Source organism: Helianthus annuus, chromosome 11 (genome assembly GCF_002127325.2).
Source record: "Helianthus annuus cultivar XRQ/B chromosome 11, HanXRQr2.0-SUNRISE, whole genome shotgun sequence".
NCBI classification, from domain to species: domain Eukaryota; kingdom Viridiplantae; phylum Streptophyta; class Magnoliopsida; order Asterales; family Asteraceae; genus Helianthus; species Helianthus annuus.
In genome coordinates this window covers 28,793,177-28,865,265 of record NC_035443.2, presented here as the reverse complement: position 1 = coordinate 28,865,265, position 72,089 = coordinate 28,793,177, and the positions used below count along the sequence as shown (strand labels likewise).

Sequence of the window (72,089 nt, the reverse complement as noted above, 5' to 3'; positions counted from 1 at the left end):
AATGTGAAATAAAAATCTGGGTGCAGAAGGGAAATAACCCTTTTGTAGAGTATCCCTATTCGGTTGTTCTGCATAGCCCCTGTTCATGAAATCCCTTTTCAACTCGTCTTTAGAAAATGAGGTTTTTCCTTTCAAATCATCGAGTTTAAAGATTTCAGAAATGGATTTTGGAGAGATTTGAACCTTCTTACCCTGTATCGAGGAGTTGATGGCGGTGATGATGTCTCCTTGTTTTTCAAGGGTGGCATTTTTCTAGAACTCTCTCTGGGTATCAAGGTAAATGGGAGCGCCTGCTGTTATCAAAGTTTTGTACTTTGACGCAGATAAGATGTCAATGATGGAGTCGAAAGTGTGGTTATCGGTAGGTTTTGTGAGTATACCCACATAGTTGTGTGGAGCTTTGTAGCGAATCTCCGTGGTTTCAGCGGCCATATGAGTGGCATCTGTTGTTGTGGAGGAAGATGATGGTTTTGATTTTGTTTTCGATTTTGGTTTCGTCATTTTTTATGAAGAAGATCGAAGAAGGTTTTTGGAGTTATGAGAGGGAAACTGCTATGAGAAGAGAATATTTGGAATTCAATTCGACAGAAAAAACCCTATTTGGGTATAATCAGGGTTTTATTTAGGAAAAAAAGGTGGATGCTGATGTGGCAGCGGTTATAATGATCTGACGGCTAAAAACTGACCACGTGCCAACCCCTGATGGAATGATAAATAATGGAGGACAGTTGTTTTGACAACCACTGATGGATCAGGCATCAGTAGTTACAACGATAATGAAATGAAGCAGTGGGTGTATCAGTGGATGGAACAATGATTTTAAACATCAGTGTTTTTGAAAAGCAGAGGTTGACTATCAGCAGTGGATAGACTTTAGAGAGCAGATGTTGAGACACAACAGCATTTTAGGTACAACAATGGTAGAAAATAGAATGAAGACTTTTATTGCAACAACTGATAGTGCAGCAGTGTTTTAACTTATGACAAAAAATGTTAGCATCTGCTTGTTCAGATGTAGAATTTGATTTTGTCTTATCCAACATCTGTTGAGCACCAAAGATGCTATTCTTAACAAAATACCTTTTAGATGTACATTATCAAGATTAAATTGTCAGCATTTGTCTACAGAGATTTTGTTCAAGGTTTTGCCAAATGTCCATTATTCCAGACAGTGGTTTAGCATCCCAGATGATGAAAACATTTCTACTAGAGCTACTCATTTTGTGTCTAATTACTTGAACTAGAACATGAGTATCTTAGTAGTTCGAAATTAATTTGCAATCAATTTATGATCTGTGATAATCAAACTTGAGCTTAACATGACCTTGATATATGTGCCATTTCCTTTTGACCAGAATTAGGATAGTAATTTTACACAAAAACAAGTAAATTACATCCTGACCAGAGATGAACTTTTACTATAAAAAAAATTAGTAAAAGTACAGAATATATTATAAAAAGTAATATATATCTGGTCTTATTAAGAAGAAAAACACCTTAGAAAAATTAAAGGAAGTTTTGAAAATCAATAAAAGGATCTGACAGCTGTACAAATGTGTTCATGATCATATCATTCTCAAGTTATTTTGACCATTGTTTGGGGTCATTTTCTTGTTAATTGATTGTAAATTCTTCTTTTAAGGACAATCACTGGAGATGCCGTAGTTACCTGAACAATTCCTGGATTGATGAAAGCACTCAGTTGTATGATGACCACTGTTTACCCAATTTTGACCTCAGAAGTGTTTTGTGCTTATACTCTTTTCCTTCTGGATTCAAAGGTTTTTGAGATAACCACACTTTGAGATTTGTTTATTTTTCCCTTTTTGCCCTTCCCATTCACAAGTATAGAAATACTCACTGAGAGGAAACTTAATCCAGAATCATTTTGAAGTAATGCTTTGAGAAATCTGGCCACATTTGTCCATGTTTTATTACCAGATCTCACATCACATATGATTAGGACAGTTTTGACACCTTATTTTCTTAATGTGTTTTGACAAAGTTGTTTTGGTCCTTTTGAGGATTCTCAACCTGCCTTTGAACACATATGAATTTTGACTAAAGTTTTAATTCCCTCTTTCTTTGTTAGCAGAACACTAGTGTTTAGATGAACATAGGTTTAGCTGAACAGAGGTGCATACTTTAGTGTAAAATGTAAAAACATCACAAATTTCGTAACAACAGTTGAAGTCAATTTTGAAAATATCAAACGATCCCATAATTTAACAGATGTTTTTCAGATCTGAAAACTATGAGTGACTTGTGCATGATATCACTTGTTGCGTGAAATTTGTGTGTCATATGACATCTTGGTTGTTTTACAAAGTTTCTGAATAATCATTTTGATCATGATTCACTTATTGTTACTCTGTTTTTCAACTGAATACAACCAAGCTCAGTATCAATGAATTGTGAGTCGAACTGTTATGTCAAATTGATTGTTAGATCGAGTTTGACTGTCCAGACTCTGATACCAATTGTTAGGATCTGAGGCTCTCATTATTGTGTTTGTTTGTATGAACTTGACAGATCAATGAATATGTAACAATGTAAAGTGCAGCGGAAATGGATACAAGCTGTATAAACACAATCAAGGAAGAAAATAGTTTGATAAACAAGTGCTTTTCATTGAGTTGAGTGATTGAAAATACAAAGCAAATGATTACAGCATGTTTACAGAAACTAAGCTCCCCCTTAGCCAGATACCCCAAGGTTGGTTGCACAAGATGAAAGGATTAGACTAGAGAAGAAGAATCTACTCAGTCAATCAAATGTAACAGTACAGGGTACTGTTACATTTATAGGCAATCCAAACCACTGAAGCATCTTGGCTGACGTCACCATGATAGTGACATCTAACGACCTAACAACCAATAAACACTGTTCTATACAAACTACTGATATACAACATCTGATAATCAGTATAATACACACTTGAGATAACTACTGCTTCACGTTCCATTGTTATAGCCTGAGCACTGATGTTGAACTTCAGTGCTTTCTTCAAAGGTGATCAGTCTTTGAGTGGGCAGTGCTTGAGTCTTCAGCAGTACTTAGAAAACAGCAATAGATAGAGCAACAGTGTTTGTCTTCAGCAGTCTTTTAGAGTATCATCAGTGTTTAGTTCATCAGTTGTTGTAGTGAGCAGCACTTAAGATTCATCAGCTGTTAGAATACCACTGTCAAGGGGAAAGCAAAGAGTAAACTGCTGCTTATTGATAGTCCACTGATGTGATCCGGTTTTGGCTTTACATTATCTGTTCCTCTGTTAGGGTTCAATCCCAACACTAAAACTGGACAACTTGTGAACTCGCAAACTTTATGTTGATACCCTACTGCATGCTTGCAGGTACACAGTGATGGCAGGAGCTTGCAGCTTGGGAAGTGTAGTAGTTGCATTAACCCGTGTTGGATTTTTAATAATTTCAAAACTTTGAACTTTTAACTGAATGCTTGACTTATGCTTCCGCTATTGTTCTTAACGTTTCTTTTAAACTTAAGACTTTATGTGGACTTTATTAGACACTAATCATATTTTGATGAAACTGATTTAATTACTCTGAATGTTCAACATGGTTGGTGGCTGGATCCTGGTCAGTTACACGTCTCGCGGTAGTACTTCACATGTGGTATTTGAGGGTGTGACACAATGAGTTACAATGAATTTTCTAAGTGTTGACATAAAAGGGGTTGGTCGATCGACCAAAGTCAGTTGGATTAGAAATTTGAAAAATGTGCATGGGATTAGTTTTATTGGGGTTCAAGAAACAATGTGACAAAGGAGTAGCAGAGACAACTTCACGGTTTCTTTGATCAAGGGAATATGGACATGGAATGAGTTAATTCTAATGGGTGTTCAGGTGGTTTGCTTAGTATATGGGATCCGACCATATTTGTTAAAGAAGACTCGGTTCATGACCAAAATTTTGTCTTAATTAGTGGACGTCTATTTGGTGACAATACCTTAGTAAACGTTATAAACATATGCGCGCCACAAACCTCTATGGGAAAAAGAGAATTATGGGCCAAAATTGTAGTTCTGATATTGGCTAGGAGTGGGATGTGGGTAATATTTGGTGATTTCAACTCGGTTCATGTTCCAAAAGATAGGATGAACTTTATTTTTGATGCAAAGGAGGCTGGCTACTTTAATGACTCTATATACAATTGTGACCTATACAAATATGTACTCAGTAGCCGGAAATACTTTCAAAACAAGCGACGGAAAAAGATCCATAGAATAGACAGAATCCTTGTTTGCGCCCAGTTTTGGAATAGATGGCCGGGTGCGTCTTATCAGGCTGAAAGAAATTTTGGTAAGGTTCCATTTATCAGACTGAAAGACATTTTAGTAAGGTTTCATTTAAGTTCTACAACTCTTGGTTATCTCATCAATATCTGTGTGAAGAAATTACCAAGGCTGCTCGGGAGGGGTCGTTTAGCGGGAATCCTATGATGGTTGTGGCAACTAAATTAAGGAAGATTAAGAAGATCATAAAAGAATGGGTAAAAAACACAAAGATCAGGAAGGTGCTTCTCTCCAACAGGTCGAAGATTATGTATCCGAGTTGGACGCTTTATGGGAGGTAAGGAATCTAACTGAAGACGAAATTCAATTAGGTATGGAATAAAAAAAACAATAGCTGAGATTAATGAAGCAAAATGGTTGGATCTCAAACAAAACTCTAGAGTGTAATGGGCATCAATGAGTGATGAAAATTCTTCCTATTTCCATCAACACATCAATAGTTGGATTGGGCGAAGCAGGATCAATAGGTTATAGATTAACGGGGAGTGGTGTACGGATCCGATTCCAATCAAAACAGTTGTTTACGATTTCTTCGCTTCAAAGTACTGGTATATATACGACCTTCTTTTCAATGTCGACATCTTTAAAAGCTAAGCAACACTGAAGGTGAGTTCTTAACTAGCAATTCGCATGCGATGAAGTTCGCAAGTGTAGGATCGGTTTTGACACCGTACGATTGCGTAACGAACATTCGACGTGCAGAATCCGTGAACGTGCGTGACTGAACACACAAGAACGTACTAGAACAGTGATTCTATAGAAGAAAATGACGTGTACAATGCAAGAATCACGTGGAGAGAACTTTCTCTCTCTAGACTTTCTCTCTATAAGATTAGCTCTTCTAATTCCAAATGAGCAAAAGTCTTTACACTAACACTATAACTTCCTATTTATAGGCCAAGGCTTTTAATGAAACTTTTCATTAATTACAAGATTGCCACCTTGCCTTTTGATTAGATATAATGCTTTAAAGACTCATTATCTTCGGTTTCTCGCTACGGCTCGGATTGACGAAGGCGATAGACATTAATGCACTAACAGTCTCCCCCTTGGATATTGTCGCAGTCAATCTCGTAGCGTCTTGTCTTTCTCTTTCTCGAACAGAATCCCTGTGGATCTGTCTTTAGCTTCAGTTGCTCTCCCTCTTGGTAGTCTCTTACTTCAGGCTCTCCCTTTCGTGAAGCTTCCGTGCTTTTGGGATCGACACCTGGCTTTCCGTATACATGCTCCTCCAAAATAGTTATCTGGCTACTTGAATGCACACCCCCCATTGCGTTGAGCTTGTCTTCAGACTCCCCCTTAGACTCAGCTGTCGGGATCGTAGTCTGGCTTTCATTAGCTGCATACCTACACATACTTTAATCAACAATAAGATTTGACTTTATGCTTATCACTTGTATTTAAAATGATTAAATTGATTTCAAATTAATAAGCCATTTATCCATTTCAGAAACAATTCTCATTTCCAACAAACTTCCCCAAACTTTTGTTCTTCCTGTTTAGCACTTAGAATTTTGAATATCAGCTTTCCAACATCAGTTGTCGAAAATCTTTTTGGATTTCTCAAAAATTTTATGCTAAAACACACTAAAATCTTTTTGGATTTTTGAAAGAAATGCAGCAAAGAAATATATACAAACAATATTTTTGTGAGTTTGTGTAAGAGGATCATATCAGTTTATGAGACAAATCACCAACACATACAAATCACCAACACCGTTAAGCTTGATTTCATTTTAAGTTCTAAACAATTCACCTAGATTGTCAGTATATTGATCCACTTAAATTTTTACACAAAGTTCAACTGATCCGAGATACGATATTAATGTCTTAAGAACTTAAACTTATCCGTCTGTCCCACTACTTGAATATACTCCCGTATCCAGATCCCAATATGCAGTCTTACAGGTGAGTATACCTAGAAGATATCTGTAAGGGGTTAGATGCGAAACCGTGAGAGCTCAGGTCAGAACTTTCGTTTAGCAGAGAGATGACGGTTCGACTTTAGGTGTGTCCCCTTTAGAGGATCTTTTCTTTCAAAAGCAATGACTATCAATTTTATTGTTTTATCAATTTGCTGAGGCTGCCCTTTTTCAAGCATTTGCGGAAAGTATTATACGGGGACTAGCTCAGTATTTCCATACAGCAGAATTCCCGGGATAATATCCCAGATATCTAAGCATAAAGACCTAGTATCTTAGAAAGAGCGACCTTTCAAACAAGATTTCGGGGGTTACCCATATATCCAAGAAGTTGTTACCCACGATATAAGCAAGTTTGAAATTTAGGTTTATATCTCGTCACAATCTACTAAATGTGCAAAAACCTACTGGCATATCCGCAGTGAGACTGTTTATCACATTTTAACTTTCCATTTATTTAGCATGTTGTGACAGTCCACTGATGTACTATCATTTCCTCTTCTATACAACAAAACTCATTTTTAATTTTTTTAATGTTTTTTACTTTTTCAAATTTTCTAATTTTTTTTTAAATTTTACTCCCCCTAAAATCAAAATATGTTTGAATTTTGATTTTCTGAGAAAATTTGAAAGCAAACTGTACAAGAACGTGACAACATGATATCGAATTGCTTCAATTCGCCATCCACTTGGCATAAACAATTAGAACTCCCCCTAACAACAAACTATTTTCCCATTATGATTTCAAAACACTTAAGTTTGTTTTAATCAAAATGGTTTTTCCGGAAAATAAGTTTTGTATGTCATTTCACAAATGGTTTTTCCGGAAAATAAGTTTTGTATGTCATACTCATATGTGAATTTTATTATTTATAACCATCCTATGCACCAAAAGGGCATTTTGGTAATTTCACATAAGCCTAAAAGGTCAAAACTGGAAACCTGCGTTTACAACTTTAGTTTACTATTAAAACATAAAAATTTACTGAGTATATCAGTAGGTATCAACCTTAATACATATAGACTAGTTTTGATACATACTATGTCGTAAAAATGCCTAAAAAAACGATCTGGAGCCAATTCCGGGTTTTGTATAAGAAGCTGATATTTTTAATATTCCAGAAGGCTCAAAATAATTATTTTAACATAACAAATTAGTAGAAAAAGGTTTGGGGTCAAAAGGATTTATAAAACTCATTTTATAGCCCAAAAGGGCAAAACCGACATTAGCCGAATTAAGCTTAGAACACTAAGTTATGCTCAGCCTAAAATTGAATAAAAATCTTTAAAAATCCCAAAATATTATTTTATAACAGTAGGTATAATGTTTTGTATAAAAATTCGGGTTTAGATAGGCTATATGAAATTTATGCTATTTAATTACTAAAGAAGCTCTAAATTACGCTAATGAGCATAACTTTAATTCTAGACCTCAAACTGAACTCAAATTTCGGGTGCAAGCTGATAAATCGGTAACTAAGGTGTCTACCCTTTTACATTTTCAAAAATCATATTTTAAGGTCATTTGGGCATAATGGTCAACATGTGAGCATTTAACGGAAACTTGCATAATAATTAGACAACTAGTGAACCAAGCCGTATAATCACAGAGGGTTATACTAACATGTAACTAGGTCCAAAAGAAGCTTTAAGGCAATCCTAAACTTGACTAAAACGGGTCAGAACTGAAAGTCAAAGCGAAGGTCAAACTATGCGACTTTCGGTTCCAAACCGGGTCTAAACAGAAAATTGTCGAGTTGAACATGTTGGGACATGTTCTTACATTAGTTACCAAGTTATTTTAATGATCAAACAGGTTGCATGTATCCTACATTGCTAATTATGAGTTAATTTGGATTTAAGCATTCTGTTCACTTTTTAAAGTATACATTGACTCGACAATTAACATGGTTAGAGTTGGAATCTGATAATACCCTTTTAAGGGTTTGTTACCCACATAATTACCTACTTATAGGTATTTTTAATTCGAGATTTGACTGAGTAATTATGGACTAATCTCGAAGTCAAACCTTAATTACGACGGTTTGACTTTTAGCTAATTAACTAAGCTAAAATGGATTAAGGGAGGTTAAGGACACTTACAAGAGTCCTAATTACTGCTAGAGATCACTAGGAAGATGGCTTGTTGTCCAGAGAGCTCCAGAGGTGAAGTTGCAAATGAATGTCCAAAATGGTTACAACTCATGCTCTTATATAGTGCACCAATGAGCTCAAGATCAAGACATGCAACTCTACAGTTGTTGTGTGATCACCCCAGGTGTCCCTAGAGGGCTAAATACTGCCTAGCAAGTCCCTTGTTTCGAAAACCATCTCAATAAGGCGGTGCAACAGGCTGAACAGGCAGCTGTCCATTTTCTGCTGCCAGCGACAGGCTTACAGACCGTAAGCCTAAGCTCTTGCGGTCCGTATGCTTCTCTTGCGGTCCGTATGCTTCTCTTGCGGACCGTATGCTGAATCGATTGTGGTCCGTAATCGACCTTTGCTGAAATCGCCCAGGTGTGCACCTTACGGACCGTAAGCTTAAAGCCATACGGTGCGTAACCATTGGCCAATTGCCAAAAATTTTGTGAACATCCAAGAATTGACCATGCAATCTTACAAGTCCGAATGTCATGCCATCTTTTTCAGTTGTGGGTCCTCTTTGCTCAGCCATTGCATGCTTGAATGTTCCTTACATATTTTCACTTCAATTTGGATTCTTGTGGGAGGTTAAAGTGACGGAAATACCAAGAACAAGTCTTGGATTCTCAATATAGTTGAACAAGACATATAAAACTTATTTCAACTTCTTTTAAATCCAGAATTTAAATTAGAGTTTTGTAGCAACATTCCTAATAATCCAATTTCCATATAAAAGATGGAATTTTATTTATTTAGAACAAACGATTAATATATAAGATGTTTATCAAACGATTTAAGGATCTTGGGATTTATAATTTGGGTCGCTCAGAGGTGTTTTAATAACATGTCGCCCTTGGGTCGTTCAGAGGTATTTTTAATAACATGACACCCTCTTAAAAATCCTACCATACATCTTTTTGTTTGTTCCGGATTCCTGACACGTTAGTCCCACATGACACGTGTCTTTATTTTATTGGGCAGGAATTTCCGAGGTGTTACATCCTCACCCCCTTAAAAGAAATCTCGACCTCGAGATTTATTGAAATAATTGAGGGTATTTCTCTTTCATTGTGGACTGTAACTCCCAAGTATAATCGGGACCTCTACGGCCATCCCATTTGACCTTGACAATAGGCACATACTTCCTTCGAAGCTTCTTTACCTGTCGATCCTCGATCGACACAGGTTTTCAACAAATTTCAAGCTCTCGTCTATATGCACATCTGTGTGTGGTATGACTAGTGATTCATCAGCTAGACATTTCTTCAGATTGCAGATGTGGAGAACATTGTGAACACCACTGAGCTCTTCAGGTAAGTTTAACTTATAAGCCACTGACCCAACACATTCGATGATCTCGAATGGTCCTATATACCTCTTGCTTAACTTACCTTTCTTACCAAATCGTATCACCCCCTTCCAGGGTGATACTTTGAGCAAAACTTTATCACCAACCTCGAACTTGAGGGGTTTTCGCCTTTTATCAGCATAGCTCTTCTGCCTATCCCGGGCAGCTTTCAGGCGGTCACGAATTTGGACAATCTTGTCCGTCGTTTCAAAGACTATATCGGGACCTGATAATTGAGTGTCTCTTACTTCTGCCCAACAAATGGGCGTTCTGCACTTTCTACCATATAATGCCTCAAAAGGCGCAGCCTGAATGCTGGTATGATAGCTATTGTTATAGGAGAACTCGACCAAAGGCAGGTGCCTATCCCAGCTACCCCCTAAATCAATCACACATGCCCGAAGCATGTCTTCCAAAGTCTGGATGGTACGCTCACTCTGCCCATCCGTCTGAGGATGGTATGCCGTACTAAAGTTCAATTGTGTGCCTAGAGACTCTTGGAAACTTTTCCAAAAATGCGGTGTGTATCTTGTATCCCTATCAGAGATAATAGACATTGGTACCCCATGCAGGGAAACAATTTTATCAACATACAGTTGGGCCAACATGTCCGAACTATAAGTTTCCTTAATGGGTAGGAAATGAGCTAACTTGGTCAGTCTGTCAACTATGACCCATATAGTATCATTTCTCTTCTGCGTTTTAGGCAACTTGGTGATGAAATCCATCGTCACCATTTCCCATTTCCAAGTGGGAATTTCAGGCTGTTGTAGCAAACCTGACGGCTTCTGACGCTCAGCCTTGACTTGAGCACATGTCAGACATTTAGCTACATGGGTAGCTATAGACTTTTTCAAGCCTATCCACCAATAATTTGCCTTCACATGCTGGTACATCTTATCCGCTCCAGGATGAACCGAATATCTGGAACTATGGGCTTCCTGAAGGATAACGTCTTGAAGTCCTCCGTAAACAGGAACCCATATTCTTCCATTTAATCTCAGGATTCCGTCTTTGCCATAGGATAACTGTTCTTCGGTTATCCCAGCTTTTCATTAGGATAGTTAGCTTCCAACACAGCCTCCTTCTGTGCAGCTAACAACCTTTCATTTAAACTGTTCTTGATTTCAATGCTCTTGGCATTGATTCTTATTGGCTTCACTCTTTCTTTTCTGCTCAAGGCATCTGCGACTACATTGGCCTTGCCTGGATGTTATCTTATTTCATAATCGTAATCATTCAGAGTTTCCATCCAAAGTCGCTGCCTCATATTCAAATCCTTCTGATTGAACAGATGCTGAAGGCTCTTGTGATCGGAATAGATCACACACTTGGTTCCATACAAGTAGTGCCTCCATAGTTTTAGTGCGAATACAACGGCACCCAACTCCAAATCATGAGTGGTGTAATTCTTTTCGTGCACTTTTAATTGTCTCGAAGCGTAGGCAATGACCTTGCCTTTTTGCATTAACACACACCCCATCCTGGTGTGTGATGCATCACTGTAGACTACGAATTCATCAATTCCTTCAGGTAACGTCAGCACTGGAGCGTTGCTGAACTTCTGCTGTCACACCCCGGCCGCGTATAACATGCAACCGCGGCGGAAACGCCGGGGAGTGTTGGGACAGAATTTATTGTTTCAAATCCATGGCAAATGAAGTTTCGATTTATTAATCAAAAATGAAAGTATACATTGTTTAAACAAGAACAAAGAGTACATAACATCAATTAACTAGTTCTTGTCTCGTTTTAAGTCACTAAGGCACAGGTCCGCCTAAGTATGTCTTGATAAGTCCTATGCATCATCTCCTGAAAACACATGTGAAAATAGGTACGTCAGCATAAAAATGCCTGTGAGATAAATAGGTTTTGTGAAAACAGAATTCATGACTTATGTTTGTGAAAATGTTTAGTCATGAACCTTGTAATTTGCTTTGTCTTGTAAATCATTTGAAGAACGGTAAGATCAGATGATATGTATAAGTAAGAGAATAATGCATGGTTAACTGAATAACCATGTAAAATGAGTTCGTATAAGATAAGTTGTTTGTAAATCGAGGTCTTGTGAAAAGTGTGTTATTTGTATAAAATGTCCTATGTCTCAAAATGAAATGATTCAAATAACGCTAGAATATGTAATTCCACACAAACACTTATGTATACGAAGTACCAGCGGCGTATCCACCATGCTTGTGCCATATTACACACGCTTCGTTACTTAGATCACTTACTCAAACCAAACCATCAAGATGAAATGTTTAACAATTGCAGAAATGTTTATGCATAGTCAAATGTCTATTGTCAAATGTAAATCATGTCAACAGATACAACTGGTTCACACGGTTCAACGGTTACAAACGGTTCATATAATCAATGCGTTAAGACGGTTCACATAGTCAAATAGTTACAACGGTTCAAAATGTAGTATAATGTGTTCATATGCTGGATGAGCATAAGCAACAGAAATGCAATGTAAAACAATGTACTAAGTATGCACACAATGGGCGTACGTAGCATGAAATGTATTGTAAAGTGATGTACTAAGTATGCACACAATGGGCGTACGTAGCATGAATTGTATTGTAAAGTGATGTACTAAGTATGCACACAATGGGCGTACGTAGCATGAAATGTATTGTAAAGTGATGTACTAATTATGCACACAATGGGCATGAAATGTATTGTAAAGTGATGTACTAAGTATGCACACAATGGGCATACATAGCATGAAATGTATTGAAATCATGTACTATAAATGTACTAATGAACATAGCAAGTATATGATATGAAAACGGGAAAGCATGAAAGTAACAAGTAGGCACATGTGTTTCACCCCAAAACAGTTTGGAAAACAGTAAAAGAGGGGTTCAATGTACTCACCTGAGATTGCTTTGAAGTTCTTGTGTAATAATCACACAATGCTAGAGATCACGGAATATCAAACGGCACCTAATAGGTAGCTATGTTAATATACCGGACCTAAATCGGAAGATCGGATAGTACGCGGGTTTGTAAACCAAACGAGCATGGAGACTCGTGAAATATCGTTTAACAAAGCCTACATACTAAAATAAAACCTAACCTAAGTGCTTACGACCCATTACGACCCGTTTAGGTAGCTTATGCTACCTTAACGCGTCGTTCGCGTGTAACGCGTTTGGAACGCCTAACATCGTGACCACAAGGTATAACCTCGGAAGGTTACAGCTATGGTCACCTAATGTGTTTGGTCGGATCCTAATGATCGACCAAATGGGTCGGGTTCGAAAGTATAAGCGATGGTTTAGATCGCTTACCTTACGACCCTATATAAGCACTAAACTAAAAGTGACGAGCTAAGCATGTTAACACATGCTTAACTAAGTTTAGAAAATAGGTTTGGCATCAAAACAAACGGTTTTGATGCTCATGAGTAGTTTGGTTACAAAATATGCAAGAATGCGCATTTTGGCCGAAACTACGACTCGTCACTGAGCCTAGATAACGTGGTAATCAGTAGGTATAGTCACTACGGACTATAACCATCGTGATCACGCTCACGTTATGAAGTTCCAATGAACTTCGTGTTGACCATAGGCTGGTCACGCAGAAAGTCAAACAAAACGTTGACTTTCGGACTCGAAAAGCGAATAAAAGAACGAAAGAGCACTTACGAAGGGTCCCCGAAAGCTAATCTCGATCCAGGAGCTCAGGTATGAAGCAAAGGCCTCAACTTAGAGCTTTAGATCAGATTTTGTGGGTTTTTAACCAAAGGGGGGGGGGGTATTTATAGGAAAAGTAAAGCCGTTAGGATCGTTTTTTGAATATCGTGCCACGATCCAAGCCGTACACTTGTCGCAAAGTTGTGGTGCCTTATTTTGCCCCCACCATAGGAATTCGACACGTGTCGTTGCCCTTTGGGTGATCGAAAGGCCAATGCAAGTGGATCAAACATTGAATCTGGTCTGCATGTTTGATGCGGCTCGCGTCAGGATTCACACAAGGCTCAGGCGGGCCGCCTGGCCTTGTCTGATTCGCACAAACTTTCAGAATTTGCAGTTTTGGTCCCTGTTGCATGTTTAAGCCATTTCCGACACTTCTAAGGCCCGTAAAGCCAACTTTAAGGCCCTAAAATGATGCCTAAACATTGTGGACATGAAACATGCTCAAAAATATGTCGGATGTTGGGTCGTTTGGCCGTACGATCGCGATGTTCGGTTAATTACGACGGAATGCGCATAAGCGCAAAAAACGATCCAAATGACGCGACGAATGGATTTTTCTTATGCCAAACACTACAATAAAATATTTTAGTGCTTACATAAATTTTTGGATGTCCGGATGTATTCAGAACTTAAGTTATGCGCGAAAGTGCAAACTTGTGCACTTTTTGACACTTTTAGCCCCTGAATGTTCCAAAAGTTTGTTTTAGCATACCAAACACCTCAAAGCCTATTTCTAAGCTGTGGAGAGGATATTTATGTATGTTTAACTTATGGACATGTTCCGGAATGTTCGTTACAGTTCAAATTTGCATACTTTCGCAGTTTGTCAAGTTTAGTCCCTGTAAGCGAATTAACTTGTTTTTGCCATACCAAAGCCTTCAAAACTTATTTCTAAGTTATGTAAAGGTTATTTAAGCTATGTTAAGTATATGTTGATGTTCCGGAGTATTTGTCGCATTAAACTGAGTACGTTTACGCACCAGTTTGCGTATAATTCTCAAGAAATCGTTGTAGAGTTTAAAATTGAACAAGAACTGATATGTGCAAAAGATACACATATTTATACAAGATCCCAAGTATGAAATACGATATTTCATCGGCTTGGTATTTGTTTGATGGTCGCGGTGACACAGGTGTCACAGTCTCCCCTACTTTAGGAAATTTCGTCCCGAAATTTATTCGTAGGAGTCTATTTGTGACTCTGCCAAATAACCATCAGCGATATGCAAGGTAATATCCCGTCATTTCCTTAACGAAAACTCTTCAGAAATGGAAATGAAGGAAAAATCAAGGATATTCATTTTCCCTTCGATGGAAAATTTTCAGAAACGAAAATGCACAGAATGAGTCATTTTCCTTAATGGGTATCCTTTAGAAACGAAAATGCACGGAATGAGTCATTTTCCTTAATGGGTATTCTTTAGAAACGAAAGTGAACGGAATGAGTCATTTTCCATAATTTCTTCAGTAATGAAAATGAACGGAATGAGTCATTTTCCACAATTTCTTCAGTAACGAAAATGAACGGAATGAGTCATTTTCCACAATTTCTTCAGAAAAGAAAATGAACGGAACGAGTCATTTTCCACAATTTCTTCAGAAACGAAAATGAACGGAAGGAGTCATTTTCCACAATTTCTTCAAAAACGAAAATGAACGGAATGAGTCATTTTCCACAATTTCTTCAGAAACGAAAATGAACGGAATGAGTCATTTTCCACAATTTCTTCAGAAAAGAAAATGAACGGAACGAGTCATTTTCCACAATTTCTTCAGAAACGAAAATGAACGGAACGAGTCATTTTCCACAATTTCTTCAGAAACGAAAATGAACGGAATGAGTCATTTTCCACAATTTCTTCAGAAACGAAAATGAACGGAATGAGTCATTTTCCACAATTTCTTCAGAAACGAAAATGAACGGAATGAGTCATTTTCCACAATTTCTTCAGAAACGAAAATGAATAGGGTTAACTCTAGATACACGACAAAACTTGCTGTGGTTTCTGTGCACTAAATTCCATAATTATGTTGCATCCATAATTACGTAATTCCTTGCACAGTCCGCACAGTTTGTTTTGTAATGTTTTGGGGAAGGATATCAAACTTGTGATGAGGGTGACTAGACTTCCATCGGTCCTTTTAATTAGATCGACAGGGGATCTTCTTAGTTAGGCCACCAAGGAGTCCTTTCAGCTATATCATCACATGATATCCCTAACCAGATTTTTGGATCAATCTGTTTAACTAGACCACTCAAGGGGTCTAATTATGAAATAGTACAATATAATCCAAGGGTTTTTACTATCACGTAAAAGCCCATTGAGGATTTAATATAGTACCTTTGGATATCCTACTATGAATCCCTTATACGAATGATATGGAAGATTCTACGAGGATTTGGATAACAAAGACTTGGATTACACCAAAAACATAAAAGGGAACAAATAAGCACATAATCACATAGTAGTTCAACTTGGTTATTAATTTGTTATTAACTTGTTATCGATTGAAAATGGATATGGAAACCAGTAGATGGACTTCAATGTCCCCTGGGAATCTATCTAAAAAGATAGGAAGATCTTCCAAAAATTTGATTTTTGTTTCCAAAGAAACGTAATATTCGAATTAAGGAACACATCAATTTTTAGATTTATGGAAATACCTTAGGTACCCTTATTAAGGATTTATAGTGGTACTTTGGGTATTCGTCCAGTGTTGTAACTTGCGCCTTGTACTTCGTTTTCCTTAGAAGAAACGAGTACTTAGGAACTTCATGGAAACGCAAGATATCATAAAATGGAAAAAAAATTTGGGTGGTAGTTTGCTTTTCAAGGAATACGATTCCTTAATTGTCGGTATTGTAAGGGATATGTTCTTTATACATACAACCTCATAAATACATTGCAATGTAAATAAAAGATTTATTTATAAACGACGATAATAACTGTTTCATGGACCTTGACAACAAAAGAAAATAATACACAGGACATGATTATTTTTAAAGGGTGTTGTCTTCTAGTCGGTCAGATGCTCATCAATGTGCTGGATTAGCATTAGCAAGCTTTGGGCAATTTCTTCGGAAATGACCCATCTCGTCACAATTGTAGCAAGAACCTGGTGGAAAGCGAGCTTGAGCAGGATTGTTGTCAACTTGATTTGGTGCAACTGCAGCTCGGCAAACCTTTGCTGTGTGACCTTTAAGTCCACAAATTTGGCATTCGCGGCACTTCACCCTAGCATGATGATGAAGGTTACATTGGTTGCACAAGGGTGAAGTTCCATTGTATGGCTTCCTAGCAGGGGTTGAGCTGGTTGGTTGGGGACAGCTTGATCATTGTGAGTAACCATGGCGAAGTTCTGAGAAGCCTTTCGCTTCTTTGACTTCTTAGGGGATCCAGTCTGTTCATCCAGGGTCTTTGATTCCTCGATTGGTTTCGATTCCTCGACTGGTTTCTTGTCACCCTTTCGGAAAAGCCTACGTTTCCTGATCTGAGATTCAGTCAAGGTTGCAGATAGCTCAATGGCCTGCCTAACCGTAGTGGGGTTACTACCAGTAACAATGTCCTGAACTGAGTCAGGGAGGCCATCAATGTATTTTTCGATCGCCTTATCCAAAGGTGTAACCATGGAAGGACATAATAGGCTCAGCTCCTCATATCGATCAGTGTATGCTCGATGTTCGCATCTGTCTTGCTTAAGATCGTCGAATTCCCTTTCTAAGGCCCTGATCTCGTGACGAGGACAGAATTCCTTCATCATCACAGCTCGAAGCTCTTGCCATATTTGAGCCAGTGCCACATCGGCACCCCTATCTCTCATCACACCATTCCACCATGTCAAAGCTCGTTTCTCAAATACGCTAGATGCGAATTCTACCTTTCGCTCGTTTGGACATTGAACATGTCTGAAAGTGCTCTCTAAACTCTCGAACCATTGCAGAAGTGCAGTCGCTCCTTGAGACCCAGAAAACTTTGATGGCTTAGCCTAGTTGAACGTCTTGAAGTTGAAGGGGGCATGATTGTTGTTGTTGGCTTGGTTCCATTGAGCAAGGAGGTTTGGGAATTGAGCAGCCATTTGCTGCGCAATGATCTCTGCCAGTTCGGCAGTTGCTATCTGGTTTTCGCGTCGAGGAGGCATTCTAAAAGAGAAACAAGAAGGAAAACAAATGAAATGGCATTGGGTAAGAATAGGATGTTACAATTACCGGCCAAAAATCATGGTTGATGGTCATTTGTTTGAATCCACGAAGCAAACAAACAACACCAAGGCTGAATCAAAGCAAATAGATCCTCATAGTGTATCGCGAAGACATGCTTGCCTATAAGTGGACGCTCACCCCAAGAGTTCCCAGGTAAGAGTGACTGGTCCGATTATGTGGATTTGTACGAACACTCTAACCTTAGACAGAAATCCCAGGGTATAGGCATTCACTTTTCTAGTTTGCACGTGTTCACATTATTTAGGACCGAAAACTTTGACAAGAGTTTTGAAAATTCAAAGGGGTTCAAAACCTTATAACAGAGGGTTCAAAACCTAGTAATCAATCATCCTAGAACAGATGATTAGTTTTCAAAGTGGTTTTGAAATTTATGTTCTTGTTGTAGCTGTCGCCTAAGGATAGGTGACGGTATTGTTTTATGGCTAAGCGCAAGTAAACTCGCGTTAGGGTCCTAGGAAGGTTATAGACTAGGTCAAAGCATTACTAATAACCTAATTCCCTATAACCATTGGCTCTGATACCAACTTTTCTGTCACACCCCGGCCGCGTATAACATGCAACCGCGGCGGAAACGCCGGGGAGTGTTGGGACATAATTTATTGTTTCAAATCCATGGCAAATGAAGTTTCGTTTTATTAATCAAAAATGAAAGTATACATTGTTTAAACAAGAACCAAAGAGTACATAACATCAATTAACTAGTTCTTGTCTCATTTTAAGTCACTAAGGCACAGGTCCGCCTAAGTATGTCTTGATAAGTCCTATGCATCATCTCCTGAAAACACATGTGAAAATAGGTACGTCAGCATAAAAATGCCTGTGAGATACATAGGTTTTGTGAAAACAGAATTCATGACTTATGTTTGAGAAAATGTTTAGTCATGAACCTTGTAATTGGTTTTGTCTTGTAAATCATTTGAAGAACGATAAGATCAGATGATATGTATAAGTATGAGAATAATGCATGGTTAACTGAATAACCATGTAAAATGAGTTCGTATAAGATAAGTTGTTTGTAAATCGAGGTCTTGTGAAAAGTGTGTTATTTGTATAAAATGTCCTATATCTCAAAATGCAATGATTCAAATAACGCTACAATATGTAATACCATACAAACACTTATATATAGGAAGTACCAGCGGCGTATCCACCATGCTTGTGCCATATTACACACGCTTCGTTACTTAGATCACTTACTCAAACCAAACTATCAAGATGAAATGTTTACTAATTGCAGAAATGTTTATGCATAGTCAAATGTCTATTGTCAAATGTAGATCATGTCAACAGATACAACTGGTTCACACGGTTCAACGGTTACAAACGGTTCATAATCAAAGGGTTAAGACGGTTCACATAGTCAAATAGTTACAACGGTTCAAAATGTAGTATAATGTGTTCATATGCTGGATGAGCATATGCAACAGAAATGCAATGTAAAACAATGTACTAAGTATGCACACAATGGGCGTACGTAGCATGAAATGTATTGTAAAGTGATGTACTAAGTATGCACACAATGGGCGTACGTAGCATGAAATGTATTGTAAAGTGATGTACTAAGTATGCACACAATGGGCGTACGTAGCATGAAATGTATTGTAAAGTGATGTACTAAGTATGCACACAATGGGCGTATGTAGCATGAAATGTATTGTAAAGTGATGTACTAAGTATGCACACAATGGGCATACATAGCATGAAATGTATTGAAATCATGTACTATAAATGTACTAATGAACATAGCAAGTATATGATGTGAAAACGGGAAAGCATGAAAGTAACAAGTAGGCACATGTGTTTCACCCCAAAACAGTTTGGAAAACAGTAAAAGAGGGGTTCAATGTACTCACCTGAGATTGCTTTGAAGTTCTTGTGTAATAATCACACAATGCTAGAGATCACGGAATATCAAACGGCACCTAATAGGTAGCTATGTTAATATACCGGACCTAAATCGGAAGATCGGATAGTACGCGGGTTCGTAAACCAAACGAGCATGGAGACTCGTGAAATATGGTTTAACAAAGCCTACATACTAAAATGAAACCTAACCTGAGTGCTTGCGACCCATTACGACACGTTTAGGTAGCTTATGCTACCTTAACGCGTCGTTCGCGTGTAACGCGTTTGGAACGCCTAACATCGTGACCACAAGGTATAACCTCGGAAGGTTACAGTTATGGTCACCTAATGTGTTTGGTCGGATCCTAATGATCGACCAAATGGGTCGGGTTCGAAAGTATAAGCGATGGTTTAGATCGCTTACCTTACGACCCTATATAAGCACTAAACTAAAAGTGACGAGCTAAGCATGTTAACACATGCTTAACTAAGTTTAGAAAACAAGTTTGGCATCAAAACAAACGGTTTTGATGCTCATGAGTAGTTTGGTTACAAAATACGCAAGAATGCGCATTTTGGCCGAAACTACGACTCGTCACTGAGCCTAGATAACGTGGTAATCAGTAGGTATAGTCACTACGGGCTATAAACATCGTGATCACGCTCACGTTATGAAGTTCCAATGAACTTCGTGTTGACCATAGGCTGGTCACACAGAAAGTCAAACAAAACGTTGACTTTCGGACTCGAAAAGCGAATAAAAGAACGAAAGAGCACTTACGAAGGGTCCCCGAAAGCTAATCTCGATCCAGGAGCTCAGGTATGAAGCAAAGGCCTCAACTTAGAGCTTTAGATCAGATTTTGTGGGTTTTTAACCAAAGGGGGGGGGTATTTATAGGAAAAGTAAAGCCGTTAGGATCGTTTCTTGAATATCGTGCCACGATCCAAGCCGTACACTTGTCGCAAAGTTGTGGTGCCTTATTTTGCCCCCACCATAGGAATTCGACACATGTCGTTGCCTTTTGGGTGATCGAAAGGCCAATGCAAGTGGATCAAACATTGAATCTGGTCTGCATGTCTGATGCGGCCCGCGTCAGGATTCACATAAGGCTCAGGCGGGCCGCATGGCCTTGTCTGGTCTGCACAAACTTTCCGAATTTGCAGTTTTGGTCCCTGTTGCATGTTTAAGCCATTTTCGACACTTCTAAGGCCCGTAAAGCCAAATTTAAGGCCCTAAAATGATTCGTAAACATTTTGGACATGAAACATGCTCAAAAATATGTCGGATGTTGGTTCGTTTGGCCGTACGATCGCGATGTTCGGTTAATTACGACGGAATGCGCATAAGCGCGAAAAACGATCCAAATGACGCGACGAATGGATTTTTCATATGCCAAACACTAAAATAAAATATTTTAGTGCTTACATAAATTTTTGGATGTCCGGATGTATTCAGAACGTAAGTTATGCGCGAAAGTGCAAACTTGTGCACTTTTTGACACTTTTAGCCCCTGAATGTTCCAAAAGTTTGTTTTAGCATACCAAACACTTCAAAGCCTATTTCTAAGCTATGGAGAGGATATTTATGGTATATTTAACTTATGGACATGTTCCGGAATGTTCGTTACAGTTCAAATTGGCATACTTTCGTAGTTTGTCAAGTTTAGTCCCTGTAAGCGAATTAACTTGTTTTTGCCATACCAAAGCCTTCAAAACTTATTTCTAAGTTATGTAAAGGTTATTTAAGGTATGTTAAGTATATGTTGATGTTCCAGAGTATTTGTCGCATTAAACTGAGTACGTTTACACACCAGTTTGCGTATAATTCTCTAGAAAGCGTTGTAGAGTTTGAAATTGAACAAGAACTGATATGTGCAAAAGATACACATATTTATACAAGATCCCAAGTATGAAATACAATATTTCATCGGCTTGGTATTTGTTTGATGGTCGCGGTGACACAGGTGTCACATCTGCTTCAAAATATCGAAGGATTCTTGCTGCTTAGGCCCCCAATTGAACTTGCTATACTTGCGAGTTAGAAGAGTCAGGGGTGCTGCAATCCTTGAGAAATTCTCGATAAAGCATCTGTAGTATCCTGCTAGTCCTAAGAAACTGCGAATTTCCATAGGCATCTTCGGCTCCTGCCAATTCATGACAGCTTCAACCTTGGCGGGATCTACTTGAATACCATGCTCATTGACTACATGCCCAAGAAATTGGACTTCTCGAAGCCAAAATTCACACTTCAAAAATTTGGCATAGAGCTTTTCTTGATGAAGCAGCTTGAGAATACATCGAAGATGCTTCTCGTGGTCAGCTTGGCTTTTCGAGTAGATGAGGATGTCATCGATGAAGACAATAACAAATTTATCCAAATAAGGCTTGCAGACGCGATTCATGAGATCCATGAATGCGGCAGGTGCGTTAGTGAGCCCAAAAGGCATAACTAGGAACTTGTAATGACCATAACGAGTCCTAAATGCAGTCTTGTGCACATCTTCATCCTTGACCTTCAATTGATGGTAGCCTGACTTTAAATCAATCTTGGAAAAGTAGCTCGCTCCTTGCAACTGATCGAACAGATCGTCGATCCTGGGCAAAGGATACCTATTCTTTATAGTGACCTTATTAAGCTCACGGTAATCGATGCACAAACGCATCGAACCATCTTTCTTCTTGACGAACAAGATTGGCGCTCCCCATGGAGACGAACTAGGCCTAATAAAACCTTTGGCTAGCAGATCATCTAACTGTGTCCTCAATTCCTTCATTTCTGTTGGCGCCAATCTATACGGTGCTCTTGCAATATGAGCTGCTCCTGGAATGATGTCGATTCTGAACTCCACTTGTCTATCTGGTGGCAAACCAGGTAGTTCTTCAGGGAAAACTTCAAGGTACTCAGAAATAACGAGGATGTCTTCAATCTTGGGCTTCTGCTCATCAATGGTCACTTGTGCCATATAAATGACACAACCTTTCTTCCAATAGTTGGATGCTTTTAGCATAGCCACTTGCTCAGGCAATCCATGATGTGTATCTCCCTGAATGGTAAGTGGTTCTTCGGACGGAGTCTTGATCACCACTTGCTTCTTGTTGCACACAATCTGGGCTTGGTTATGCGATAACCAATCCATACCCAACACTATATCGAAACCAGCTAACTTAAAGGGTAACAGGGATAAAGGAAAAGAGTGGTTCCTAATGGATATGACACATCCATCTAACACAGTCGAGACTGTTTCCATAGTCCCATCAGCTAATTCTACCTCATAATTTGCACTTAAGGCTTTAACAGGCAATCTTAACAACTCACAAAACTTATTATCTACAAAGGATTTATCTGCTCCAGAATCAAACAATACTCTTGCGAAAACATCATTAATGAGAAACGTACCGGTTATGACGTTGTCGTTCTGGATGGCCTCCTGAACGTTCATTTGAAATACCCTGGCGTTGGTCTTCTTCCCTTCTTTAGATTTCTTCGCTAGTTTTGGGCAGTTGGTCTTGATATGCCCTTTTTCATTGCAACTAAAACAAGTTTCATCCTTCAACTTCTTACATTCAAGGGTCCTATGCTCAGAGGACTTGCAAATCCCACACGCCTTCGGCTAGGATTTCTGTTCATACCTGCACCTTCCGAAATGGTGCTTCTTGCAAACCTTGCACTTGGGCCTATCGCCCGACTGCTGATCACCCTTCTTGGTCTCAGACCCTTTCTTGTGGTCACAGTTCCCCCTATGCTTCTTGGTCGACCGACGTGAATTATAATCTTCACGTTTCCTGTTCTCTAAGTCAGCATTTCTCAATGATCTCTGCCTCACTGCATCCAGTGTGAGGGACAGAGATATATCCGCTACGGATCTGAAAGTAGCGGGCCGAGAGGCTTTCACGCTAGCTTTGATTTCTGGGGTCAAACCCCCAATGAAACGCGCGATCCTCTTGGGTTCCGGGGTCACCAGGTATGGAACCAATTTGGACAGGGTGTTGAAACTTGTGAGATATGCCTGGCAATCCAGGTTTTTCATGACCAGCGATAGGAAATCAGACTCTATCTTTTCAACCTCATGCTGAGGGCAGTAGTTTTCCTTGATAAGAGCAACAAATTGCTCCCAAGACATGTTGTACAAGGCAACTTTTCCAGAGTCTTGGATTAATGACCTCCACCATGCTAGGCCTTCACCCTTAAATGACTGGGATGCAAACTTTACCATGTCCCTTTCAGCACAACCACTAATGTCCACAACATTGTCCATTTCATCCAGCCAGGTCATGCAATCCACAGTGCCCTTTTCCCCAGTGAAATCTCGGGGCTTGCATGATACAAAATACTTGTATGTGCATCCTTTAGAGCGGGGTGCATCATCAAACACTATCTTCTTGGGGTGAACACTGTTCACATTCGATGAGTCTCGATCATTATCTTTCATAGGTTCATCCTTCTTAGACTTAGGCTGGACAGAGGGTGGTTTGCTATGAGCCTCAGAATGGGTCTTTGGCTTGGAGTGAGGTGTAGACAGAGTTCTACTTTGGGTCCCAGAGGACTCACTGTACTGTCTATCCAAAGCTTTGGAAACGGTGTTGTCCACTAGTGCTTGCAGCTCCGCACCAGTCAACTGTATTCTGGCGTTATCATGGTTTTCCACCGGATGGCTATTTACTTCATTCGACCCCGCCATGTAGCTTCAATTGCTACATATAAAAAAATGGGCAAGGTTTTATTTAGAGGTTTTTACAGTAAATTATATTATATTAACCATGGTTTTAAATTGCCATTTTAGGTTAATTTGTTAAAATTTTAGGATCTTTATTATTACCCTAAATTATGAAATAATAGCACATAAGGCCTAGTCACAAGGACAATTTTAATTTAATTATGAACCAGAAATTTACAGAGTCCTGGTATTCAGGTTTGAACCATAGCTCGTTGCCTGTTATTTACAGGGAGTCATAAGCTACCACTGTTCTTAGTCCCAGAGGACATTTAATTATTGCCCATATGCACTTTGCCCTTAAGAAGCGGTTATATAATTAAGGGAATTTAAATTAACCCTTTTTAAAGGATGGCCTGTGTGACTTTACTGATTCACAGTTTGCCAAGAATGTTAACGTACTAACAGAAGTTAACAAAAATTGGAATCTATTATGTGGGTTCTACCATCTTGGCCATGCCTTCAACATCATAAAGGCTAGGTTTTACCTCTAAGATTCCTTTAATAATTTATGCAGAATAGTCCTAAATTGAGATGTTAATATGGGTCTAATCTAATTATGGAACTACCATCTTCGCCTTGTTTTATGATAACACATGGCTAGGTCTTTGTTCTTTTTAGATTTTACCATTTTAATATAACGGCAGATCTTTTTATTATTTTTATTTATTTCATGTTTTATGCACATAATTAATAATAAATAAGTAAAATGAAAATTTAACTAGAACATCTCATAAATTGTTTAAACAAGTACATCATTCGCCCAAAACGGGACTTCTACGAAAATAAATGCCCACGCAGGGGCGGAAAAACCAAAACAAACCCACGCAGGGGTCAACTAAAAGACATGCCCACGCAGGGGCAGAATATAAAAGACAAGCCCACGTAGGGGCTGAGTACTGAAGCAAAAAGTCCACGTAGGGACTTGATTACAACTAAAATAAATAAAACAAAAGGTCTTCAAAGACCCCTTCTTTTGGACTTCCCTTTGATCAAGTCTGATAATCCCTTGAAGAAGCCTCGTTTGTTACTGCGCTCTGTCCGGATTTCCCGTTCACATCGGTCCAATCTCTCAAGGACCTCTTGCTGGCGCTCAGGCGGGATCAACTGCGGCTGCGGCGGTTAGTACAGAGGTTGAGGAGGTGGCGGACGCTGGTACCCATAAGTTGGGTAACCAGTGGTCCAAAGACCACCATAGGGTCCCTCTAGGTGACTAGCATTGTAGTCCCATGCCTCCTGGTATGGGTCCACATCAGCATAGTTGTAATGGGTATGCGCCGGCTGCTCAAAAGGGTTGTACGCCACTGAACCGACGTATGCAGGGATTGGGTTATCAAAACCCACCGGTGGCGCCATAGGCACAGAGTTGATCTCTTGAACGGGGTTTGATGGACCCCCTATCTGTGGTTCTTCTTCTTCCTGGAGTGGCGGATAGTGACTGCCACTCGATGGTTGGGGTGTGCTGATGCGGACACCCCCTCGCACGGACATCCGTGCGTTTGACCTTCTCCGCCTCGGGGGTTCCGGAGGCGGCTGCTGTTCCACTGGTGGTGGTGGTGGTGGCGGAGTGACTGCCACAAATCGGTGATCCTCGGAAGGATCCTGCTGCTGCTGCTGGTATGGGGACGAGTGTTCAGAGGGCGTGAAATACTAGTCAATCTGCCTGAACCTCGCCTCGCAGTTGTCAGGACCACGATAAGGTGATCCATGGAAAGATGACCCATCGGAGATTTCGATGGGGTGGTTCGGTGTTCCGGACGCAGGCTCCACGGGATCCGTGTCTTCGTCTATGTCGTCCGCGTGATCCCCTGAGAAGTGATCCTCAGGTCCTAGTGGGTTAAAACCCACGGGTTCTTGAAAGATATTAGCCGGGTTGAACCGGCTCTGGAAGACAGGTGAAGGGTTGTCAAAGGAATGGTGTGAGTTCGATCTTTGCAAAGGTATAAAAGAAGGTGGTTGGTTGTTGGGCTCGTTCTCCGAATGGGGCCCAAAAGAATGCAAATACGAAGGTGAGGAACTGAGGGAGACCGACCGCCTCCCGGGTTCGACGTAGAGCCTCCATGGCTCCTGCGGGCTAGTACTCATGGTAATTGACGGCGTTCGCCGGTGCGAGGGCCCAGCTTCATGATCATGGCCCGTAACTGGGCCCTTGCCTCGACCTCTCAAAAATCTTGGCGGCATTTTCGACCTGCAAACATGGTTAAGATAACGACCAATATATATAAAAATAAAAGACCGAATAACAAAAACAAAACAGAGTTTGTCCTACGTTCGATGTCTAGACTCGGAACTCGAAGAATGTGCAATTCGTGCACTGAGATTAAACACAAAAGGCTAGTGTTTAATTCACTCAGTGTTGGCTCTGATACCAACCTGTGACACCCCTAATTTCCACGTGCCACCGGTGGGCCCGGTGGGGGAGTATCGTGACGTAGTTGATATCATTATAGTCAAACAACACAATTTATAATGCACAGCGGAAGCAAAAAGATAGATTTATTTCAACCAAACAAAATGTAATATCCAAGTATCATAATGTAGCTGAAATAGATCCGCAGGCGGATCAAAATAAAAAGGAGAAACTGTTCAACAGATAATGTACTTGATATCATTATAGTCAAACAACACAATTTATAATGCACAGCGGAAGCAAAAAGATAGATTTATTTCAACCAAACAAAATGTAATATCCAAGTATCACAATGTAGCTGAAATAGATCCGCAGGAGGATCAAAATAAAAAGGAGAAACTATTAAACAGATAATGGCATCCAAGCTTGCGAGACTCTAACGATGCTAAGGAGTGGCCAGCCTATTACGTGTAGAACCTGCACTTAATCTTTTTGGGGAAAATACGTCAGTTTACACTTGTAAATACAATTTAACTGACTCATTTTGAAAATCTTTTAAAAATTGATTTGAATGCACATGGCACAAAACTTTTTATAACTTGGGATAATTAATCAAATTTAAACTTGTAAAAGAATTACATGTTTGTTATGCGTGTAGTCGCCCGGTTCGTGCCGGGTTTAAGATTAATAGACACACCACATAGTATAAATCCGCGGCGGGAAACCAACGGTTATACTTAATAATATGGACACATTGCCGGGTGTACGCCTACACCCGCGTGTCAAGGTCGTGGCCATTTCATGAATGATGCCAAGGATATCCGGGACATGGTCATTAAACTCCCAAAGGCGTAAAACAAACAAAACCAAATTTTAAACGGGTCACATTGATAATACCCAACTACTAATGAGTTAGGGTCAATTGCCCGACCAAGCGTTATTTTATATACTGTACCCCAAGCCCATATAAGGGAAAATAAGTTAAAAGTATTTACCTGAGCAAGTATAAACCACAATCAGCAAATGCAAGTGTCTTTTACTAGTCTCCTATTCTGGAACGAAGGTTTATAATAACCTATTAGAATCCTAACGGGTCTTTTTACTTAGCCGAAGCTTAGACCGGTTAGTTTCAAAGGATAAATACGGTTTAATCGCATGGAAGGCGAAAACCGGGAAGGAATGTGATTTTAGACCCAACAAGTTTGGAGACTTGTATAATATGAGTAAACTAAACACATTCTGGATTTTGAGACAAAGATGATACGGTTTGACCCGTTTCGGCTAATATGTGTAAACTAGTTACATAAACCGATCCGAACGCCGAAGTGCGTAACGGGTAACCATATAAATCATATACAAGTTTCCTGAGATTATATGCACTAAATATGTTGTGATAGCAGCAAGATACCTTCCATTATGCCCCAAATGGTTTTAAACCCAAACTATGCCTCATAATGGCATTTTGGTCATTTTAAAGGGTGTAAAAGAGTTTAAATGATATTCTGATTTACAGGTCTGAATAAATCAGTAAATATACTCATTTTACTAAGTTACAACAGTAGGGTAATACTCATATGTGAATTTTATTATTTATAACCATCCTATGCACCAAAAGGGCATTTTGGTAATTTCACATAAGCCTAAAAGGTCAAAACTGGAAACCTGAGTTTACAACTTTAGTTTACTGTTAAAACATAAAAATTTATTGAGTATATCAGTAGGTATCAACCTTAATACATATAGACTAGTTTTGGTACATACTATGTCGTAAAAATGCCTAAAAAAAAGATATGGAGCCAATTCCGGGTTTTGTATAAAAAACTGATATTTTTAATATTCCAGAAGGCTCAAAATAATTATTTTAACACAACATATTAGTAGAAAAAGGTTTGGGGTCAAAAGGATTTATAAAACTCATTTTATAGCCCAAAAGGGCAAAACCGGCATTAGCCGAATTAAGCTTAGAACACTAAGTTATGCTCAGACTAAAATTGAATAAAAATCTTTAAAAATCCCAAAATATTATTTTGTAACAGTAGGTATAAAGTTTTGTATCCAAATTCGGGTTTAGATAGACTATATGAAATTTATGCTATTTAATTACTAAAGAAGCTCTTAATTATGCTAATGAGCATAACTTTAATTCTAGACCTCAAACAGAACTCAAATTTTGGGTGCAAGCTGATAAATCGGTAACTAAGGTGTCTACCCTTTTACATTTTCAAAAATCATATTTTAAGGTCATTTGGGCATAATGGTCAACATGTGAGCATTTAACGGAAACTTGCATAATAATTAGACAACTAGTGAACCAAGTCGTATAATCACAGAGGGTTATACTAACATGTAACTAGGTCCAAAAGAAGCTTTAAGGCAATCCTAAACTTGACTAAAACGGGTCAGAACTGAAAGTCAAAGCGAAGGTCAAACTATGCGACTTTCGGTTCCAAACCGGGTCTAAACAGAAAATTGTCGAGTTGAACATGTTGGGACATGTTCTTACATTAGTTAACAAGTTATTTTAATGATCAAACAGGTTGCATGTATCCTACATTGCTAATTATGAGTTAATTTGGATTTAAGAATTCTGTTGACTTTTTAAAGTATACATTGACTCGACAATTAACATGGTTAGAGTGGGAATCTGATAATACCCTTTTAAGGGTTTGTTACCCACATAATTACCTACTTATAGGTATTTTTAAAACGAGATTTGACTGAGTAATTATGGACTAATCTCGAAGTCAAACCTTAATTACGACGGTTTGACTTTTAGCTAATTAACTAAGCTAAAATAGATTAAGGGAGGTTAAGGACACTTACAAGAGTCATAATTACTGCTAGAGATCACTAGGAAGATGGCTTGTTGTCCAGAGAGCTCCAGAGGTGAAGTTACAAATGAATGTCCAAAATGGTTACAACTCATGCTCTTATATAGTGCACCAATGAGCTCAAGATCAAGACATGCAACTCTATAATTGTTGTGTGATCACCCCAGGTGTCCCTAGAGGGCTAAATACTGCCTAGCAAGTCCCTTGTTTCGAAAACCATCTTAATCAGGCGGTGCAACAGGCTGAACAGGCAGCTGTCCATTTTCTACTGCCAGCGACAGGCTTACGGACCGTAAGCCTAAGCTCTTGCGGTCCGTATGCTTCTCTTGCGGACCGTATGCTGAATTGATTGCGATCCGTAACCGACCTTTGCTGAAATCGCCCAGGTGTGCACCTTACGGACCGTAAGCTTAAAGCCATACGGTCCGTAACCGTTGGCCAGATGCCAAAAATTTTGTGAATATCCAAGAATTGACCATGCAATCTTACAAGTCCGAATGTCATGCCATCTTTTTCAGTTGTGGGTCCTCTTTGCTCAGCCATTGCATGCTTGAATGTTCCTTACATGTTTTCACTTCAATTTGGATTCTTGTGGGAGGTTAAAGTGACGGAAATACCAAGAACAAGTCTTGGATTCTCAATATAGTTGAACAAGACTTAGAAAACTTATTTCAACTTCTTTTAAATCCAGAATTTAAATTAGAGTTTTGTAGCAACATTCCTAATAACCCAATTTTCATATAAAAGATGGAATTTTATTTATTTAGAACAAACGGTTAATATATAAGATGTTTATCAAACGATTTAAGGATCTTGGGATTTATAATTTGGGTCGCTCAGAGGTGTTTTAATAACATGTCGCCCTTGGGTCGTTAAGAGGTATTTTTAATAACATGACGCCCTCTTAAAAATCCCACCATACATCTTTTTGTTTGTTCCGGATTCCTGACACGTTGGTCTCACATGACACGTGTCTTTATTTTATTGGGCAGGAATTTCCGAGGTGTTACACTGACGGTCCTTGGGTGCTTTTGAAATTCCTTTTGACAATGATGGAAAATTTTCATCATTCGTTGTCAAACCGGAATCACCACTTTTTACCTCAACCAATGGCTCCTCTGGTTTTGACACACCAGAATCATTGCCTGAGTGTGGCTTGTCTGACTTTGATGAGCCAGATTCATCGCCGACAACTTTCTTTTTCTCCTTTTTCTCTTATGTCCTCAGATTTGTATATGATGAATTCGTTTTGCATGATTTGTCATTCTTTGGTAAGCAAGACGATTTATCAGAACTTTTATCTGCTTTTCTTATTGTATTCGAGGACAAAATCTTTTCAAGATACTCTCTTGCTTTCTTCCTTTTCTTTCTCAGTCTATCTTTCTGCCCTTGTGAAAGCTTCACTTTCTATTTTTTCACTTTTGGTTCTTTGGGCTTTTCATCGACCTTGACTGATTTCTTCATCTTTTTCTGAGATTCAGCCCTCGATCTTTCTATTGATCTCATTGGGCAATCTCTGGCAATGTGACCTTTGATTTGGCATTCATAACATCTTCTTGTCTCAAATCTCTGTCTCTGGCAGTTAACAGCAATGTGTCCTTGAAAACCACAGTTGTAACACACCCTGTTTTCGTACCAATCTCCACTTTCATACCACACACTCAGATCGTAGCATTGATTTACCTTGTGGTACTCATGTCTCCTCTTGTATCCTTGATTTGACGCTTGAGCACTGTGGTCAAACCTGCACCACATATTACCAACTTTTTGTAAGTCTTTGTTTTTAGATTTTTGTGATTTTGCATAATGATTGGATGACTGAACTGATGAGCTTTTATTTTCATTTTGAAAATTTTTTGAATTTTTAATTTTTTGTTTATGTTCTACAATCTTCTTAAAAGGCTTTTGCTTTGAGCATTCACCTATTTCAGTAGATTGCAAAATAGTATTTTAAATTTTTTCTTTTAAATCTAAAAATATTTTTCTTTTCTCATTTTTCTCATTTTCATCATCAGTTTTATCATCACAATCCTCAATTTTAACATTGTCAAAATTTGTGACATTGTCACTTATTGGAGCAGAATTGATCGGTTTTGGACAGAGTTGATCAATCATTGCTGAAGAGGTCACAAAACTTTTCAATTTCTTCTCAAACTCAGCAATTTTATTTCTTGCACTGTTAGCTTCATTTTCAAGCTGAGAGATTTTTTCAAGCTGAGAACTAATCGCATTTTCATTTTCCACTATATTCTTTTCAAGAACAGATTTTTAATTTTCTAAAACTTTTATATGTTCTTGAAATTTTGCTTCATTTTGTTTCAGATTTTTGTTTTCCAATTTTATCCAAAAATCTTTGTTTTCTGAAGATTTTATCTTATCTTCAAAAACTTTTTCATTTTCTTTCAAAATTTTGATTTCCAATGTCAAACTCTCCATCTCTTTTAAGAGTTTGACATTGTCTGCTTTGAATTCATCACATTTTAAGCACTTTTCGGACATCATTTCAGTTTCAGCTTTCTTCTCGATCTTGATAACTGAAATTTCTTCAACTTGCTTCTCTACCATTTGAACATTTTCCTCAGATTTGTCTTTTACTTCATCAGTTGCTACTTCATGATTCTACTCTCCTAATTCAGGCTTCAATTTTCTAATCTTTTGGAACTCAAGTTCTTGAGCTTGAATCTTCTTGACGAAATCGCTCAAATTGAAACTATAATATTCTCCGCTCTTCTTCCAAGCTAACAAATACGTTCCCCACACATCAATTGGTAAAGCATTCGCCAACTTATCAACCCACGTCTCATCCATTTTGCTAATGTTCAAACGATCAGAGTCGAGTAAGTCAATCAGAGCTAGATACTACTGATTATGCAGCGGAAATACACAATCAGCATGAATCAAAGTAGAAATTAAGTAGAAACAGAAGGTTAGATCACTTTAAACTGGTTTTCTCATTAATTTTTCACGAAAAAGTCGAGCAACAGTTCGGCTACACAGTAAACATGCACGTACATAATGAGAAAACACTTAACCTATATATAGGGGAGGGATTTCGCTCCTAATGACCATGTGCCATTTGGGGCGAAATCAGAAGCTAGTGATTTCGCTCCAAATGACACATTGTCATTACGAGCGAAATCAGTACATTAAAACCATACATTTACATATCAACCCCTATACATCACATAATTAACATTACAGACCCTTAAACCCTATACATGATCAACTAAGACTAAGACGCAGGCTTTAGACATTCGTGCACCAACAGCAAGGCTGTTTGGGATTGTGGGGATGATAAAGCCCTTGGCCCAGACGGTTTCAATTTCAAATTCATAAAGCATTTCTAGGATGAGCTAGGTGAAGACTTTATTAGGGTGTTGCACCACTTTCATGAAACAGGAGTGATTAGGCATGGTTGTTCTTCATCTTCTATTACACTAATACTGAAATCCTCCTCTGCTACAAATCTTAACAAATTTCAGCCGATAAGTTTGATTGGTTGGATTAATAAGGTAATATCAAAGGTGTTAGCAAATCGCCTAAAAAGCGTAATAAAGTCGGTGGTATCGGAAGAACAATCGGGCTTTCCTTGCCGACCGTAACATACTTGATGGCTCGATGATCATTTATGAGATTCGTTCATGTGCAAAGCAAAGGAAGTCAAAAGTATTATTGTTCAAAGTGGACTTCAATACGGCTTTTGATTCCATGTCTTCAGGGTTTAAAGACTCGGTGTTAAATCAAATGAATTTCCCAAATAAATGGAGGCTTTGGATTAAAGGCAATTTGTCTTCATCAAGTTCCTCGGTTTTGGTAAGCTGGTCTCCCACCGAAGAATTTAATTTTGAGCGTGGTGTTAGGTAGGGCGATCCCCTTTCTCCATTCCTCTTTATACTAGCAATGGAAAGGTTTTCTTCTTTTGTTAATAGTGTTGTAGAGTTAGGATTCTTACATGGGGTGTCAATTCCAAATAACGGTCCTACCATATCCCATCTAATCTTCGTGGATGACGTGCTTTTGGTGGGTGAATAGTCAAACCATAATGCCTTAAATTTAAGGCGTTTGATGCGGTGTTTTTCTATTGTATCTGGTCTAAAATTGAATAGCAGGAAATCATGTATGTATGGCGAAGGGGTTACTTTGGAAGAAGTTCAGAGGGTAGCGTACATTATGGCTTGTCAATATGGTTCCTTCCCATTTATATATCTTGGTATCAAAGTGGGTGCCAATATGAATAAATATACTAATTGGGCTCCGGTAATTGAAACACTTGAAAATCGATTATCTAAGTGGAAGGCCTCCAACCGCCTAGCCGGGGGAAGAGTCACACTCATTTTGGATAGTCTTCCAACCTATTACTTTTTGAGAGCTTACGGTTTCATGTTCTATTTCACTCCCCGATGGGGGTTCTTTTCACCATTCCCTCACGGTACTACTTCGCTATCGATCACCCAAGAGTATTTAGCCTTGCAAGGTGGTCCTTGCTGATTCACACGGGATTCCACGTGCCCCATGCTACTCGGGTCAGAGCGTAAGCTAGTGATGCTTTTAGCTACTGGACTTTCGCCATCTTCCAACCTATTACTTTTCTTTATTCCATGCTCCAATGAAGGTGATAGATAAACTGGAAAAAATCAGCGCAACTTCTTTTGGGTTGGTAAAATGGAAAGACAATATGGCTTCTATTAAAGAAGGCAGTTTGGGTCTTGGATCGCTCTTGGACTTTAATAGGAGTCTTCTCACCAAATGGGTATGGAAATACAAGACCGGGCAAAGGAGATTGTGGCGAAGGGTGATTCTTGCTCTTAATCAATCACTACTAAGGTGGGAGTTCATGCCTCTGAAAACAGGTAGGTCAGGCTATTGGCGAAAAATAAATAAAGTGGTATGTCAACTGCCAAAACATACATATAAGGAGCTTGATTCAAGGTAGTGTTCGTAACAGTGAATCTATCCGTTTTTGGTTGGACTCGTGGATAAACAACTCTTGTTTAAAGGACCTTTTTCCCAGCTCTTTTTGGTTTATAAAATCCAAACAACGCTTAATTAGCCAAAGGTTGGTGATCAACAATGGGGGTGCTAGGAGTTATGTCTGGGATTGGAGCCGTCAACTGCAAACTCAAGTTGAAATGGATGAAGTTTATAGCTCCCAGACCCGTATGAATTTGACGTTAAAGCTTAATTCAAATAAGCTTCATGAACACCCAACCCCAAAGGAGATGAATGATATATCCTAGCCCAAAATGTGAGAGATAAGAGGCCCACTATATCAAGTAAAAGGCCCACTTGTAGGTCCACTAATATTTCGTGAGTGATAAAGAAATTTGGCCTAAGTAGATTGAATTTATGAACTGAACGAAGAACCCAAGTAGAATAAAACAAATCAATTAGTTCTTCTTTGACTCTGAAAGTTTTACGTTGACCTTATACTTGAATTCGTTTCGGTGCCCACTTCCAAGTGATGGAAATTATCTAAAACATCATGGCCCACCTTATATGGCTATATCCATACTTGAATTGGCCCAATTAAAACAAACCAGAAGAAATAATCCATCACTATTGATTGAAAAAATAATCCATCAGTGGGGCTAACATTTTAACAACCCCCATGCACCATCCTAACCCTAGCTGTTCACCCAAAGTCAGCTGCCAACAACCTTCCATTCTCTCCTCTCTCTCTCTCTCTCTCTCTCTCTCTCTCTCTCTCTCTCTGCAATACAACATCAGCAGTCGTAATCCTCTAACTTCAAGCACAATTTGCTTCTACCATCTTTAATTCCAAACCTTATCTGCACAAACAATCAGCCGCCATCACATTTTCTTGGGCAAAGAGTAAATCTCAGTAACTTGCTAGAAGCAGGTGCAGCTTGAACTGCACCTCGAAAGACATAATCCCATGAAGAAGGTAGGTTCTTCTTGATGACTTCTTCGCAAAGCACATTCTTCGTCCAAACAAATAGGTTCTTCTTGATGACCCTTATTGACGAAACATCATACCCACGAAGAAGGTTCTTCGTTGATTTCATGGTATTAACTTGCATGTTCTTCGTCTACAGGAGGTTCTTCGGTGAAGAGAGTTTTTCGCAGGGGGCTCTTCGCAAAGGGGTTCTTCGGAGCAGGGGTTTTTCGTGGGGGGTTTTTCACCAGTGGGTTCTCTGTGGTTCACTTTTGGATCAGATCTGAAGAACCCTAGTTTCTCTAAAGTAGCCACCACACTCCTCAAGAACACAACGAACTATTCTTCTGCAGATCTGACAAAAAACCTTCAAATGATGATGAAAACTTGATTTTCTGGTGTGAAACAGAAAACCCAACCCTCTCGTATGATCCGTATCATCTCAGACCCATACATTCGGGTCCAAATCTGGGTTTTCTTCATGTTTACCCACTTTTACACCTCAAACAAAAAACCACAAAAATCACTGATCTAGAGCACATGTGACTTAGCAAGTGGTTAGATTCACGAAGTCGGGTACCATGGCTCTGATACCAATTGTAGGTTCATGGATCGGACCGGAAACCGTGATTAGTGTGTGATTATGTTCAAGACGTGAAGATTAGAGACGGATAAAACAACTTTCTTGTATAAATTCGGTAGCATAACATTACAAACCGGCCCGATTACAAGCTAGCCGAACCATACCAAAGGAGTATACATCTGGGGAGTGACCAAGTGGTGATCTCTCCCCCAAAGTCTAAAACCTTCTCCATGTTGCAAATGACTAAGGGTTGGTATTATAGCCACACTCCCTTGTCTTGCAAACACACACGGTCAAACGAATAACCCTTTCGTTTGACCACTTCAAACGAGTACACGTTCATTTGACCATTTCACTAACTATTACATAATCAGCATAAAATAAATCTAATCTATTCCAATAGCATCAGACACAAAAACTGCACCAACATGTTTTTCTATTGTATCTTCTCTAAAATTGAATAGGAGGAAATCATGTCTGTTTGGCGAAGGGGTTACTTTGGAAGTAGTTCAAAGGGTAGCGAACATTATGGCTTCTCAATATGGTTCCTTCCCATTTACATATCTTGGTTTCAAAGTGGGTGCCAATATGAATAAATACACTAATTGGGCTCCGGTAATTGAAACACTTGAAAATCGATTATCTAAGTGGAAGGCCTCCAGTCTCTCAGCCGGGGGAAGGGTCACAGTCATTAAGTTGGCGTTGGATAGTCTTCCAAACTATTACTTCTCTTTATTCCGTGCTCCAATGAAGGTGATATATAAATTGGAAAAAAATCAGGCGTAACTTCTTTTGGGTTGGCAGAAATGAAATTCACAAAATGGCATGGATAAAATGAAAAGACATTATGGCTTCTATTAAAGAAGGCAGTTTGGGTCTTGGATCCCTCTCGGACTTTAATAGGAGTCTTCTCACCCAATGGGCATGGAGATACAAGACCGAGCAAAGGAGATTGTGGTGAAGGGTGATACTTGCTCTTCATCAATCACCACCACGAAGGTGGGAGTTCATGCCTCTTAAAACAGGTAGGTCAGGTTATTGGCAAAACATAAATAAAGTGGTAGGTGAACTAAGCATCCAAAACATACATATAAGGAGCTTAATTCAAGGTAGTGTTGGTAACGGTGAATCTATCTGTTTTTGGTTGGACTCGTGGATAAACAACTCTTGTTTAAAGGACCTTTTCCCAGCTCTTTTTGGTTTAGAAAATCCAAACAATGCTTAATTAGTCAAAGGTTGGTCAACAATGGGGGTGTTAGGAGTTATGTCTGGGATTGGAGCCGTCAACCGCAAACTCAAGTTGAAATGGATGAATTTTATAACTGCCAAAATCTAATCAATGGGGTAGGCCTGTGTGATACTTCAACGAAGTATCACATGGAAGTGGGTTCCTAATATAGATGAAGGGTTCTTGGTGAAATCACTAAGGGGGCTAATGGCACAACCAGCTTCAACGAAGGATGGATGCAAAGCTGGATGGTGCTCTTGGCTGCCAAAAAAAGGTAAATATCTTGTGTTGGAGATTGACCCTGGATAGGCTTCCTACTCGGATGGCTCTCGTGAGGCGTGGCATTAATATTTCATCCTCTGTTTGTCCGTTGTGTTGCGAAGTCGATGAGTCAATTGATCATTTGTTCTCCTCATGCTTTGTATCATCGACTGTATGGCAGAATATTTCTGCATGGTGTGGTCTATCTCCCGCACTTCTGTTCTCTACAGATGATGTTCTTGGTATGCATAATTGCATACGGAATGGGCAAGTGAAACAGAAGCTGGTGCAATGTGTAGTCAAGATCGGGTGTTGGCTCATTTGGAAGCATAGGAATGAGGTCGTGTTTAAGTCAGCGAGGGTGAACATTGGTAGCATTCTGGATGATCTGCGTACCACGGGTTTCCTATGGATTAAAAACAGATCCAAACTGGATATCGAGTGGGAGCAGTGGGTCCAATTTCATTTTATGTAATTAGCTTGTATTTGGTTGGGTTGTCTTTCTTTTTTCTTCTGTGTATTTGGTTTGCATCTTTTGTTGTTGGTTGGTGTGTGAATAAAGGCTAACTTTCAAAAAAATAAGATGCATTGATAGCAAGAATAATAGAAGATATAGGCGTACATGTAGAGGACCACCTTTCAGGTATCAAATGCGGATGCCACTTGCACAAATAGGCATTTAATTTCCTGGACCCTGGTTTTAATATCAAAATGTTATATTTCAAAATCGTAAATGTGTTAGTGATACGTTATTGAACAAATGGAAGAAAGAAGGATGATCAAGACCAAGTTGATCTTTAGCTTCCTTATATTTTATACATCAGTAACTTGCAGCTTTGCTGCAGACACCATATCCGCAAACCAAATCGTTAGATATAACGAAACAATCATTTCACCACAAGAAACCTTCGAACTTGGTTTCTTTAGCCCCCCTAACTCCACAAACCATTATGTTGGAATCTGGTACAAAATATCAAAAGGAACCGTTGTATGGGTAGCCAACCGAAACACACCACTCAGCGACACCTCCAGCGAGCTAACTCTCACCCATCAGGGAGTTTTAATTCTCAGAAATGCCACCACGGGCGACGTCATATGGTCATCGGTGAACTCGTCAGTCACGCCAGTGAGGAATCCGATTGGTCAGCTTTTAGATACAGGGAACTTTATAATTTACAATGATGGTGGCGCCATTAATCAAGAAGATCCCATATGGCAAAGTTTCGACTTTATAACAGACACTTTCCTTCCCGGAATGAAGCTGGGCAGGAATTTGGTTACGGGGATTGAAAGAAATTTCACCTCATGGAAATCTGAAAATGATCCTGCTTCGGGTGAGTTTTCAAATTGGATTGATACCAGAGGTTACCCTCAGATGATCTTAACCAGAGGGGGAAAAATAATGTTTAGGGGAGGTCCATGGAACGGTCTGAGGTTTTCTGGAACTCCTAATTTGATACTGAACCCGTTATACAACTTCACCTTTGTTCTTGACCATAGAGAAATTTACTACCAATATATCCTCACGTCTTCAGTTATGATTAGGATAGTATTACAATCGAATGGTCATTTAGAGATCTTAAAATGGAGTGATAACCAACAAGAATGGAGCCTTTACACGACTCCACAAATTGATCGCTGTGATAATTATAAGGTGTGTGGGCCATTTGGGAGCTGCAACATTGAAAGTTCTCCGGTTTGTATGTGTTTGAAGGGCTTTGAACCCACATCTCCTGATCAGGTTACAGATACAGAATGGTCAAAGGGGTGTCGACATACCATCCCTTTGAATTGTGACCCTGGGGAAGGGTTCAACAAATATACAAATCTGAAGTTACCAGACACTCAGGGGTCATGGTATAACCAGGCCATGACCCTTGTCGAATGTGAGGAGATGTGTAAAAGCAATTGTTCGTGTACTGCTTACACAAATTCGAATAGATCTGGGTCTGGAAGTGGTTGCTTGCTATGGTTCGGTGACCTTATGGATATCAGATCGTTCTCTACAAATGGGGACACTCTTTATATACGATTGTCAGCATCTGAGTTAGGTAATTCCAAAATAGTTTTATATTAATTACTAATTAATTACTTAATTAAGACATTATTCTTCGACACAGACTCAATAGAAAACAGTAGAAGCTCAAGTGCAGGGAGAAGACTACGAGTTATTATCCCCATGGCATTTGTAGTTTCGGTTATACTAGTTATAATATGCTTATTTTGTCGTTATAGGTGTTAGAAATATAAACTTAATTATGCTTATTTGTTTTTACTATGTAATTAACGATTAGTGACATATTAGATATGATAAGTAAGGTATATGTAATAAGCGGGTATTTAGCGGGAAACCGGATTTCAAATAACTGCATAGCAGTTACCCGCCATAACAACCGCCATAACCTGCAGTATTTAAGTCATTTGCCGGCAAATGTTGTCGGCATCAAGACAATTTCTATTACACAAATTGTCCACCCCCTGTTAGCCTTTCTTTCGATCCATAATTTTTTTTCTGCATTAACAATTTCTACAACTCTAAACCATGTATCCGCTGCACATGGAAGTTCATATGATCAAGTTAATCTTGATCAGAATTTCCAACATAGTGGTATCAGAGCCACGAAAAGACAAGATGCAGAAATGAAACCGACCAACACCGAAATGCCTTGCCAACACTGCATAGATGAAAAGAATGAACGAAAACGACGATCACGAAGAGAAAGGCTGTGTTATTATTGTCACTTGCCCGGCCATCAGATTTACACTTGTAAATCTAAAGAAAACGATGAGGAATCTCAACTTATACGGCAAGCAATCAATAATGGTATTAGAACGCAAAGAGAAGAAGTTCATTGCCGAGAAGAAATGATAGTCACGGGTACCGACGGAGGGCAATGGAACGATATCTGGTATGTGAATCCAACGTTTTGTCACCATTTTGTGAACAATCTAAATGTCTTTAAAAGAGTGAAACACATCATGGGGGTAGAAACTCGATCCGGAATGAATAATTTCCTATTCATCCGAGGAGTGGGGATAGCCGAAGTAAAAATGGGAAATGAAACACTAAATGTTCCAAGCGTTTTCTATTCACCGGACATAAACCGGAATGTTCTAAGTTTAGAACAATTAACGTTACAAGGTTTTACCGTCCGGAGAACCGGTGATTCTTGCAAAATATTCCCAATGTTCTCATCTCCGGCCGGTGATGAACACAAAAAATGAAGTATCGGGGTTAACAAAAGAGGAAGAGTTGGGGATAAAGGAAAAAGAAAGGTTGCAAAACATGTGTGGGATAGATGATGAATTCAAAAACGATTATTTGAATTCATATTTCGAAACCCTCAATGTTTCGGATGAAACCGAGATCGATTGGAATCTAATGATCCTAAAATCATTGGAGTTTCATGAATTTAATGATTGTAAGGCTGTGATAAGTATGTTAGACGATCGCGAATACGTTTTCAAGTACAAATATGAACTAAGTAAGAAGTTCGAAGAAATGGTTAAATGGTTTTTAACGGAATACTTGGGAATTACTCATAGACCGTTCCCTCCTTACACCAAAGACAATCACAAGATAGATCTAATGGATCTGTATACGTTGGTTGATAAGGATGGAGGATACCGTGAAATAACAACAGAAAATTTATGGCCAATCATCGCTAAAGATATGGGATTTGAATACAAAGATGGTGATTTCATTCGTATAGTTTATGCTATGTACCTAGACACCCTCGAGTATTACTACAAATTCAAGAAGGTTCAGCAGAGAGTGCATGATAAAAGGATTATAAGTGAAGAGGATGAAGTCTCAAGAGAGGATCTCAAGAAGACAAACAGCCTGGGAAGCGGCCGACAGGGTGCTGCTGTTGATGTGCACGAAGAAATGGAACCAAATCAAGTAGCATTTTATGCAGGTGTGAGGGACGACAACTGGAATCAAATGAAGAAACGAAAGAAATTCGACTTTAATCAAGCAAGATGGGCCGTTGAAGAAGCAAACCGAAGTGTGATCAAACAAGCTCATAAGCATAACCAAGTTTAGGGGGTTATGTTAGAAATATAAACTTAATTATGCTTATTTGTTTTTACTATGTAATTAACGATTAGTGACATATTAGATATGATAAGTAAGGTATATGTAATAAGCGGGTATTTAGCGGGAAACCGGATTTCAAATAACTGCATAGCAGTTACCCGCCATAACAACCGCCATAACCTGCAGTATTTAAGTCATTTGCCGGCAAATGTTGTCGGCATCAAGACAATTTCTATTACACAAATTGTCCACCCCCTGTTAGCCTTTCTTTCGATCCATAATTTTTTTTCTGCATTAACAATGTCTACAACTCTAAACCATGTATCCGCTGCACATGGAAGTTCATATGATCAAGTTAATCTTGATCAGAATTTCCAACAATAGGAAGAAGCACCAGCAACAAGGTATGAATTTTTAATACTAAATATTTGTCTATTAATGTTTTATCGTTTTTATATGAAGAAGCACCATACTTTTCTACTTATGAATCGCGCTTTACTAAAATAATATTATTTAAAATTTGTGGTTATCCCCTTCACAGGGACATCCGGAAACAAGTCCGGACATGAACTTGTAAATAGTAGTGTCGATGAAGATCTAGAGCTACCACTATTTGGCTTGTCCACAATACTTAAAGCTACCAACAACTTTTCAATCACCAACAAACTTGGAGAGGGCGGTTTTGGACCGGTATACAAGGTATTCTATGACTCCGTTCCCTTCAATATGATTTGTAGCTTAAGTTTCCAACTGTTAACACTTGAGATCCTTCATTTAGGACTTAGATATCAGCACAGAAAGAGTTTGGGTAGTTTTAAGCTATTTTCAATTGTCTCATATTTCGTCTAAATCCTTGACTGCATTAATTTACACATGTATCTATTGTCTTTATTAAAATAATTATTACATAGTTTGTAATTTCGGAAACACGTCAAATTTGGCGTTAATAATTAAAAAAACCTGTTATCTAATGTTTTATAAATTCTGTTTTATATCAAGTATTCAAGATAGTTTCTCTTTTATCTTTTCTGCTTTCATTCTGCATCAAGTGTATATATATATATATATATATATATATCTAACTGATCAGTTTTTCTGTTTTATATCAAGTATTCAAGATAGTTTCTCTTTTATCTTTTCTGCTTTCATTCTGCATCAAGTGTGTGTGTATATATATATATATATATATCTAACTGATCGATCAAACTGACACATTACGGTTTCGAATTGATTGACGAAACCCACAAATACGTGTCTTCTTTGTCACTTCTAATTTTCTTAGTGAACGCTAGTTTTATTCTTGTCTGATTTGAGATCAAAAGTAGGCATTGTGGTTTACCCAAAAATGACAAAAACAAATGTGGAAAAAAAAAAAGACAATGAACATCTAAAGTCTGAAGATGTATAAAAGGCTTTCCATGCTAGTATTTGTCTTAAAAGTTTATTTTCCAGGGCGTACTCGAAGATGGACTTGAAATAGCAGTGAAGCGGCTAGCAAAAACATCTACTCAAGGCGTTTTTGAGTTCAAGAATGAAGTCATTTCAATATCTAAACTACAACATCGAAATCTTGTCAAGATCTTGGGTTGCTGCATAGAGGGAGCTGAAAAGATGCTAATTTATGAATACATGCCAAACAAAAGCCTTGATTCCTTTATATTTGGTAAATGGGACCACACATAAAAATAAACATAGAATACTATCAAATCAACAATGATGTAAACTAAAAGATAAACTTTTCACAGATAAAACACAAAGCAAACTCCTTGATTGGCCTGCTCGTTACCACATTATCATTGGAATTGCTCGTGGACTTCTTTATCTTCACCAGGATTCTCGGTTCAGAATCATACATAGGGATCTCAAAGTCAGCAATATTTTGCTTGACAAGGATATGACCCCAAAGATATCAGATTTTGGCACGGCTAGAATTTTTGGTGGAAATCAGATTGAGGCAAACACTGGTAGAGTTGTTGGCACATAGTGAGATTCATCTACCTTAACCTTGTTCCCATTTATTTAATGAATGCCTTACATTAACTTGATTCCTAACAGTGGCTATATGGCACCCGAGTATGCAGGAGATGGTATTTTTTCCATAAAATCAGATGTATATAGCTTTGGTGTATTAGTGCTCGAAATTGTGTGTGGGGAGAAAAATAGAGGGTTCAACCACAAAGAACATTCCAACAGTCTTATTGGACATGTAAGTTTGGGCCTTTTATAAACATCAAATCGAAAATTGTATAATATGTGTAAAACTAAAAAGTTGTCATTTTTTTTAAATAACTGCCTTTATATTCATCTATAAAAAGTAACCAAATTAGAAAACTATTACCAAATACCTTTAAAGATTACTTAAATGAAAACTTCCCTATAGTCGGGGACCAAGTTAAGTTATTTACCTAAATAGAAATGAGAACAAAGGTGGTTACATTGTAATGCAATTTATCCTTTTGAAACACCAAATATATTACTTGTGTTTACTGTTCTTTACAGGCTTGGGAATTCTATAATGAAGGCAGATCTATGCAATTAGTTGCTAAGTGCCTAGGTGAATCAATCAACGTGTTTCAGGTTCTACGATTAATCCATGTTGGTTTGTTGTGTGTTCAACGTTACCCGGAAGATAGACCGACTATGACTTCTGTGATCCTGATGTTGGGGAGTGAGAGTCCATTGCCTTCACCTAAAGAACCAGGATTTTACGTTGAAAATTCAATCCCGGACATTACTCAATCTTCAAGTTCATATGCAGCAAGTTCAAAAAATGAACTAAGCATTACAATGTTGAATGGTAGGTAATATAAACTAATCTTAGTACACGAAAAACTTCAAGCTCTAAGCTTATTATTATGCATTTCGGATCCATCAACATACATACATATATATATATATATATATATATATATATATATATATATATATATATATATCGTGTAATAAATGTGAACATTTGTTTATGGTCTTACTTGCTATGACAAGGATATATAATAAACATATATCACAGCTAAGGTAACTGTCACATCTTGGTTTTAACTATCTTTACAATGATTTTACACAACATTACTTCTAACTAGATGCTTGTATTTCATCTTTGATAACTTGTGGTTGTGAGAAAATTGCATTGATCCCATCTCACCTACTTGTTTACAACGATTCATATCATGGCTACAACTACTACAAATATATATATATATATATATATATATATATATATATATATATATATATATATATATATATATATATCTTTACAAAGATTTTACATAGCATCACTTCTAACTAGTTGCTTGTATTTCATCTCTGATTAATAACTTGTAGTTGTGAGAAACATTGCATTAATCTCATCTCATCTTATATTGGACATTATAGATCTGCTTGTTTACAAGGATTCATATATTGGCTCCTAAAAACATGGAGCAAAGGTTCGTAATAATAACGATTTATGTTAGGCCATTGGATGAGGATCTGTTCGTCTCGAACGTGGTGGAATCAACCTCAATCAATGTGCGGAAACCATAGATCAAGTCACAGAATCACAACTACGTGTTCAACGATTAAATCCGTCTGATCTTCTATTAGATTGATGTGAAAGTACAAGAGAACCGGTAGAGAATTAGACTTGACAGAGTCTCCTTACAAGCTGAGCAAAAGTTCTAAATGACTAACCCAAGCTAGGTATTTATAGGCAAACTCAGGGAGGATAAGTGCTGTCCGATCGGGTGGTGATCCGATCGGGTGGTCATCTGATCGGATGGCCATCCGATCGGATGACATCTGTCAACCTTCGGACTTCACTTTTACAGTTATGCGACATTCCTTCGTTTATCGTTATACATACATACAAATACACAAAAGACATATACAATACAAAATAAGACTCAATGCTGACGGAAGCTACAGACATATGAACTAACAAACTCCCCCTTGGATGTAGCTGTAGTTCCTTCCAGCATAGGCTTCAGTCTTTCCTTTTACGTCTTCGTTCCTTGGCCCTCTGTCTCCTCTGTTCGGCTTTTTCTTCTAACATTTTTCTCCTCAGAAGCTTTCCTTCTTCAATCCACCATTTCCTGTACACTAGATCACCGTCACGCTTTCTGTCCCACTTGGGAATCTTGTTCTCTTCCTTTTCAATCGGTGTTTGATCCATTGGAGGCGGTCTCATTAGCTTAAACTTCCCAAGCTTTGCTGCTTTCTCAGATATAGCCTTGAATCTATGTTCGCGCTTGTACTTCTTCTAGAATTCATCAATCTCCAAGTCTCTCCATTTAGACTTCCAATACCTGCCGGAGTTGATGTCTTTAGCGGAGCACACATCCACAATCTTCTGGTACTGCATTGCTTGAACTTTGTCAGGGTTTTCGTAGACAATCTTGTTGTAGAACAAGCAATCAATGTCATTCTTTGAGCAATTCACCAACCACATAGGATCCAATATGCAGATCCTTCTTGATTCACCCTTTGACTTATCAAACAGAGATATTACCGCTTCTGCTGTGCTTGGATTGTATAACCAACCTTGAAAGTCTTCATGAAAATCCTGTTCCATAGCACGTAGTGGCATGTTCTTTAAGCACCTCGGCGGCTTCACATCTAAAGTAATATCCTTTTCACCATTCTCCAGGATAGTGACAATTTGCTTCAGATATTGAGGCTTCCAATCAGGATATCTCGCCTTTGATTGCTGCTTCACATAACTCCACAAGTGTTGGTCATGTTGTTTCACATCTAAACCATGGTAAAATTGCTTTATCTTCTTCGTTTGGACCAACTCATCAATGTCCCACCACGGGAGGGTCTTGATGTTGGATATATGTATGTCCGACCTTAATTAAAGTCAACGTAACTAACTCGGTACGATCCGAAGAGTTACACGTTGGTACACGAATCGTATATGTTCAGGAGTAGGTAGATTATTATTTATGAAATAATAATAGTTTAAACCTGAGGGACTTAATATTAATTAGATTATTATTAAGAGGATTATAATTGTATAATTTTAAAGGGCCTTAATGTAAGATTGGGTTTTATAAAAGGATGTTTAAGGTGAAAACCCTAGACACACTTTTATAAAACATAAAACCCTAGCCACCCTCCTAAGCTTGGCTGCCACTCTTTTGCCGTCGACCAAGCATCGCCGCTGCCTCCTTCTTGGCCGGTTCTACTCTCGGGTATCTTGTGCTCGGTTGTGAACTTCCTACTAGCGAGGATTCGTTGTAACCCGCGTGTTACAATTTCGGTGTAGTCGTCAAAGGTTGATTACTAAAACCCTCTATGGTTGTTTATTCCGTTTATTTCTTTATACGCGTATAACCTTGATCCTGATTGGGAATATTTATTAATCGGATTAATAAATCAAATTTATATAATCGGCTTTTGGTAAATTATATAAACCGCTTCCGCTAACATTTTGATACCATGATTCCCATCAGTGGTATCAGAGCCACGGTTACACGCGTATAGATGGTAAAGTTACAATTTTGATATATGTTTTATTTGGCAAAAATTATTTGTTTTGACAAAAGATCAAAAGCTTTTGGTTGTCTATGGATTGTGATGTGAATCGAGCCCTAGGTTATGACCTTTGTCATGGTTGTGTTGGTTATGGTTTTATTTTGATTTGTATTTTTTTCGGATATTGCATCCGATGTAATAGTATTTTTTATTTGTATTTTGTTGCGGATATTGGATCCGATGTAATAGATAGGATTAGAATAGATTTGGTTTTATTGTATTTTCAAATTTATTATTGTAATCCTTCGAGTACAAGATCAAGATCAAGATAAATGGCGAACAGGTACCATGAAGATAGAGATCGCGGGTCAAGTGGGAGCTTTCAAAAATTAGCTTTTGAAACCCTTTTTGACTAGTTGGTTTCGTTTCTGGCTAAAACGAAACGGCCAACCTATTAGGGGCTCGATTCGTTTTTTTATTGTGTTTTGTGGTTGTGTTTTATTTATTGTAAATAATCTAGATAACCCAAAATAAATAAAATTTTCACAATCAAGACAACGGTTTTATTAAAACAAGTTTTATAAAACTGAAAAGTATAATTAATAAAAGGTTTTTATTAATATTTAAAACAAGATTATTCGCGATAAAACGACCGACATAGTTTAATAGGGTATTTAAAACTATATCGTGCGAGCGTGGAAAGGAGTTTCTATTATCACGAATTATATAAAATCGGATTTTATAAATAATTGTGTAACTCGTCTCATGCTACGAGTTATTCAAAATATTTTGTAAATATTAAAATAAATCCCAAATTTTAAATTGATGTTTTAAGCCACCCTTAACGAGTTAACACTTCATTCTAAATCGAACCCAAATGTTAGTGCTATACCCTACATTTGGGCGTCCATCATGAAAGAAGGTAATCATCGCGTTTCCTGTGTAACATAGGCCGGTGTTACAGTTAACAGTAAAGGACAAAACATCACTTGTTCATCAAGTGGGCATAGTTGGGGTTAAACATACATCGTTTTAAGCGATAACCCCAAATGGAGAGTTGTGTAGTAGACACAATTAACAATCGTTATTTACCTACATAATCATACCAGCGGATAGTGCTTAAGCCAATTCACTGTCATATGATGAATCGGGATCTCATCTTAATTAAAATTTTGTTTTTGGGTCATAAAATTAAATTAAGATATTAAAAGCATAAAATACTAATTAATTAATTTTGAATTTTGTAGATGTCAACTGAAAACAATTCCTCCCAATTCTCTCTCAAGTCCATCTTAGAGAAGGACACACTGAACCACTCCAACTTCATGGACTGGCACCGCAACTTGAAAATTGTTCTCAAAGCGGAGAACAAACTGTATGTTCTTGAAACACCAGTCCCTGATGAACCCATCAATCAGCAAACTGTTGCATATAGAAACTATGCAAAGCACTTTGATGACTCTATGAAAGTCTCATGTTTAATGTTAGCATCCATGATTCCTGAACTTCAAAGGACCATGGATGACATGATGGCATATGAGATGAATGAGCACCTGGTTGAAATGTTCCAACAGAAAATGTGATGAGATCACTCATAACCACTCGTATGCAAGATGGTACATCAGTTAGCACTCATGTGCTAAAAATGAAGGCATATGTTGATCACTTGGCTCGTCTGGAATCCCCGTTGAGTGATGAATTAGCTGGGGATATCATCCTCAACTCATTACCTAAGTCATATGATCAGTTCACTATGAACTACAATATGAATGGGATGGAGAAGACACTTGCAGAACTGCATCAGATGCTCAAAACTGCTGAGGTGAATATACCCAGCAAGACTGCACCAGTGCTGATGATCAAGGAGGGTCATGTTAAGAAACCTAACACCAAGAAAAAGGGCAATCAGGGCAAAGGGAAGGGCAAAGGCAAATTAGTTGCAAACAAGAAGCCTCAGAAGGATGCCAAGTGTTTTCATTGTAATGAAATTGGGCACTGGAAGACGAACTGTGCTAAGTATTTAGCTGAACTGAAGCAAGCCAAGGCTTCAGGAGGAGAGTCCTCAAGTATATATGTTATTGAAATCTTTTCTTTTTCTGGCAAAACATGGGTGTTTGACACAGGATGTGGTTTTCACATTTGTAATGCTTTGCAGGGACTAAGAAAGATTAAGAAACTGAAACAAGGCGAGTTGGAGGTCCATGTTGGCAATGGACAAAGAGTTGCTGTGAAGGCGATTGGAGAATATGTTCTTTTACTTCCTTCTGGTTTAGAACTTGTTTTGAACAATGTTTATTTTATTCCTAGTGTTACTAGAAATATTGTTTCGGTTTCTGCTTTGCATGGACAAGGTTTCAATTATCATTTTAATGGTGAATTTATTTCTGCTTATTTTAATAATGTATTTTACTTTGATGCAAAACCAAACAATGGAATCTATGAGATAGAAATCCAAAACACTAACATATTATACAACATCTCCCATAAACGTAATAAGTTGGACTTCAACGATACGTATATGTGGCATTGTAGACTTGGTCACATAAGCGAGAACCGTGTTAAACAACTTAAAACTGCAGGAATCTTAGATTCTAAGGGTTCAGAAACGTTTGGCAAATGCGAATCATGCTTAAGTGGAAAGTTAACAAAAGCACCTTTTTCAAATGTTGGAGAAAGAGCTAATGATCTATTGGGACTTGTACATACAGATGTATGTGGTCCATTCAGAACAATGTCAAGACATGGAGAAAGATACTTTGTTACATTCACTGATGATTTCAGTAGATATGGTTATGTTTATCTGATGAAGCATAAACATGAGACATTTGAAAAGTTCAAGGAGTACCAAAACGAAGTAGAGAATCAGCTAAATAGAACTATTAAGATGCTTCGATCAGATCGAGGCGGTGAATATCTTAGTCAGGAGTTCATCGACCATCTAAAGGATTGTGGATAGTTTCACAGCTCACTCCACCTGGAACGCCACAACATAATGGTGTGTCTGAACGGAGAAATCGAACTCTATTAGATATGGTTCGATCAATGATGTGTCGAACAACCCTCCCATGCTCCTTTTGGAGTTATGCTCTGGAAACTGCCGCAAAACTTGTGAATATAGCTCCAACGAAGAAGGTTGACAAAACGCCTTATGAGATATGGCATGGAAAGAAACCAAAAGTATCTTATCTCAAGGTCTGGGGATGTAACGCTTATGTCACTCTAGAATCTTCGGATAAACTAGATTTCTGAGGCGAAAAAGTGGTTTTTGTCGGATACGCTAAAAGGATCGGTTACCTTTTCTACCACCCCACTGAAAATAAGATTTTCACAAAACGCAGAGGCACTTTCTTGGAGGAAGAGCTTCTGGCAAGAGGGGTTGGAGAAAACCATGTGGATCTTGAAGAAATTCGAGAATCACAAGTGACTGAACCAGTTGTTCAAACAGAACCAGAAGTAATTGATCCAGTTGTTGAAGTTGAGCCTGAGAGGACTCAAGAAACAACAGAAACACCAAGTGTTCGATGAAGTATTAGGGATCGTCGGGCCCCTGAAAGGTATGACGATATCTTCATGATTGATGAAGCTGAACCTGCTACTTACAAAGCTGCAATGTTGGATTCAGAATCCAAGAAATGGCAAGAAGCCATGAATGCAGAGATGCAATCCATGTATGATAACCAAGTCTGGGATTTGGTTGATCTTCCTACCGATGGTCGGACTGTAGGAAACAAATGGATCTTCAAGAAGAAGACCGACATGGATGGAAATGTGCAAACCTACAAAGCAAGGCTTGTAGCAAAAGGGTTCACTCAGACTCAAGGAATTGATTATGAGGAAACTTTCTCGCCAGTAGCCATGCTTAAGTCTATTAGAATTCTACTTGCCATTGCTGCATATTATGACTATGAGATATGGCAAATGGATGTTAAGACCGCGTTCCTTAATGGACACTTACTTGAAGATGTCTATATGGTTCAACCTGAAGGTTTTGTCGATCCAAATAATCCTAATAAGGTGTGCAAGCTAAATAAATCCATCTATGGATTGAAGCAAGCATCTCGCAGCTGGAATCTTCATTTTGATCAGAAAATTAAAGAGTTTGGCTTCATTAAAAACGAAGATGAACCGTGTGTTTACAAGAAATCTATTGGGAGCTATATCACTTTTCTAATTCTGTATGTAGATGACATACTAATCATTGGAAACAATATCCCTATGCTAAAAGAAGTTAAGGCTTGGTTGGGAAAATGTTTCGCAATGAAAGATCTTGGTGAAGCCGCTTATATTCTAGGAATAAAGATTTATAGAGATAGGTCAAAGCGGTTATTAGGTTTAAGTCAAAGTACATATATTGATAAGGTCATACGACGCTAATCAATGCAAGACTCAAAAAGGAGGCTCTTGCCCATGGCACATGGAACCATTCTTAATTGTGAGCAGTGTGCTAAGACCGAAGAGGAAAAGAAGAAAATGGAAAGAGTTCCATATGCTTCTGCTATCGGTTCCATCATGTACGCCATGTTACGTACTAGACCTGATGTCTCGTATGCTCTTAGCATGACGAGTAGATATCAACAGACTCCAGGAGAGAGTCACTGGGCTGCAGTAAAGAACATTCTTAAGTACTTAAGAAGGACTAAGGATATGTTCTTAATATATGGAGGACTGGATGAAGAGCTATCAGTTAAGTGTTATACTGATGCAAGTTTCCAGACTGATCGTGACGATTCAAGATCACAGACGGGATATGTTTTCATTCTGAATGGTGGGGCTGTTACTTGGAAGAGCTCGAAGCAAAGTGTAGTTGCTCAATCCACCTGTGAATCAGAATACAACGCTGCATTGGATGCTACTAAGGAGGCTGCCTGGATGAAGAAGTTCATTACTGATCTCGACGTTGTGCCTAGCATAAAGAAACCAATCGAGATGTTGTGTGACAATACTGGTGCCATTGCTCTTGCAAAGGAACCAAGGTCACATCAAACCACAAGGCATATACTCAGAAAATTCCACTATATTAGAGAGATAATAGAGCGTGGAGACATCGTAATAAGCAAAGTTCATACGGATCTAAATCTGGCTGACCCCTTTACTAAGCCTCTACCTCAAGCCAAACATGAGGAGCATGCTAAAAAAATTGGGCTTAGATTTGCTAGACAGTGGGCATGATCTGTAGTTAGTATTGGTGTTTTAATTTTGAACTACAACAGTTACATTGAAATAGTTATTTGATTTATTGGTTAAATGCAAGTTTAATTATTTGTAACTGTGTTCGTTATTTGTATGTTTATATCCTTGAATAAGCGTATTCTAAAATATCCGTAGTCGATCAAATTACATGGGAATGAATTTGAATGTAAGACTATTGTGAATTGAGATGATTGTATTCATGAGATGAATAACTCAAGAGTTTGAGAATCAAAATTCACAGATATCACTAGGGAGTGATATTGGATGTGACTCGCTTCAAAACGATCTCCATGGATCTAAGTCATGAGATGTTTTGGTATTGATATGTTCAATCTGTCCTTTTTCCTTAGGCACATATTAAACTACATTGATCAAGGACAATCTTTGATGTTATCTAACACTGTCCTGAAACATGGGTAGTAATCCGGGTAGCGTTGGGAGGAATCCAAGGTTAAGTGGGAATTGTATGATGCTGATGGAATTCTGTACTTCTGTAGGATTAGAAGTTTAGACATTCTGGCGCCCTCGTTAACTCAAACTGGAATAAACGCGTGGCCACACTCGGACTAAAAGTAGTTCGTTAGACCACTTTGAATTAAAGACGAGAATAGAGAATGGTTGATCACTATATAAGAATGAATGATCCATGTCTTATGATCAACGAATGTTCTATATAGAAGGGACTTATTGATAGAATTATCAGGGCTATAGTATTTGGTTAAGTAAAGTGTTACTTGAACGCAAAGAACTAGTTGACGACTGTAAAGTGTCATGCCGTGTTAAGAGCAGTGCGATGCAGCTAGGCATCCAACTCTGCACACGTTGACTCATTTAATTAAAATCGTCCAAGTGGGAGATTGTTCGATATATGTATGTCCGACCTTAATTAAAGTCAACGTAACTAACTCGGTACGATCCGAAGAGTTACACGTTGGTACACGAATCGTATATGTTCACGAGTAGGTAGATTATTATTTATGAAATAATAATAGTTTAAACCTGGGGGACTTAATATTAATTAGATTATTATTAAGAGGATTATAATTGTATAATCTTAAAGGGCCTTAATGTAAGATTGGGTTTTATAAAAGGATGTTTAAGGTGAAAACCCTAGACACACTTTTATAAAACACAAAACCCTAGCCACCCTCCTAAGCTTGGCCGCCACTCTTTTGCCGTCAATCAAGCATCGCTGCCGCCTCCTTCTTGGCCGGTTCTACTCTCGGGTATCTTGTGCTCGGTTGTGAACTTCCTACTAGCGGGGATTCGTTGTAACCCGCGTGTTACAATTTCGGTGTAGTCGTCAAAGGTTGATTACTAAAACCCTCTATGGTTGTTTATTTCGTTTATTTGTTTATACGCGTATAACCTTGATCCTGATTGGGAATATTTATTAATCGGATTAATAAATCAAATTTATATAATCGGCTTTTGGTAAATTATATAAACCGCTTCCGCTAATATTTTGATACCATGATTCCCATCACTTGATATCTGCCAAATATTCAAAATATTGTACCCCCTGCTCCCGTCTAATGGTGTACACTTGTAAGTCTTCCAGATAACCCCAAGACAAGATGTCGCCCCATGAGATCTTTGCATCATGTCTAAAGTACTGAAGCAGCCTTATGAACTTCCTTTCTTTTGGCATAACTTTAAACCACTTCTTCCTTTCTTCAGCAAGACTTTCTCTAGGTATAGTTCTCGGAACACCTTATGTTGTTATCTTTTCATCAATCTTCTGATTTCGTCTTCATTTTGATCTTTGAACATTTCAGCCAATGAAGGAAATGGCTCATCAACACCAGAGTAATGAAAATCTGTTTATTCATCAGACGAATCAGACGCATCTTCAACTATCACGTCATTATACTTGTCTGCTTCCTGGGCATATACAAATTCATACTCTCTTTCTGGTGACAGAGGTATTTCATCCTCTATATCGAACTTGAATTTCACATCATCTAAGCCCAGTTCCTCTATCATCTCCTCCCTTGACCTAGGTACCTCTAGCTCCTCCTTATATCGAGCATGTAAATAAATGACAGTCGGTTGTGTGAGGAATACCTGGTCGACGTGTTGCTTTCCTGATGTAGAGGCTTCTTGATGTTGATCATCCTCTTGTTCATTGATCTCATCATTGAGGAAATCTTCAATCTTTTGTTGCACAGACGGATTCACAATCAACAACCCAGATGAACCTTGATCATTGTCATCATCATCACCTTCTGGAAAGTTGTCGATGTAATCAAACAACTCATCATCAATCTTCTCTTCTTCATCTTCTTCTTCTTCTACTACTTCCTCATCTTTCCATCTCAACAACAATACTTCTTTCGCCTTCTTTTTCTTTTGTATAACATGCACTCGGCGAACTATATCATCAAAATCATAAGAAAGAGTAGAAGACTCACCAACAAGCACGAATCCCTTAGGATCTACTTCAGCATCAACCATTTCTACGTCAACTTGACGCGAAGAACCACCTACTTCTTGAGTCTCTTCTATAACACTTTTCTTCTTTAGTGTTGCTTCTTCAGCCAATCGTCTTTCTCTTTCAACTCTACGTTCTTTGGCTCTTTTGACTTCAATGTTGTTGAAGACAGCATGAACATCAATGTTCAGATGACTTTCCATAATAGTGTATAGCATGTTGAGTTGATCATCTTTTATAACTTTATCAGCCTTCATCGCTTCCATCTCCAACTTCATCACTTTGAACTCATTCGCTAATGCTTCATGTAGTTCATTAATCAATTGATTTTGCGACTGGTTTATCTCATTCATCTTCACCAGCTTCTTATTCATATCAGAAATTTCTTGTTGCATAACATCAAAGAGCTTTGTATTGTCTTCAACGTCATCTTCCATTGTTTTTATTTTCTTTGCTTGATTGATCATGACCGTCTTTATTTCCTCATTTTCTTTCATCAGCTCTTCAAGCTTCTTCTTTAACACTTCACGCTCAGCTTCAGCTTTTTCTTTTTGTTTCTCAAGTTCACCAACTTTCTTCTCCAGCTCTTTCACTACCGCGTTGTTGAACACATCAAAATCATCATCAAGCATTAAATCATCTTTATATACCCCCGTAGCATGAGGAAGATCTCCAAACAGATTAGAAAAATCTTTATCCTTTGATCTTGAAGATTCAGGAGCTTCAAGAATAGGTAGATCTTGTGGTGGTGGTGGTGGTGGAGGTGTAGCTGCTCTTACTTCATTGACTTCAACATAATCATCATTACCACCTTTCTTTTGAATCTCAACCTCAGGCTCTTCAACATGTTGTTGTACTTCTGGAACTACTGGAACTTTGACACTTTGAACTTTTTCAGCTTCAGACACCTTTGAAGTTGTAAAATGTTTTTCATTTTTACCACTTTGGATTTCTAGCATTGAGGCACCACCTTTTCTTGCTCTGACATTTCTTGGAATCACTCCAGTTTGAAATGCATTTCGCTTTATCCTCAGCTTTTTTCGCTCACCAACTACTGATGGAGTGTAAGTAGAATCTTCTTCGTCAGATCCTTTCTTCTTCTTTGTTGATTTCTTTTTCAACTGAGCTTTTCCACGACCAAGCGTTGTAAGATCAAGCTCTGTTTCTGTCTCAGTGGTCTCATCATCAGCTTCACTTGAATCATCACGTGCAACACCTTCAGGCTCTTTGTCTTTGACACTTTCTGTTGGAGCACTTGTACCTTGATCTTTCTGAGTTAGATCTTCAGTAAGCTTTACATACTACTCAAACGTTGCCTTTGTCAAGTCAATCCCTTCTTGAGGTATGCTTGATGGATCCAACACTGGCTCATCTATCAGACTTGATTGTGGTTCTTTCGAAGGCCCTACAAAACAAGAATTGAAGTATTCATTAGTAAAACATAACAATTAAAAGTTCTAACTACCTTATGACTCCCCCTTTCACTATACCCTTAATAACTATCTTCGGTGCTGGCTCCGTAGGAATAGGAACTACTGGGGACGTCTTTGGTGTTCTCTTCCTCTTTTCGTCTTTCACAAACCACCAACGAATTTTCTTTTCAACCAATTCACTCATCTTCTCATTTTCATTCTCAGATCCACTATTCTCATGTCTCCACGCATCATTCTCTGGAGCAACATAAGTTGGATTGTTAATTCTGCATATCATCCTTTTGAATATCCTTGAATTGATCATCAATTATCATCTATATGAACCTTGGATACATGATGTATTTTTCACTTCCATCTTTTACATTTTCTACCAAGTAATCAAACATCACCTTTGATACGTTGTATGGCCTGTTCAGCACCAGGCAGGTGATAATGTTCATGTAGTCAGAAGTTTCATCATACGCTCCCTTCCTATGTGATAATGCATGTACTACGCAGTGGATCATGAACTTGTAGGGTTTACTGAACATTGTTTTACCCATTTTTCCATTTATGTGCCCAGTAAATCCCATCCTGCACCATAAACCTTTGCAAAGACGTCGGGGAATAATGGTAGGATCGTTGTCAGAATCACCCAGCTCTAACACACGTCTAAGATCACCAACATTGAACTTTATTTCTAAATCCACATCCTGTCCATTCTCGTCCTTCTTTCTCACTGCAAAATAAATCATCTTATCTTTCTCTTCATACCTCGCTGAATTCCAAAACCGTGTCAGATGAGATTCATAAACTATAGTCTTGTCAGTTAATGCCTTAGCAATCTTGCTTTCTCTCAAAAACTTGGCTATAACTTCAAACACAGTTTTATCTGTAAAAAGTGCATCCAGCAGATAATAGATGTTGTGAGATTTATCCCAATCTGACGCTTTTCGCTGCAAAAATATTCATTGTTAACTTTTGCACGAAGTTCGAGACAAAAATGAGAAGTATAAAAAATTTGAAATTCTCAAAATTTTTCTAACTCTGGAATTTCACTCTGCATAGTACTGAGGATCGGATGGCTGTCCGATCGGATTGCCACCCGATCGGATTGCCATCTTGTGCAATGAGAAGTCAACAAAGTCAACTATATATGAATCGGCTGCCCACTCGATCGGATTGCCACTCGATTCATCTCACAAGCAAGTAATCACCTTTGACCAGTCAACATCTTTAAGAGTGAAAGCCATGGATCGGATGACCACCCGATTGGATTGCTACCCGATCGAGTTGTCACTCGTTCCTTGACAATTTTGAACATTTGAAAAATTTTTGTCATTTAGTGATGAGGATCGGATGGCTGTCCGATCGGATTGCACCCGATCGGATTGCCACTCGACCCTTGACATGAATGCATAGATCTCAAGACATAGTAATGCGGATAGGAGGGCTGTCCGATCAGATTGCCACTTGATCCTTGGCATATGATGATCAGTGAATGAATGTATCTGGAACGAATTGCCACCCGATCGGGTTGCCAAACTATCCAAGACACTTAGTGAAAGCACAGAAAACTAGGTAAACACTTGGAACATTTTTCAAACATGAAGTGCTATGTATCGGATTGCCACCTGATCGGATTGCCACCCGATCGGGTTGCCAACTATCCAAACCACTTTTAACAGATTAAGGCACAATTACCAAGGAACCTTATTAAGCAGTCTAACAATTAAGGCATAAATTCCTAGGCACAAGCACTTAGAAAATAATTCAATCATTAACATGCATTGGATTGGGTGGTCACCAGATCGGATTGCCACCCGAATGAGTTGCCACTCGATTCATAGACATTAAAGAACAGTTTGAATGAATTTTGAGCATCAAAGATTTCTAAGCTAAACATCAAATTGAACATAGATCTATGTAGAGAATCTAAACATGATCAAAACCCTATGTTCATCATGTTCTAACTCCCAGCCATTTGAGTTTAATTTGACAATAACTACACCGACTGCTGACTCGTTCTAATCATTAAATCTCCTAGATCTATCATGTTTAAGCACAAATTGACACGGTAAACTTGTAGATCTAACACTCAAGATCAAAACCTTATGCTTAGATTTCATCAAATCATCCTAATAAAGCCTAGATCTAAGAATAAAGCTCCAAATAGACATCGTTATCAAGAACAGTCAATAAAACATCAAATTTAACAGTTTTGAATCATGAAAACTTACCTTTGCCATTGAGAAGGTTGTGCAAACCAAATCCAGTGTCTTGTGCAAAGAAAAAGTGTGAAAAAAACAAGATCAGAAAGTAAGAGTGCGTGAGAGAATAGGATGGTCGCCCGATCTAGTGAAAAGTTTGACTGTGAGCATTGACCTCCTATTTATAGTAAGACTATGAATCGGATTGCTGTCTAATCGGGTTGCCACCCGATCGGATTACCGCCCGAGGCAAACACAACTCTTTGACTTTTTAAGTGTTTTGACCTTTTACTTTTTAACGTTTTTCTCAGATTTTATCAGTTTTAGAAATCCACTTAAGTATCTAGGTCCAAATTAATGACCCTAGGCACTTAATTTGCCTATCAAGTTCAACTTAATGACCTTGGCTGACCCAAAATAAAGCAAACTGTTGTTTTGTCAATTTTTCAAACACATTTTTCTGGAAAAATTACAAGTATCAACTTAATGAACTTGCATTGTGTAGGACCGTATTTGACAGTCAATTGAGTCAAATCGAGCTAGCAACTACCGAAAATGCAGCAGAAATACAAAATCGGAATCAAAGTACAAATGTGTAGAAACAGAAGGAATTCACTTTAAAACAGTTTTCTCATTCAATCTTCACAAAATACACGGGCAGCAGGTCGGCTACACACTGGACATGAACGTACAAAATGAGAAAACAACTTGGGTATTTATAGGGGAGATGGTTTCGCTTATGTGAACATGTCACTTGGAGCGAAACCTCAACATGAAAATTAAACATTTACACTTTCAACCCCTATACAATACATAATTAACACATCTAGACCCTATACATTGATCAACTAAGACTAAGATGCAGGCTTTAGACATTCGTGCACCAACAAACTCCCCCTTGGATATAGCCGCAGTCTTCAGTCTTGGTCTTCGGGTCTTCAAAACGACTTGAACTTCTCTTCGTGTTTCTTAGGCTTCCTCCTAAGCGCATTCCTTATCATGTCGTTCTGTTTCTTTCTTGCTTTATCTTCTTCAGCTTGAATATGCATCCATTTACCTCTGTTCTCATCAAGCTTTTGACGTTCACGAGCAGCTTTCCTTTTCATTTTCTCCTCGAGCGACCACCATGAAGACTTCCATTTACTTTCAGAGATAATACTTTTCTGAAAGCAAAGGGTTACAACTCGCTGAAATTGCATTGCCTGCTCTCTGTCTTCTTGCTGATAGTGAATTTTGTTGATGAAAAGACATTTGATATCCTTTGCAGAGCAATTTACAAGCCACATAGGATAATAAACATGAATCTCTCTCAATTCTCCACCTGCTCTGTAAGTAATCACTGCTTCAGTAGTAATGCAACTATAAACCCAGCCCATGAAGCCTTTGTAGAACTCTTGCTCCATTGGAGGCACTGGTATAGTCTTCATCGTTTTCGGCTTTTTCTCATTCAGAATCGTTTCTTCAACTCCTGTCACTGGATCTCTTCTTGTAACTCTTTTCGGATAATGTGGCTTCCAGTGCTTGAAGTCTCTTAAAGCCTCAAATTTTATCAAACCCCACATAGCAATGTCGTTCTTCCTGATATTATATCCCAAAGTTCTAACCTTTGACAATTCATCCACATCCCACCATGGAAGTGACATAATATCATGTAACTTTTCAAAGTACTGGATTCCGCATTCCCTCCTAATCGCATACGCATTAACTTGAGGCAGAAAACCCCAGCTAATAATGTCCCTGAGAGATACGCTTCTATCACGTTGATAATACTTCAAAGGACGTTTGAACTTTCTCTCATGACTTTCCTTAAACCATTTCTTCCTTTCTTCCTTTGCCATGTCATTCGGAGTTCCATCAAAATTCACATCTTTCAGAATTTCAGCTTCCTTTCTTCGCAACTCATCACGATTCTCCTCAGTAAAGAATTCCATTAACGTTGGCAACTGCAAAGTATCTTCATTAATGCTTTCATCATCTGCCCAGTCTTCCACTTCAACTCTATCATACAAATCAGCATCTTCAACATATCGATACTCATACTCAGAGTGATGATTTATGTCAAAGGCATTCAACTCTTCTTCAAACTCAGAGTTCATTTCTTCTTCAAAATCGAATTTAAAGTCGGGATCCATCAAGCGAGTCATTTCCTTAATTGCTTCCAACGTGTAAGTATGGAAATGCTCTCCTTCTTCACGATAAGTATCTAACCTCAAGATCAATTTCTCAGCTTGTTGAACGTTCTCTACATCACCTGACTCCCCCTGTCCATCAGCTCCCCCTGATTCTTTGTTCACAGAGTCATTCATCAAATTATCAACATTCTGTTCAGCAGAAGCTTCAGATACTTTCAACCCTGTACCACCCTGAGCATCATCGTCATCATCATCCTTTCCTGAACTATGACTGCTCGCAGAATATACTTTCTCATCTTTTACATCTTCCTCTTCATCCTCCTCTTCATCATCTTCATCACTATCTCCAATCAACTCATCCATAGGAGTATAATCCTCAAACAGAACAGAAACAGCAGAGATAGGCTCAGGATTATCAACAACCATTGAAGGAACAATCGATCTTTCTGTCACTGCAGAACTTCCTTTAACACCTTTGCCTTTGTCTTTCATTTGTTCATCTATTTTGGCTTGACGTTCAACTCTGAGCTCTTCAACTTGCAGCTCTTCAAACTTTTGCTCTACTGATGTTCCGAGCATGCTTTCCACTACTTTATTCAGCATCTAGAACTCATGATCTCTTAATGCTTTAGCTGCTTCAAATTCTTTGTTCTTCAACTTGAAGTATTCATTTTGCTCATCTCGTCGAGCCTCTTCTTCTTCCAGCTCAGTAATTTTCACCTTCAAGATGTCAATCTCTGACTGATCTGAATCAATCTTTTTCACCAACTCTTTCCAACTTCTTCACACGCATTTCTAGAATTTTCTCTCGATCAGACACCTTCTTGTTTTCAGCGGCTAATTTCTTGTTTTCCACTAACGCTTCATCCATCCTTTTCTCCAACTTCAACACTTGTTCATTGTTCGCAAAACCGAAATCTCCGATGTCTTCAAGATTATCATGTGGAGTATAAAGACCTTTGCTAGAAGAACCAGGTTGAATTTGAGTGAGTGGAGGGGTATGAAAGATTTCTTGCGAGGTGAAAAGGGTTTGTTGTGGTGGAGGTGAATGATGTAGTGGTGATGGTTGTCTTGGTGGTGTTGGTTGTTTTGGTGGTGAGGATTGTTGTGGTGGTGTAGGTTGTCGGGGTGGTGATTGGATTGGTGATTGTGGTGGAATTGGTTCATGTGGTGGTGTTGGTGGTTTCTTGGTTTCCTTGGTTTGTTTCTTCTTTAGCACAATCTTCGGTTTTGATATCTTTGGTGTGACTTTGCGAATCTTTGGAGAAACTACTTTCTTTCAAGCTCTGGCTTTCTTTCTGCCGCATTGAGGAGATTGTGACACTGAGTCATGTTCTGGAGAAGGCACATAAGCTTCATCATCGTCCTTTTCCTGTCTTTTTCTCTTTCTTAACAGCTTTTCTTGTTCTATTTCTTCCTGAACTCTTCGTAAACGTTCAGTCTCATCTACTACTTCTTCATCTGAAGAACTCGAGGAGCTTGTAGTATCTTTATCCACATCATCTCCCTCAATATCATCAATAACCTTTTCTTTCTCTTTCTATGCTTCAACATTAACAACTTTATCAACATCAGCAACCACTGTTGGCCCTATCTCTAAGACATCAGTATCAAACAAATCATCAACATTAAATGGATCATCTTCCGCAGTTACCACTGTTTCCTTTTCCACAGTGACCACCTGTTCATCTTCTTCAGGTTCATCAATCAAAGACATTTTAGCAGCTTTCTTTTGCTTCTTCTTTGGTTGTGAAGAAGATCCCCCGGCCTTTTTAACAATAGGAGTGGCCTTTCTGCGTCTTCTCCCAGTTTCTTTCACATACCATTCATTCTTTGTGTTTTTGAAATCTTCATGAACTTTCAACTCTTCAGTATACACTGCCTCTTTCATTTCAGCTTCATTTCTCCAGTTCTGATGATCAACTTGATCTGGATCAGCGTAGTTAGCATCTTTTATAAAACCAAAAAATGCAGCACCAACTTTTGGTTCTGGATGATTCGGGTGGTATCTCACAATCTGCTTAAGCGTATCATTGCTCATATGTGATTGTATCAACAAGTCATCTTTTATATTTCTGTCAATTTCTGGATAAGCGTGATCAATCATCATCTGCACAAACCTCGGATACATCCAACTCTTTCTGCCTGTCTTGATATTCTCAGCCATGTAATGGAATACAATGTGTGAGAAATTGTACTTTTTGTTCAACACTAACGCCGTGACCATATTCATTTGATAATCACGCATCGTATCATAGCTTCCTTTCGTATGGCTCAAAGACATTAACACACAGTGAATCAGGAACTTGTATGGCTTTGTAAACTTTGGCTTCAAATAATTCCCAGCACTCAAAGCTCCCTGATATCCCATTCTTAACATACAACCTTTCACCATTCTTTTCGGAAATCTCGTTGGCGCATCTGCGTCATCTGGAAAGTTAATATCTTCACGAATAAGAGCTTCGGTGACTAGAATCTTCTCCATCTTGCCATGCACCTCAACAATTGACGAAATAACTTTGTTCTGATCATCATAGCTTGCATTGTTCCAGAAAAATTCAATGTGAGATTTGTATAGTGGTCTTTGATCAGTCAATGCCTTCTGGATGGGAATACGACCCATAAACTCCAATATACCACTAAACTTTGCTAATTACGGGTTTTTCTGAATGTCCAAATCACAACAACTGTTGTGAAGAGGATCAAAGACAACATTGGAATCCTGCAAATCACAATCACATACACTGAATCAGAATTACTTAGAAAAATTTTCAAACATTAAAATTGTTACAAGTGACAACTCATGATACCCTAAAAGCGAAACCACTTATGCACTAAGAACGAAATCACAAGTTGTGACATTAAAGCAAAATCACAGATTGTGCATAAAAGCGGAACCTCATGATGTACCGATAAGCGGAACCTCACAATGCACTCATGAGCGGAACCCCATGATGTACAGATAAGCGGAAACACATGATCTTCAAATGAGCGGAACCACATACAACCCTAAAAGCGAAATCATCAATAGACACTCAAAAACTGATCAAATCTCAAAATTGAACCTATTATCTTGTTAATCTGATAATTCCGAGACTAGGGATATGTTTTAATTCCATCAAAGATCACTCAAACACCCTAGATCTACAACTGTAACACCCGGACATCTACACACATCAACAAACAACAGATTCGAAACAATCAACACACACTATCAAGATCTACACACTCAGACGACAATACAAGTTTGTTTTGTTGTACAGATTTAACAGTTAAAGACCTAAATCTATGTTTTGTTCAACATACATGGCCGACAGTTCAAATATCAAATGATATAGGTCAAATTGAAGCATAATCAACCTTGCCCATGATTAACAACTATGAGAATGATAAAATCTGTAGAAATTTGGGCAGCACTTCGCCTGAAATTAGACGTTTTAGGGTTTCACTTCAAGTTCGCCGGAGAAGAAGACGTTATGAGCGAAAGGGGTGAAAATGACATAAAAGCGGAACCATCCGGTTTATATAGTTGGACAAGTTTCGCTCTTATGACCAATAATCATTATGAGCGAAACCTCATGGGACACAAAAGCGAAACCACATGAGCAGCTAAAAGCGAAACCTCTTTTATGTGCCCTTATGAGCGAAATCATTTTCAAATGTGACATATGAGCGAAACCATGAAATAGTTTTCAAAAATTTAACTTTTTAACATTTTTCAGATTAACCACCGTCACACCCAGTTGACCAAGTCCAAGTCAATGACCTTGGTCAACTGCTTGGCCCACCAAGTCCAAGTTAATGACCTTGGTTGACCGAATTATGAAGTACGCAGTTATTTCATTCTGAAAATAGTTCAAATGAATGAACTTTTGAACATTTTGAACTTCCAAACACTTTTCAGCTTGTCAAACACTGTACCAATCATTGTTTTGCATCTCCAGCTTACCCAGCCCTCATCAAACACTGACATGATCTGCACTAAGCTTTGATCTTCTGATTCCCAAAGTCAGTTGTCCAAAATAAAATGAGAAACAAAAATCTTTTTGGATTTTTAACTGGATAAACTGAAAACTGTACACACAATATTTTTTGTAAGTGTGTAAGGGGATCATATCAGCTGCCGACTAGACACTAGCACCGTTAAGCTATTGTTTCATTTTAAGCATTAAACAATTCGCGTAGATTGCCGATATACTGATCCTCTTAAATTCTCACAAAACTTTCAACCTGTTCGGGATACAGAATTAGTGTTTTAGGACTTTAACATCTACATGTGTCCAACCTCAGTATATACTCCCGTATCCAGATCCTAGTATTCAGTCTTATAGGTGATTATACCTAGATGATATTTGTAGTGGGGTGAAATGCGAGGGTCGTGAGAGCTCAGGTCGATACTTCCGTATACGTAGAGAGATGACGACTTCGACTTTAAGGTGTGTCCCCTTTAGAGGATCTTTTGTTTTCAACAGCAGCGACTATCAATTTTATTGTTTCATCAGCATGCTGATGGCGAGCTTATATTTCAAAGCTTTTTGCAGAAAGTACTATCCGGGGACTAGGTCAGTACTTCCATACAGCAGAAGTCCCGGGATAATACCCAAGATATCACTGAGCATAAAGACCTAGTATCTCAGAATACGGGACCCTTCAAACAGGATTTCAGGGGTTACCTATATATCCTGGAGGTGTTCCCCACGTAAACGCAAGTGAAATTTATGTTGATATCCCAAACTGATCTACTAATTTTGCGAAAACCTACCGGCACATCTTTAGCGAGACTGCTTAATTGCATTTTTTACACTACAATTCTTTAGCGTGCTGCGCCTGTCTAGCTAATGTACTATCATTTCCACTATTCTACACAACTCTTTTTGAATTTTTTAATGTTTTTGGATTTTTGAATTTTATCATGTTTTTGTATTTTTCTGCGAATTTCTCCCCCTAAAACTAAAACATATTTTTGTGTTTTTGTTTTTATCAAAAAGCAGAAAATAAAATGTACAAACAAAATTGACAACACGACAAAGGTTCACGTCAGATCGCCGCCCAACTCGGCTTCACATTCAATAACCCTCCCAGCTTGCAGATTCTTCATCCCGTTTAACCTTAAAAGATAATAAAATCTCTTTTTATCAAAAGGTTTAGTATAGAAATCCGCTTTCTGATCATCGGTGTGCAAGTGTTCAATCCGAATTAACTTTTTCTCGTGACAATCACTGATAAAGTGGTGACGGATCTCAATATGTTTTGTTTTTGAATGGTGAACCGGATTTTTAGTTATGTTGATAGCTGCTTCATTGTCCACGTAGATAGGTGTATCTAAGAACTGCAAACCGAAGTCTCGCATCTGCTATTGGATCCAAAGGATCTTCGAGCAATAGCTGGAGGCTGAAACATATTCAGCCTCGCATGTAGAGAGCGCTACTGCGGTTTGTTTCTTACACTGCCGGGTGACGAGTCGAGTTCCAAAGAACTCACACCCAGCAGTGGTGGACTTTGCGTTTTTCTTGCAGCTCCCAAAGTCAGAATTAGCAAAACCAGATAAAGTAAAGTCACCCGATAGAGGGTACCACAAGCCAATGCTTGGGCAGCCCTTCAAATACCGTAAGATATGTTTCACTATAGTCAGGTGTGATTGCTTTGGATTTGACTGATATCTGGCGCAGAGACACGTCGGGTACATCATGTTTGGACGGGAAGCCGTGAGATACATTAGAGAACCAATAATAGATCGGTACAATGTCTCGTCCATCTTCACTCCATTCTCGTCTGGACAAATTCCATGATTCTGTGTGAGGGGGGTGGATGCAGGACTACAATCTGTCATGTCAAACTTGTCAAGCACGTCCTTCACATACTTCGTTTGGTGAATGAAGATTCCGTTGGGCATTTGTTCCACCTGCAGCCCGAGGAAGAACTTCATCTCCCCCATTGAGCTCATCTCGAACTTTTTCTTCATCACCTTTTCAAATTCTTTGCACAGGTCATCGTTGGTGGATCCAAAAATGATATCGTCAACATATATCTGCACGATCAACAAGTGGCCTGCCTCTTCCTTGGTGAACAAAGTGCTGTCTACTGTGCCTCTTGTGAACCCGTTGTCCAGCAAGTATGTCGAAAGCGTCTCGTACCAGGCTCTCGGGGCCTGGTGAAGTCCGTACAGCGCTTTGTCCAGTAGATACACCTTGTTTCTGTGTAGTGGATCTGTGAACCCCGGCGGTTGCCCCACATACACTTCTTCTCTGATTTGACCATACAGAAAGGCAGATTTGACGTCAAGTTGATATACTTTAAAATCTTTCCACGATGCGAAGGCTAGAAAAATCCGAATTGCCTCAAGTCTGGCAACCGGCGCGTAAACTTCATCATAATCTATTCCTTCCTGTTGACTGAAGCCTTGAACCACAAGTCGCGCTTTGTTTCTCACCACGACACCTCTGTCATCACGCTTACACTTAAAAACCCATTTCTTCTTGATTAGCTTTTGATTCTTATGCAGATCGACAAGTCTCCAGACGCCCAGCTTTTCGAACAGTTGCAGCTCCTCCTGCATTGCATTCACCCAGCTATCCTCGGTTAATGCCTCTTTGTAGGTTCTGGGCTCTATCTACGAAATAAAACATTTTAATGACACTTCTTTCTGCATATCAGCTATAGATGAATAAAAACACGTAAGAGCTCGATCTATTTGATGTCGGGTTTTGACACCACTTTGTAGGTCGCCAATAATTTGTTCTGAAGGATGGTAAGACACCGTCCGTGGCATAACATTGTCAGGCACATTCACTTCCGATTCCAAGCTCGATATGTCAAGATCAACGTTTTGATCCTCAGCTTCCGTTGGATCCTCGTCAAAAGTCGGAGTGGGTTCCGCTTCTGAGTCATCAGATTCATCAAAAGATGGAGCTGGTTCCTCTGGTGGTTCGTGAGTTGTTCCACTCGGTCCTGCTTCATTGTCGTGAGTACCCACGGCGGGTTGAGGAACTACTGGTGGTATAGGCACTTGTTCCTGTGGCAAATTTTGCTGATACTGGTACCAAAGTGCTAGTTCCACATCACTTGGCTCGACCGGCAGATGAAACGACTCCCAGAGTTTATCGTAGTCGAAAAGGAATCTTTGTCCGGGAAGTTGTGGCGACGGAGTATGCTTCTGACAATCCACATGTTGGACATGAATCACCTTCCCCAGGCATGGTACGAACACCCTCTTCAGCGGGCTTGCGTAACCTACAAAGAAACCCTCATTAGATTTAGCGCCAAATTTATCGTTTTCATCAATAAACGTGCAAGGAGACCCGAATGGCTCCAAAAACTCAAGATTTGGCTTATAACGATGCAGCAGCTCAAAGCAAGTCTTTTTATACTTCTTGACAGTGAGAACTCTATTCAATGTGTAACAGGCTGCTGATACTGCTTCACTCCAGAAAAAGATTGGTAGCTTGGAATCGGCTAACATTGTACGTGCTGTTTCAATCAGGGTCCGATTCTTTCGTTCAGCTACGCCGTTTTGCTGTGGTGTGTAAGGCGCACTGAATTCATGAAGAATTCCCTTCTCGTTGCAGAACTCGTACATCTTGTTATTCTTGAATTCCGTTCCGTTGTCGCTCTGAATCCTCCGGATTGGCAGTTTATACACCGTTTCCATCTTCTTGAAAAGCACCATTAATGACTCAAAAGTTTGATCTTTACATTCCAAGCACACTACCCAAGAAAATCTCGTAAAGTCATCAGTTACCACCAAGCAATATAAGTCTCCGCTGATGCTCTTTACGTTGACAGGCCCGAAGAGATCCATGTGCAATCTCTCAAGAGGTAACCTGATTGTATTCATCATCCTCATTGGGTGTGGCTTCCGGGTCTGCTTTCCTTTCTTACACGCTACACAATAATCATTTAAGTGAAATCTTCATATTAACACCATCAACTAAATCATTGTGTACCAAAAAGTTCATTTTGCGAACATGAATGTGGCCCATCTTTCGATGCCACATTATCAAATCTTTTTCTGTCGCTTTAGTTTTAGACACAAAACACTGTTTCTGATGAGATGTTGGCGTTGCTACGCTCATATCAAGTATATAAAGATCATTCTTTTACGGAGCTCGCAACAGCACCGTCTCATCAGGGATTTTAAACCCTGGTTTCAACACAACACATTCAGTTTTAGTAAAGTGTACACTAAATGCTTTATCACAGATTTGTGATATACTGAGTAAATTGTTTGTTAACTCTACTATGTAGTTCACTTTGTCGAACGAAATCACGCCATTAGACAGCGTTCCTTGACCAACGATCCTTCCACCTTGATTCCCAGCAAATCCAACATAGCTTCCGTTTATGGATTTGACATCATAGAGTAGAGCAAGCGTCCCAGTCATATACCTTGAAGCGCCACTATCCATAATCCACTTCGATAGAATTGACTTGGGCTGCCCCTGCAACCATCAAATCAAACTTATTCAAACAATGAAGCCCATGATTTCTTTACTTCCGACACACTTCCGAACACAACATCACATTTTTCATTTGTTTTCGGAAAATCAAATGTGACATTTGGAACCTCTTCTTTCACAATTGTTTTAACTTTGTTAGTTATCGGTGGAAATTCATCAAGAAACTTATCAACTTCATTTTCAAACTCAACCACATCATCTTTAAAAAGATTCGAATTAATTTTCAAAGCATTCTCCATCTTTTTGACTTCAACTGACGGTTTCGATTTCGCGACCCATGATTGATTTTCAAAAATTTTTGTCTTAGGGTAAATTTTTGAAGTCTTTCGAGTCTTAGAAGATTCGCCAATCTCGAAAATCGATTTCGGCTTATCCTCCGACTTCAACGATTCACCTCTCTTCAAAATACGGATCGGAGAAACCATCGGCTTTTTGCCCTTTGTGTCAGTTGGAGATTTAGGTCGAGGTTTTTGAATGTTTGACTTCTGAACAGTTGGTTTAGAAACAGCTTGTTTTTGAACACTTGGTTTTGAAACAGTTTGTTTTTTAACCGGTTTTACAATAGCAGGTTTCTCAATGACTTTCTAACACTATTTCGCCATGTGGCCGATCTCATTGCAGCGGTAACACACCCTTTTGTCATATTCGACAAAAGTAGATTTGACCGACTCTTCTTTCAACTTCTTTACTGCATTGAAATCGTCCACAACTTTTTGACTGGAAATATAATCTTTCTCTTCGTCAACACTAGGACCAGTGACAAAAACTTCATTGATCTTCTCTTTCGGCTTAAACAACTGCTTAGCCGTTTTCTTTTCAAACACAATTCCTTTGTTTTTAAAGGTGTTTTTCTTGTTTTGACCTTTACCAACCCCTTCTTTCTTTTCCGAACTTGTGGGACGTGAAGTAACAAACGACTTTTTGGATTTCGAAAAGAATTTATTGTTAATAACTTCGTTAATGTTCATTTCAACCAGTTTAAACACTTTTTCAACATTTTCGATCTTGACATTCTGAAGCGGGTACTCGAAGTCGGAATAAAGTTTGTCAGTTCCAACCATAGTGTATACCACCATGATCGGATCTTCATTCGCACTCTTTTCCGATTTCCGTACATATCGATCTAAGAAATTCCCTTCATCTTCAGAATCACTGACAGCATTCTCAGATTGAGCCTTTTCAGATTTCTCACTCTCCTCATCCAACACCTGATCGACAACATTTCTGATAACCTGAGATTCGTTGTTGGTATCGGATGGGGAAAATGTGACATCTATGGTCTCAGGCAAATCATCTTCTATCGATCTCAATTTGAGATTCAAAGCCGCTTCCACCCTATCTGGATATTTCTGTGTGTAATGATTCCACATTGGGGGTGGAACGCTCTTAAAGACTGGTGCCTTATGTGGCTGTTGGGGGACAATCTGATCAAGAACGTATGATGAAGCCACATAACTCATTAACTTTTTATCAATCCGATCGTTCTCAATTTTAACCAATTCGAGTTCTTTCTTAAGCGATGCAATTGTGTCTAAATTAAAATTGACTTCATTTTGTTTGTCTAATAGAGTTGCTTTAGCCAATTTTGTAGCTTTAGCGTTTTCAAAACTTTCTTTTTGTATCATCTTGATTAACCTTTTGAGAGTATCGTACGCCTCTTTCACTTGGCTAAGGTCAAATTTAATCATATCAGCGTGGTGTTTCAATTCCTGATACTTGGTGTCTTTTTCAAGACACTCCGTGCATGGCTCTAAACACTGTTTGCACTGTGTTTCAGGGATTGAAACAACCTTTTCAACAACCTGCTCAGCACTATCAACTTTACCGACATTATTTAACTCCGACTCAGACAATTTGAAAGATTTGCTCTCCTGAACTCCAGATTCCTCTCTTTTGACAGACACACTACTGACAGACTTTGACTCCTCGGATTCTGAGTCCACCTCTTTGAGTTTTCCCATCAGTGCTTTGTCAGCAATGTCTTTCAAAACTTCTCCAGTCATCTCTTTCGACACATCTATCAACTCTTCAACGACTTCTTTCTTCTCTTCAAACCTTGGGCAGGATCCGGTCCTCGATTCTTCAAAATAACCTGCAAAAGATTCAGAAATGTTAGGAGGCAGCACAGATTTCATTAAACTTCCTAAAACCTCCTGCTCAGACTGGTAGTAATACACTCCAGCAGCTATTTCTTCTATATCGACTGCATTATCAGCAGAAACCTCTTCAGCAACCTCAGAAACATCCTCAGTAACTGTTTCCGATTCAGACACCATCTCAGAAATCTCAACAACTTCAGCCATCATGGCCTGTCCATTGCTACCTGGGATATACTTATCCCAGCTGAAACCTGTAGCAACCTTCTCGTCGTCTTGATTCACGATCAGTGCTTTTTCCAGTTTATTCGCTATCTGTGGCCTCTGAACAGTTTGCTGTTGGTTTGGTCGGTGATATATCGCTTGCCTGTAGTAGTCGTTGGTGAACGGGTTTTGATGATTGTTTACTTCACGATTGGGACATTCTCGTTTGAAGTGACCGCGTTCTTTACATTTAAAGCATGTAACTTTGGACTTATCAAACCCTAACTTTTGATCGGGGCCTGATAGACTGTTCCGGCCTGTAATTTCCATGAAACGTTGAGCCCTACGCACCAAACTCGCCATACACCTATTTATGTCGATCGATTCAAGCTCTTCGGGATCGATTTGATCGTAATCCTCCTTCGTCATGTCAGGATTACCGATCCTCCCTGCGACTAAGCCCTCATAAGCCTCAAGAACGGAAGCAAGCAGTGCTATGTGCTGTTTTGCGGCTGTTTCAGTTATCTCGTTTCCATTCTTTATGTTTACCACAATGTTGCACTGAACCCCAGAAACATACGCCTGATGATTTGAGCCTGTTGAGCTTTGAGGTGAAGGTTGTTCCTGAGCTTTGACATTCGGTTCAAAGTTCGCGAATGGTGAAGAATTGCCGGATTGCGGAGTGTTTGAAGAAACACTTGAAGTGTTATCAGCACTGAACCCTGTATGTATTTTTGGACTTTGATTGGTTGAAACTGTAGGGTTGCCTTTGTAATACAACGATACATCCTGCTGCACACTTGTTGAGTTCATTTTCTTGATTTTCAGCAATTCCAACTCGTGGGCCTCAATCTTCTCGATGAATGAGCTGAGGTTGAGGTGCACAAAATCAGAATTGTTCTTTAGCATCATTAGATAAGTGCCCCACTCATCATACGGAAGTGCATCACACAGTTTATCAATCCACTCTTCATTTGTCTTAGTAATTTCCAAACGCTTCATTTCAACTACAAGATGACAGTATTGTTCGATTAACTGCTTTGTCGTTTCTCCTTTAATTCCAGTAAAAATGTCAAATTCCTTCTTGATTAAAGCCT

General features: G+C 38.8%; 2 protein-coding genes across 3 annotated transcripts; one reads left to right on the top strand and one right to left on the bottom strand.

Annotated features, from left to right (window-relative positions):
- Positions 1–38,107: 38,107 nt before the first annotated feature.
- On the top strand, positions 38,108–44,272 carry LOC110889931 (G-type lectin S-receptor-like serine/threonine-protein kinase At4g27290). Of its 2 annotated transcripts, none has more exons than XR_004872302.1 (6): positions 38,108–39,410; positions 41,943–42,100; positions 42,854–43,064; positions 43,147–43,384; positions 43,483–43,607; positions 43,901–44,272. XR_004872302.1 is itself a non-coding variant. In XM_035979684.1 (6 exons), the coding sequence occupies exons 1-6, from the start codon at positions 38,120–38,122 to the stop codon at positions 44,204–44,206; spliced, it is 2,355 nt and encodes a 784-aa protein (XP_035835577.1). In that variant the 5' UTR covers positions 38,108–38,119; the 3' UTR covers positions 44,207–44,272. The 2 variants fall into 2 exon arrangements, 1 of the variants encoding a protein (XP_035835577.1); XM_035979684.1 differs by having other exon boundaries at positions 43,457–43,607.
- Positions 44,273–53,872: 9,600 nt separating this feature from the next.
- Positions 53,873–56,192, bottom strand: LOC110887981 (glutamic acid-rich protein-like). The gene is made up of 3 exons (XM_022135533.1): positions 55,973–56,192; positions 55,799–55,887; positions 53,873–55,753 (listed from the first exon to the last, which is right to left on the bottom strand). Exons 1-3 carry the CDS (start codon positions 56,190–56,192, stop codon positions 53,873–53,875), a joined length of 2,190 nt encoding a protein of 729 aa, XP_021991225.1.
- Positions 56,193–72,089: the final 15,897 nt, after the last annotated feature.

What these genes read in the sequence shown, in the direction of transcription:
- LOC110889931 (XM_035979684.1), top strand. Translation starts at nt 38,120, where the DNA reads ATGGAAGAAAGAAGGATGATCAAGACCAAGTTGATCTTTAGCTTCCTT. An exon ending in GTTTTGGACCGGTATACAAG is followed by an intron (nt 42,101 to 42,853) that starts GTATTCTATGAC and finishes TTTATTTTCCAG; the next exon opens with GGCGTACTCGAAGATGGACT. An exon ending in CCTTGATTCCTTTATATTTG is followed by an intron (nt 43,065 to 43,146) that starts GTAAATGGGACC and finishes AACTTTTCACAG; the next exon opens with ATAAAACACAAAGCAAACTC.
- LOC110887981 (XM_022135533.1), bottom strand. Translation starts at nt 56,192, where the DNA reads ATGATATGCAGAATTAACAATCCAACTTATGTTGCTCCAGAGAATGAT. An exon ending in ACCGAAGATAGTTATTAAGG is followed by an intron (nt 55,888 to 55,972) that starts GTATAGTGAAAG and finishes CTTGTTTTGTAG; the next exon opens with GGCCTTCGAAAGAACCACAA. An exon ending in AAGGGATTGACTTGACAAAG is followed by an intron (nt 55,754 to 55,798) that starts GCAACGTTTGAG and finishes GATCTAACTCAG; the next exon opens with AAAGATCAAGGTACAAGTGC.